The 72,089-nt window shown below is 38.6% G+C and overlaps 3 protein-coding genes across 3 annotated transcripts; 1 reads left to right on the top strand and 2 right to left on the bottom strand.

The window, feature by feature from the left end:
* Positions 1-2,659: 2,659 nt before the first annotated feature.
* LOC131914632 (olfactory receptor 7D4-like) lies at positions 2,660-3,625 on the top strand. The gene has a single exon (XM_059267235.1). It carries the CDS (start codon positions 2,660-2,662, stop codon positions 3,623-3,625), a length of 966 nt encoding a protein of 321 aa, XP_059123218.1.
* Positions 3,626-12,828: 9,203 nt separating this feature from the next.
* LOC131914746 (zinc finger protein 317-like) lies at positions 12,829-39,821 on the bottom strand. Its single transcript, XM_059267372.1, is given in 11 exon segments — positions 12,829-14,546; positions 14,548-15,825; positions 17,384-17,466; positions 18,719-18,814; positions 19,711-19,837; positions 20,331-20,470; positions 21,213-21,431; positions 25,505-25,565; positions 29,984-30,150; positions 37,751-37,831; positions 39,513-39,821. Coding segments are annotated over 7 exon segments (1,830 nt in total). The 5' UTR covers positions 21,244-21,431; positions 25,505-25,565; positions 29,984-30,150; positions 37,751-37,831; positions 39,513-39,821; the 3' UTR covers positions 12,829-14,471.
* Positions 39,822-61,289: 21,468 nt separating this feature from the next.
* Positions 61,290-62,228, bottom strand: LOC131914092 (olfactory receptor 7G2-like). Its single transcript, XM_059266686.1, has one exon. It carries the CDS (start codon positions 62,226-62,228, stop codon positions 61,290-61,292), a length of 939 nt encoding a protein of 312 aa, XP_059122669.1.
* Between the last annotated feature and the right edge of the window lie 9,861 nt (positions 62,229-72,089).

Genomic DNA, 72,089 nt, shown 5'->3' with positions numbered 1-72,089 from the left:
TAAAGTTCCATTATACAAATGTACCACATTTTTATTATCCTTCTATCAGCTGAGGAATGCTGAGGCTGTTTCTCTGTACTGGATAGTATGACTATGGCAGCAATGAGCACCGATGTACAAAGGTCTCTGTGGTAAAATATAGAGACATTTGGGTATATGTATGAGTAGTAGAGCAGAGCTATATTGTAGTTCTCTATTTAGTTATTTGAGAAACTTCTGAACTGGCTTCCATAGTGAATGCTTCAGATTACATCACCAGTGAATAAGGGTTTTGCTTTTCTCATATCCTTGTCAACATTTGTTTTCTTGATGATAGCCATTTTTACTGAGGAAGAGATAGAATCTCAAAAGTCTTAATTTGCATCTTGATAAAGCTGATACAGCATTTCTTTATCTTGAGCAGTTACTATTTCTGACATAGTTAATAATCTTATTGCTAAACTGGATCACATGGATCTTGACCAGAGCTACTGGAGGTAGGTCAAAGACTATATTTGTGTCACTCAAAGCTCTAGAAAGTCAGGAAGGACCTATGTATCTTCTTTTTGATACAGTGTCTATGCAGCTCAGGCTGGCCTTAAACTTCATATTTTCCCATCTTAGCTTCCCAAGTACTGCTCTACAAATGCGTGCCATGTGCAGTTTTCTCTTCCCTATCCATAGTCTTATTGTATGGTGTGGCATGCATTGGTAAGTCCACTAATTGTGAGTTAAGGAAAAGATAAGGAGGTGGAGCTGGAAATATACATATCACAAATATCTAAAGACTTTCTCAATCAAGACAAATTATCTTCATGGAGGTAGAAACTAAGACCATGCACTCTGCAAAAAGCATTTCAACTTAAAGAAATCTCTTATGTAACACATGGATAAAAATGAAGACATTTATACTGAAGCTAAGAAATTCCATTATGAGCCAGAAATTAGTATCTAAACACAAATTAAGGCCTTTAAAAGCAGTAAATTGAGATAAAGATAGTAAGCTTCCATTCCCTTTATGTTCAACTGACACATCTTAGTGATAAACGGTGCCTTTCTTTTTGGCTAAAAGGTTGCTCATGTTGGTTCTTCTATTTCTATAGTGGTAAGGATTGAACTCAAAGTCATACACATGCTGAGTACCCACTACCACTGACCTACATCTCCAGACTTACTAAAGGGTTTTGTGAATAAGGAATTGCCTATAGTCCCACTTGGAGTGTTTTTCTAAACTATCTTCCAGTGAACAAACATTTATAGAAAAAGGTTTTTTTTATAGTCATTCCCCTATATCTGCACACAACGAAATTTCTTTTGGATGATTCTAAATCTGTGGCTGTTAAATCCCTTCTATGAAGTGGTACAGCATTTGTGTAGAAGCTCCATATACTTCTGTATGTATTAAATAACTTTTAGGTAATATATTATATACTAATATAACATAAACACTATAGTAGTTTTATTGTGACTTTGAGAAACTGCAAGAAGAAACATATTTTAAATGAAGACATTATTCTTTTTTTTTTGTTTTTTTGGTTTTTCGAGACAGGGTTTCTCTGTGTAGCTTTGCGCCTTTCCTGGAACTCACTTGGTAGTCCAGGCTGGCCTCGAACTCACAGAGATCCGCCTGGCTCTGCCTCCCAAGTGCTGGGATTAAAGGCGTGCGCCACCACCGCCCGGCGAAGACATTATTCTAATATATTACTCTAACATATTTTATAAATTGCATATATACATATACATTATATATACACAATATATATTATATATACATACATATTTGGGGATTTTTTCTTTTTGTTGGAGATATAGTTTTGCTACATAGCCAAGGCTGCCTCAAATTTGCGACCCTTCTGCTTCATTCACCACAGTACTGCAATTAGGGAAATGTATTACCATGCCTGGCATGATTTGTTCTTCTTGTTTTAGTTTTTAGTTTTGTTTTATTTTGTGTCTCTCTTCAAATTGCTTAAGATCAAAATTAAAGCCATCTGCATGATAGGCAACTGAAACACTTTTGATATGTGGCCTATTAAATCCATAACGTGTAGGACTCATTGTCCAATACTGTCTGTGGTACAGGAAATGTGGAATGAAAATGAACTAGAAAAGACACAGTTGCTTCAATATAAGGAAATTGAAGAAGAATGTAAACACACATGGAAAATGTAAATGTATAATGGAGTTCTTGAATTGATCTTTGGGATTAAGAAATATTGTGATGGAGCTAGAAAGATGGAGAGGACTCACAATACTAAAGTAACAATAGTGGGATTTCCTACAAAATATTTTCAAACTATCCTTCTTTTGATCAAATAAAACAGGACAGTCTGGGGAAAGTATAAGGATAATAAAATATTGTCAAATTCTACATCCCATAACTGCCTATCTCAACATTTTCCTGGGATTTAAAGAGGCAATTACTACAAGGCAGAGGGGAGATGTCCAGAAAACGGGTTCCTTCCCAGAAACTTTGTAGAGGAAATCAATTGCTATCAGCCAGGAAAGGTGCAATGGACAAGGCACTGCAGGAAGTGGTGGTGGAAACAGCAGTCTTGGGCGGTAAAGCAAATAAAAACATTTGGGATAAAATACAATGCTTCATAAATGATTTTGAAATTCATGGTGTATTCTCATTGTAACTAGGCTTGCTTCTTTCCAGGCAAAGACTGTAAATTATATGGAGCCAGAGAACTTAACAGCCACTTCAAAATTCATTCTTTTGGGACTTTCAAAAGAAAATGATATCCAGCCACTTCTATTTTGGCTGTTCCTGTTCATTTACTTGGTCTGCATCATAGGGAATCTGCTTATTACCCTGGCTATTGGCTCTGACTCCCACCTCTGGACTCCAATGTATTTCTTCCTCTCTAACTTATCTTTCACAGACATTTGTTTCATCTCCACCACAGTTCCTAAGATGCTAGTGAACATCCAGGCACAGAATAAATCCATCACCTATGAAGGCTGCGTTACCCAGATGTATTTTTTCATGTTTTTTTCTGGACTGGATAGTTTGTTACTGACCGTAATGGCCTATGACCGGTTTGTGGCCATATGTCACCCCTTGCGCTACATGATTATCATGAACCCTTACCTTTGTGGTCTTCTACTGCTACTGTCTTGGCTAATCTGCCTGGCCTATTCATTGTTACAAACATTAATGTTTTTGAGGGTGTCTTTCTGCAAGAAAACAGAAATCCCCCACTATTTCTGTGAACTTGCTCAGATGCTCAAGCTTGCCTGCTCAGACACCCATGCCAATGACATCCTGCTGTACTGTGTAACTGGTTTGCTAGGTATTATTCCTCTGTCTGGGATTCTTTTCTCTTATTCTAAAATCATCAGCTCCATAGTGGGCATTTCATCTGCTAGAGGGAAGTATAAAGCCTTTTCTACTTGTGGGTCTCATCTTTCAGTGGTCTCATTGTTCTACGGTGCAGGCCTTGGTGTTTACCTCACTTCTCAAACATCCTATAACTCCAGAGAGGGTTCAGTCACCTCAGTGATGTATACTGTGGTTGCTCCCATGCTCAACCCCTTCATCTACAGCCTGAGGAATAGGGATCTGAAGCAGGTTCTTAGAAGACTGTTTCATAGCACAGGAGCTAGGTCTCAGTGTGATAATATAAAAATGGATACATGAATCTAGAGTTTTGATGATTAGTGTATTCCTGCACATGTTACATTTTCCTGTATTCTTAAGACACAGAAAAGAAATGCAACTCATGAAATACAAGACTAAAATTTAAAATATTCCAGGACCAAAGATAAACTTGAAACAAGAAATGTGAAACATAGGTAGCCAGTAACTATACCTCTTATGCAAACAATTTCAAGTATATATATTTATAAGTGTATAGGGGGTCAAGTAGAAAACACAGCAAGTAAAAAGAGAGATAAGACATATACCTACACATCATTGCTCAACTCCTCTAAGTCATTGTTGTTTCCAACACAATGCTTAATGGGCAATGTTTTTCTTTGGCCTCTGACTGGAAAATAATTATACTAAGAATCTCTGTTTCTCTGTCTCTCTCTGTCTCTGTCTCTGTCTCTCTCTCTTTCTCTCTCACACACACAAACGTTCACATATACTCAAATACACATATATGATATACATTATATATACAGATATATATCAGCATATTATAATTGATATGAAATTAAAGTACAGAGTGACTTCTAATCAGAAGGTGGAGGCAGAAAAATTAGGAATTCAAAGTCATCCTGAACTTCACAGTGGTAAATAAAACATAGAAAATAATTTGCTCAATATTGCTCTTGCCTAGACACACTTCTCAAAACTTCACATTTGGTTCCTTTTCAAAAACATGAAATAAAAGTTGAGTTGCACTTAAGAACTTACAACAGCTATTGTTATTTATATAAGACCAAGCCAGTCAAAATTCCAGCATGGATGGGGGAGGGACTTGTGAGGCCCCACTTCAAAGAGAAGCGCTATTGGCAGTTTATGGAAAGTGGTAGTGGGGGCAGTCAGTCTTCATTTTTCTTTGGTTGTTTCGGAATTGGTAAGTTGCACATGCCTAGATGGCCCCACACCCATGGGCATGTGTGAAGCACTAAGTGAAGACAAGTGGTTATAAAATGAAACAAAACCTGAATATGTGAGGAAAACACGTAGGGGAGGATTTGGTGATGGGAATAAGAGGAGTTGAGGGTGGTCTAATCAAGGTGTAACTTACAAATGTATCAAATTGTCAAATGAATAAAATATTTTAAAAAAGAAATTAAAAGTAGCTCCATACAAGGATTCTCCTATACCAAAGAGCTGATAGGACAAAGCATCTTTTATATATATCTTTAACTTCATAGGGAAATACTCTGGAACTTAGACCCTGTGGTAGTTTGAATGCAATTGGGTCCCATAAGCTCATAGGGAGTTATTAGGAGGTGTGGCTTTGTTGGGAGTAGGTGTGGTCTTGTTGGAGGAAGTGTGTCACTGTGGGGGTAGGCTTTAAGGGCTCATATGCTCAAGATACTGTCCAGTGTTACAGTCCACTTCCTGTTGCCTTTTGATCAAGATGTAGCCAACACAGCACCATGCTCCCTACCATGATGATAATGAACTGAACCTCTGAACTGTAAGCTGCCAACTCATTAAAATGTTTTCTTTTATAAGAGTTGCTGTGGTCATAGTGTTTCTTCACAAGAATAGAAACCCTAAGACACACCCCAAAGCTGAAACCTACCCTGAGTTGGCTTGAGGAATGCTGAACCACCCACTTGGTGAGAAGTGGGTATAGACTTGGTCAAATTCAAATGTTTTACTTGTAACTTTACCATTTATTAAAGAAATTCCTGTCTCTCAGCAATAATTATTGGATTGATTAAAGAATCAGTATTATGTGTCTAATACATAGATGCTTGGTAAATGGTAGGCATTTTTGTGAACACGGTGTTTATTTATCCTTCTATCTCATGTCAGTAAGAGGCAGGTCTAATGGCAGACCCTCTACTCCTGAAAGCTGTGCCCTGCTACGATACCCAAGAAGAACCTGAGAGTAAGACATAAACTGACCGGCTCTCAGGAAAACTTTTATTTAGTGCAATAAAATCTTACCTTTCATACATAGATCTCTTGGCATTGGTAACCTGGTCTGAAATTAGGGGTGGAGGTGGGAGCAAAATAATGTTTACTCTCATGAGCATGGATTGTTCACCTTGATTTTTACTTCCTGTTCTAGAAATTATTACTCTACTATACTGTTTATGAACTAGGACTCTATAGGTATTTGAGGTCAGATTACTTTTCCAACCTGTGGTGCAGCCTTCCCTGAGTATTCTATATTTAGCTATTTAACACAGTATATTTTTATGACAACAGGGGTTCTCCCATTAAGTCATGGCCATTCACCCAAAATGTCTCTAGAGCACCCTCAGAGCAAAATCCCCTTTGGTAAGAACTAGTGATCTATCAATCAGAAGTCAGAAAAAAGGACAAGTCGTAAAGGGATGTCTCAACAACAGAGACCTAAAACAGGGTGCTGTGGGATGTTCTGTATGGCAAATGTGTTGCTCTGATTGGTTAGTAAATAAAACACTGATTGGCCAGTAGTCAGGCAGGAGGAAGTATAGGTGGGACAAGGAGGAGAATAAAGCTGGGAAGTGGAAGGCTGAGTCAGAGACACTGCCAGCCACCACGATGACAAACAGCATGTGAAGATGCCGGTAAGCCACGAGCCATGTGGCAAGGTATAGATTTATAGAAATGGATTAATTTAAGCTGTAAGAACAGTTAGCAAGAAGCCTGCCACGGCCATACAGTTTGTAAGCAATATAAGTCTCTGTGTTTACTTGGTTGGGTGTGAGTGGCTGTGGGACTGGCAGGTGAGAGAGATTTGTCCTGACTGTGGGCCAGGCAGGAAAACTCTAGCTACAACAGGGTACACTAAGCTATTGGCCTCTAGTCAGGAATCCTTGCCTAGAGAAGGGCTGAGATTTAGAAGCAATGCCTAAGTGTTACAGAATTAATATGCCTTTCCAGAGAAAAATCACTCCAAGAATTTAAGAGATTAAGAAAGGAAGATTTCTTTAACAGTAGCATTTGACTGGTTCTGGCTAAAACATAAAAGGACCTATATGACAAGAACTTTAAGTCCCTGAAAAAAGAAATTGAAGAAGATGTCAGAAAATGGAAAGATCTCCCATGCTCATGGATAGGCAGGATTAACATAGTAAAAATGGCAATCTTACCAAAAGCAATCTACAGATTCAATGCAATCCCCATCAAAATACCAACACAATTCTTCACAGACCTGGAAAGAATAATACTCGACTTAAATCATCTTGCACTGCCCTCTTAAGCTGTCCCTTGCAGGCATGATCTCTGATTTGGGGATGACTGGAAATCAGACTTGTCTCCTCCTATTCTAATAATGGAGATCCACTGGAGGTCAATGCTAGTGAAAAAACATGACCTGAGACATTTTCTTAGCAATTCCAAACTTTTCCTACACTTTCTAAAAAGCCTGGTGAGTACAATACTTATCTTCTAGTCATATGAAGGCATCTTTTAGTTAAATTCTACTTTTTGTAACAGTATTTGCTAAGCAAGATTTTTTCCTTAATTGAATTTTTTTCATATAATATATTCAGATTACCATTTTGCCTCCCTCTAATTCTCCCAGTTCCTCCCCACCTTCCCTCCCACTTGAATACACCCACTTTCTGTCTCACATTAGAAAACAGGCTTCTAAGCAATGATGATATAATAATATAATATAATAATATAAAAATTGTGGAATAGGACAAAACAAATAGAAAGAAAAGAGTCCAAGCAAAAGGCACAAGAAACAGATACAGATTCAGAGATCCACTCGTTATACACTCAGGAATCCCATAAAAATACAAAACTGGAAGTCATATATATACCTGTAAAGTTAAGAGAGAGAGAGACAGAGAGAGAGAGACAGAGAGACAGAGAGAAAATACAATTAAAAAATAAGGAAGAAAAAAAAGCCCTGACAGGATATTGTGAGACAAAGAACTTCCAAATAGGTAGCTGTTTTCTCTTTCAAAAGTATGCACTCAGACAGTACTTGGGGCTTGTCAGTTTATTTTGCTCCAGAAGTAAAGATAAATCAATAAATCAAGAACATTTACTAAAGATCTTTTGTGATCTTTCAGGCATGAACTGGTTAATGTGAGGATCTCAGTGGCTTTACCAAGAATTTCATCTTATAAAAAAAAAAGGGGCCCTGGTCTCCTAGACAATTCTATCTACCTGCTTAGAATCATAAGCCAAGTTTCCTTCCACTGTAAACTGTTTCTTTCCCATTTCTAGGATGATCTATGTGGCAGTCTCCAAATTCTGGACTCTAATTAAGTGTTTGTGCAGATCTGTTCATCCTACCTGTGAGCTACACCAAGAGCATCATGTGAATCTACTGGGGGAAATTAAAAAGGATAGAAAAGAAAACTAGTATGCTGAAATTTGCCTTTGATTCCTCACAGAAAAGCATGGTTTGAGGTATTTCATAACAAAAGCCACAAAGAAGCATGATCTGCTTGTACTCAAGCAAATGATTCATTGGCTAGGGAACAATCGGGAGGGATAATAGGCAAATCACAAAACGTTTTTGAGACTACCCTGACGATAGTGATGGTTTTATGGGCACAGAGACCTTAAAACTTAATAAATTATACACTTTAAATATATGCAATTTCTTATATGCCAAAGACATCTCAGTAAAACTATTCACTCTCACTTGGATTTTCATAATGTAAACAAGATGGTTTGTGGTACACTGCACAAAGAAGAGCTACCACAGGGCTGGGGATAGAGTGCTTCCTTCATGCTTGAAACTGGGTTAGATCTCTAGCACTGCGTGATTGGGCATAGTGACACGGGCTGGTAAACCTAGCTCTTAGGAGACAGAAGCAGAAGGATCAGAAGTTCAAGAACATCCTCTCCTCCCCGGCTACAGTTTGATGCCAGCCAGGGTTACAAGAGATCTTGTTACAAGAAAAAAAAAATGCTCTGTATCCACACCTCTTCTAATAAACTGAGCAGGTTCCATCCTGGGGTCAGTCATGTGAGTGGAAGGCTCTAATGTGGTGTGAACAAACGGACAGAGCAGACTCTGAAGAGCAGTGTAGTACGTGATCTTCTGTAGCCCTCCACCAAAACACTAAACAACCCGAGGCTGCATTAGCACAGTGATACAGTATGCAAGCTGTCCACCTCCCTCCAGCTTTACTATAAAGTCCCTCACTCCCTACTTACTTCAATAATGTGATTTCTTTAAAGCCTTCCTGTATCTCTGCATTCAGGGTTGATATACTTACTCAATTCTATTACTGGTTGGTTTCCCCCACCAGTACTGGTGACTGAACCCAGGGCCTCATTCCCTCTAGGCAAGTGCTTTATTCATGTATTCACCAGCTGTTTCTCTTTACTTTTAATAAGCCTTCAACACACAATGTTTGCCTCACTTCTCCATGTGTCTGACAGCCCAAAGTTCAACATCCCCTCTTTGGGTATCCTTAACTTCCTATAGTTAACTACTTTATATCTTTGTTCCTAGCCTTTCACTCAGTTAAGGATAAGGCAATGCTTTATTGACCTTTCTTTCCCCAAAGCTAAGTGCCAAGAATTTAATTGATATTCAGTGTATGTTCATACTGAAGTCCCAAGAGAGAAAAAGTTCAACTTGATCAGAAGTTTGACTAATGTTACACAAGACAGATGGGTCATGCTGGAGAAGTCTCAGGAATAAAAAATACCATGACTAGATTAGCCTTCAATTAGAAGCTCCCCGCAGAGGGAACATGTAAGGTACTTTGTTTTGAGAACTGGCAGGGAAGGGCAATGAGATGCAAGAGCCCTGGGCCACTTAAGTGCCTATGAGAATTCATTAGCTCTGTCTGCCCTAGCTGATGTGAGGAAGGGAGGAATTGGGCACTAGGGAGAGGTAGCACTGTACTCCCAAGCCTCCTAATTAAACAAATGGCTTAGTTTTTCTCAAAGGTGAGAAAGTGTTTTCTTCCCTTAGGTCAAGCCTCTGGGTACATCTTTTTCCTCTAACATTAGGCAAGAACCTGTAAGTGACTGCTATTCTTTCACTAATGAGCTTAGGTAAACTTTTGACTGAGGCCCACTAAAAATCCAGCACTTTAATTCAGTGAGATACAACTGTCTACCCAGCTACATGTACCCAAGAACTGTGGTATTGTTGAGTGGAGAAGAGGGCATAACAGACTCCTAACAAAAGAGAAGACGCAGAGCAGCACACACTAGCTCAAATGCTCCATTAGCTGGAGATGTGAATAGCAACTGTGACCACTTGCTGCTCTCTTTCATTTCTAGCTAGTTGACTGTTCCTCCATTTCTCCCTCTGTAGGAGGTGAATGACTACCTTGCAGCGATCTGGGATAGAGACCAGATAACGCACAAAAAGAGCTCAAGTTTGCCATTTTTCCCCATGGGTCTAGTGAAGAAAAAAAAAAGATCATGTTAGTGGAGATGTTATAAAAGTCCAAAGTTAGAATTTGTCTATGAAAGTAATTTAAATATTTTAGATTTTCACTAACTGAATTCATTTCAAAATCGACCTTCATTCTGAAATCAAGACAGTTTGCAATGTGCAACTAAAAAGACCCCACATTGCTTAAAGTGAATGATTTTTTTGGGGAGGGAGGTCAGAAGGGGGCAAAAATTAGATCTGTGAGACCAAAGCAAACAGCAGTGAAAACACTTATCACTTGAGAGTACAGTACTTATCCAGTATGCCCACAGCCCTGGATTCCATCTCTAGCACTGGAAAAAGGTAAAGCAAGTACAGATCCAGGTGCTTTTAAAAACAGCAAGGAAAGTCAAGTTTTGACATCGTTATGCAACCCTTTTTTAATTCCTGCAACACTACAATAAAGCAAATGCAGTACTACAAAGACAATTGGAATTGCTGTCATATCGAAATAAATACTTATGCAATTATTCAGCAGGCATGAAAAACCCTCTTCCTACTTGCTTTATTCTAAAGGATTAGAAAGCTGAAGTGCAGTTATCTCCTAAGGATTTTTGTATAAGATTATTTCTTGAAAAGTCCAGGTAGCCAATAACTACTATCCATAGCAGAGATTTAACATACTAGACCTATCTATGTAAACCTTTACATTGCCTTTCCTCAGAGAACTTATCATTATATAGCTATATACATCAGCTTGTATTATGAATCCAAAAGCTTAGTGTAGACTCATATGTACATGACTTTCATATTACTGCCTAGGAAGGACCTGGGAATGCCTTGACCACCACAGTTATCTGTAGGAGATGGTTCCCCCAAACCCTGTAAATATAAGAATCTATGGATATTCATGTTTGCTATACAAAATGGGTCAGTATCTGTACAGAACAGATGTTACTCTTCCCATATATCTGTCACATGTAGTTAATGTATGTTGAGGAAAATTAGCTAGGTTCACATGATTATCATGTGAAAAGTAATTGTTCTCTCAGTGACATAAAATAAAGTGATACAGGCAAATACATTATTTGTTATAATATAGTCTCTGAGTAAAAAACAAACAAAATATTGATATCAAATTAAAAATGCTTAGGTTTTCTGCTATAAACACATATAAATACCAGGTGTAGTGGTGCACAGGTATAATTCCAGAACTGGATAAAAGCAGAGGATTTTTTCAGAGTCATCCTCAGCTACATACTGAAGTCTCAAGACTTCAAACACCTCCCCCATCCAAAAAAAAAAACATGGAAAACACAGCAGAAAAATGATTGGGAGTCTATAGTTCAATATATTCATATTCAGGCTCACAATACACACCTGACATTCCCCAAGGATTCCTATAAAGGAGAAAGGCAGTATACCATACAGATCCTTTCATATAGATTCCAAATCTCATACCATGTTAGGATAAATGTATAAAGAGTGCATCTCCTCTGTGTTAACTCTGGTGAAGAACAACATTGGCACCTACTATATGGTGTGGACAAGGGTGTGAAAACCAAGTGATAAGCCAAGGACCCTCAAAAAGGTACATGTGAATGAAGCACAAGGTAGACACTTGAGTGTTGATAGGACTCGCTGTCTAGTGCAATGACAGAGCACATGCACCAGGCTGCTGAGAAGGTACTATGAGTACCTCCAAACAACCAAACAATAGAAGAAAATCAACCAACAAACACACGACCAAATTCAAAGTCCAGTCCCTGTTCCTGTGATCATCTATCCTGAAAACATACTAAGTCTTGGGATGTGTTCAGATCACTGCTGCTGCTATTCCTTGTAGCAAGGTCAGAGTTAAGTAACAGATTTTACAGAACAGTGTGAACACTCCCATCACAGTGGGCATCTGGTGTCAGCACAGACCTACCTAGCTGCTGACGGGTATCTGGGTTTTTTTGAGACAGGGTTTCTTTTTTTTTTTTCTCCATTAAGAAATTTTCTACTCACTCTACATACCACCCACAGATCCTACCTCCTCCCTTCTCCCACCCCTCCCTCCCAAGCCACCCCACATCCCCCAAATCAAGGTCTCCCATGGGGAGTCAGCAGAGCCCAGCACACTGAGCCTAGGCAGGTCCAAGCCCCTTCCCACTGCACCAAGGCTGCGCAAGGCATCACACCACAGGCACCGGATTCCCAGAAGCCTGCCCATGCACCAGGGATGGATCCCGATTCCCCTGCTTGGGTGGCCCCCAAACAGTTTGAGCCCAACAACCGTCTTCCATATCCAGAGGGCCTAGTTCAGTCCCATGGGGGCTCCATGGCCACTAGTCTACAGTTCATGAGCTTCCACTAGTGTAGCTGGTCATTGGGTTTTTCTGTGTTGTTTTGGTGCCTGTCCTGGATCTCATTCTGCAGACCAGGCTGGCCTCAAACTCAACAGAGATCTGCCTGGCTCTGCCACCTGAGTGCTGGGATTAAAGGTGTGTGCCACCACCGCCCGGTTCTATTAAGTTTCTTAAATAGGGTTATCAGATGCCAGGTGGAGTAAGAAATAATGAGAGGTAGGGGAGTACTTGGATCAAACTAAATGTCTCAGTCCTAAGAAGTACTACCACAATTAATGTTTGACTGTATGATAGGTTTATGGGGATGCACTCTTGTAGTAACCTGAAGTACATCTATACACAGCTATCAATACCATAGCACATGAACAACTTGAAAAGTCACATGAATACTTGACTTAAAGTATTTAAAAATCTGTACCTAATAATTCCAAGAATACTCACTAAAACTTTACGTAAAAGTAGCAGTGATTAACTTTCCAGAGAAAGGGGTATGGTTCCTGGACAGCATCCAACAGGATAGGAAACTCACTTCCAACCAATAAAGCAAACAGAAACAAATAACCATCCCATTATAAACTTGTAATCAATTTTATTGTTTTCTCAGGTAATAGAAATTCTAGATGTAATACATTGAGCACCAATGTAAATTCTTTCACAAGTCACAGTATAGACTAGAATCACTGTGAGTTCTCTGGAGTGTCCTCTTTAGAATGGGTTTTCATCTTCAGGGTCACACAATGAATTAAAAAAATCAGACTTTTTTTTTCAAGAGCTTTTTCTCAGAAAGCCACACAAAGACCTCTGTTTATCAGTCAATGGCCAGGGTCATGGCATGTAGACAATACTAGTTACATGAAAAACTGCAAAAGATTTCTTAATGTAGCACCATTTGCTAATCATATAAAACCATAATTCTTCTGCTGTAGGAGTTTAAAATGCATACTGGGGAAGCAACTAGAGATCTCTGTTATTGTTTTGGGCAGAAAGCCATTAGCAACCAAAGGATCTACATTAGGAAGCTTCATGCTTTGACCACAACAAATCTGATACATACTAAAAATACTCACATTACCCAGTGCATAGCATCATACAATTCTAAATATGCCACTGGTTAGGTTAAGTTTCCCAAAGGGAAATTAAGATAGGAACAAAGCTATATACATATTGTTCATGATGGGGCTAAGAGTTATTCAGAGGACCATAACCTTAAAAATAAAAAGATCAAGAAAACTAAAGAGCTGGACTCTGTTGTCATATGAAAGACTTGTAAATACAACCCTACATTCATACACTGTGGCTAAAGCATTTTCACAGAGAGTTAGCATCAGTGTAAGTCCTCATACATTTCCAGAAAGAACTGGAAATTGCATTTTTTTTTCTTTTAAAAAGCTGTAAAAATTTTCTCCTAATGTGAGTGTTCATAGGGATCATAATAACCGAGGAATGAATAGTATTATTCTCAAACTCAGCACTATTACAGTAGTACACATAATTGTTTGACATGGGTGACTTCTGTATATTGTAGGCTATTTTGGTAGCATCTCTGATGTCATCTCTCTATATGCCTGTAGCACCTCCCTCCCCATTCTCAAAATCAAATCTTTCCTGACATCAACAAATGCCCTGAAGAGCAAAACTTCCCCAGGTTGAGAACCAATGCTGCCTGACCTGAAAAGATTTTCACGAACAGCATGTATGTCAGAATTTGAGTGCCACACAGCATTTCTGCCAGATGCTTTTTCTCTTTAAAAAGAACAAGCACCTTGGCTTATGAGCCAACAACAATAAACAGCTGGCCAGTTTGCTCACCTCTTTTTTATGGACTTTTCCATGTTTCTTACTTCTGTGATTTTTCTCTTTACTCTGATTTCTGCCCTGAGGAACAAATGTGAGGTAAGGAAAGCTTCCCCTAGTCACTGTATTGATAAAGAATCACTCTAGTGTGCCCGCAAACTGTTGCTGACTTTAACACCAAATGCCCAAGCTGAAGATTCTCTCCCTAAGTTCTTATGTGTTTGAGAGCATAAAGTATGCTGAAAGTTTCTTGATACTCAATACAAAATTTTTCCCATTCCCTGTTTTCTCTCTGAGACCCCAAGTGCTGAACACCAACTCAAGTCTTCTCAATCTTTACACAAACTGGATTTTTCCTAATTTCCATGTGCTCCCTTGTGTTCTGTATGTGGAGAGTTCATCAGGCATTTGTGACTTCTTAAACTTGCCAGGTTTCCTGTGTATCTGAGCACTCATTGAAGCCTTTTCCACATGGATGGGGCAAAGAGCTTCTCTCCCTGGTGGGTTTTCACATGACTCCTAAGTGATGAATGGTCGCTGAAGGCTTTTCCACAAACAAGGCATTCATAGGGCTTTTCTCCGGTATGGATTCTCCGGTGTACATTAAGGTTGGAACCTATGCTGAAGGCTTTTCCACAATGGTCACACTCATATGGCTTCTCACCTGTGTGGCTTCTCATGTGTGTCTTCAGGGTAGATTGGTTCCTGAAGGCTTTTCCACATTGCCGACAGTCCACACGCTTCTTGACAAGATGGATGCTCATGTGCCTCCTTTGGGACAGGTAATCACCAAAGACCTTCCCACAGGAAGTGCATTCATAGCGTCTCTCTTGAGTGTGTATCTTTTTGTGTGCAGTGAGGTTGGAACTTGCACTGAAGGCTTTCCCACAGTGATCACAGCCATAAGGTTTCTCCCCAGTATGAGAGTTCATATGTGTCTTCAGGACAGACTGGTTTCGGAAAGTTTTCCCACACTGGCGACACTCAACAGGTTTCTTTACAATATGAATCCTCATGTGTTTCCTCCTTGATAGGAGGTCACTGAAGGACTTCCCACATTCTTTGCACTCATATGTTTTCTCCACCATGTGGTTCTTCTTATGCAAATTGAAGTTCGACTTCCATCGGAAGGCTTTGCCACATTGTGTACACTCATAAGGCTTTTCCCCAGTATGGTTCCGGACATGCTCCTTCAGGTGGGAGGGGTGCTGGAAGGCTTTTCCACAGTCCTGACACTCATAGGGCCTCTCTCCAGTGTGTGTCCGCTTGTGGGCTATGAGGTGGCAGCTCCTGCCATAGGCTTTGCCACACTCATCACATTTGTAGGGTCTTTCACCGGTGTGAACTCGCATGTGAATCTTCAGAGCAGAGAGGGTCCGGAAGGCGTTACCACACTGACTACAGTCAAAGGGCTTCTCTCTCAGGTGAGTTCTTGCATGGCTCCTTAGAGCTGAGGGGTCATTGAAGGCTTTGCCACAGTTGCTGCACTCATAAGGCTTCTCCCCAGTGTGAATCCTACGATGCCTTGTAAGAGAGGCACCGGTAGTGAAGGCTTTCTGGCACTGGTGACATTCATGCATTTTTCTCCCATCATACAAGCTCATGTGCTGAGTCAGGTTAGTCCTGTTCTTGAAAGCAACTCCACAGCTGTGGCGGTGATAGGGCCTCTTGCTTGTGGACCTTCCTACTGGCTGAGTAAGGTGAGGGCTAATACTGAAGATTTCAAACAAATGGGTGAATTCAGAAGATTTCTCCAAAAGATGAGTTTTTTCCTGTTGGTTAAGAGATGAGAGTTGACTCTAGCATTTATAACAGCCCTTATTTCATTTAATGTTTTTTGTGCTGATGATTGAATCAAAGGCCTACCAGTAAATACATAGCATGGGCTTAAGCATTAGTCTACAGGCCTAGCCTCTTTAAATATTATCTCTAAATAAAGTAGCAACAATAGAAATATATTACTATGACTGTGTTGAATAGTTCTATGTCAACTTGACACAAGCTAACACCATCAGAGAGGAGAGAACATCAGTTAAGAAAATATTTCATTAATATGGGGCTATAGGCAAGCATGTAGTGCATTTCCTTAATTAGTGATCAATGGAGGAGAGCCCAGCCTGTATTGCACCCTGGGCTGGTGCAAGCCTTGGGGAGCAAGGCAGTAAGCAGCACTCCTCCATGGCTTCTGCTATCAGTTCCTGCCTCCAGGTTCCCTGTTTGAGTTCCTCTGTTGACTTCCTTCAGTGATGGACTGTGGATGTGAAAGTGTAACTCAAACAAACCCTTTCCTCTACAAACTGCTTTTGGTCATGGTGTTTGATCACAGCAATTGTACCCAAACAAAGAGAATGACCAAGATGTATTGTTCTTGTTTCATTTGAGCTTTATCAAAGATAAAAAGCAGCTTGAGGTGGGGGTGGCACTCACTCGTAATCTCAATTCAGCAGGCTAAAGCAAAAGAATTTCGAATACCAGGCTAGTCAAGATCTTGTCTTGTTAAAATAAATAAAAGCAGAAAACGTGGCTGCTGTGCCATTAGGCTCCATGTGTACTATACTATAATGCTTTTTTTTTTGTATGCAATCTTTGTTCACTGTTTAAAATAAAATTAAGCTTCATCACACATTATAGAAATATTTACTTATCTGAACTCTAAAAGAGAAAGTCTGGGGCTAGATTTGGGATCCTGCCTAAACTGACAATACAGTGAGTCTCATTTTAATATCAATGGGTTGAATATCAAGATTTCAGCAATCCCGCCGGGCCGTGGTGGCGCATGCCTTTAATCCCAGCACTCGGGAGGCAGAGCCAGGTGGATCTCTGTGAGTTCGAGGCCAGCCTGGTCTACAAAGTGAGTTCCAGGAAAGGCGCAAAACTACAGAGAAACCCTGTCTCGCAAAACCAAAAAAAAAAAAAAAAAAAGATTTCAGCAATCCCAGTCCTAAACCATTTAAAGACAAAAATAACTATATTAATACTGAACACATAATAATAAAGTTATTTACATGTTTTACATACCACAATGTATTGGGTATCATAGGCAATATAACAATAATGTAGAGCATATAGCAAGATATGTACAGGTTCTATGCAGTCAATGAAAAGTGACATTTTATACAAAGAAACTAAGCACTTTTAGAGCTTGGTATCCACAATGAGTTCACTGGAATCAGCTCACTGGAACTCAGGTACTAAGTTACAACTGTAACTTAGCACTATGGAACTCCCATTTCCTCTAGAGTAGGTCACTTGACTAGTTCTTGAGTAAGCTGACTAGTGGCTGCCTTGACTTCTCCAGAAAGACAAAAATATATCCTAGGAAAATCTTACCAATGTCACTCCATCAGATGTTTCTTCCCCAAAAATATCTTCCATAACTATGGACCATTTTATTTTAGCTGGAGTTCCCCAATCTGAAAGGCAAAAATTGGAAAATTTGACTCATTCAAAAAGAAAGTGAGATGATAATAATGAAAAGTAGACTTCTTTGTAAATTCTAATGATATACAAGGAAAGGTGAGGCAAAAGGGAAGAACATACAAATGAATAAAATGATATAAATGTCAAATTCAAAGAGACGAAGTCTACACATCAAAAGGTTTATGAAAGAACAGATAGATAATAAGACAAAGAACACTTCCTTACTTCCTAGTTATCAAATGTGCTTCCATATTAATGTTTTGAATGTATTTGTTCAAGGGTCCATGTGGTAAAGAGTTGGCCTTGGTATAGTGACACTGACATGTCAGAACCTTTAAATGGGTGGGGCCAATTGTGAGGTAATTAGGTCACTGATTACACTGTTCTTATATGGAATCAATGTTGGTCTTAGAAGGTTAATTACCTCCTGTAAGAGAAGGCTGTCTCATAAAGGCAGATATGATAACCCATGCATATGACTCCAACATTGAGGAGGGTTGGGCAAGAGAATCATGAGTTCAAGGCCAACTTGGGCTACAGTGAGACCCTATCTGGAAAAAAAAAAAAAGAAGAAACAAATAGTGGGCAGTTATATAACACCAGCACTGGTCTCTCTAGCTTTCTTGCTTCCTATTTCACAATGTGATATTAGTTTTGAATATGGTTATGCTACCATGCTGTCATGGATAATCTTATTATTAACTTGCCTAGATTTGGTCTGACCATGGAAACATACTCTGGGTGTGACTATGAGAGTGATTCTAAAACAATTTTAACTGAAGAGGGGGAAGATCCACCCTAAATGTTGTTTGTAGCATCCTACCAGACAGGTAGAGGTGGAGGCAAGGACAAAAAGGACAAAATGAGCTGAGTACAGCATTTGTCTCTCTCTCCTCTCTCTGTCTCTCTCTCTCTCTCCATTTCTGGGAGACAAATACTAATGATCAGTCACTTCACCTTCCTGTTGCCAGGTCATTCCTGCCATGATGGACTAAACCTTGAAACTGTGACCAAATAAACTCTTTCTCCCTTAAGTCACTTTGTGCCTGCTGTACAAATGCAGGCTGTCTGGTTATGTCATAGCTGGCACCAGGATAAGGGCACCATGTCCCTGAATTGATACAAATGTGAGCTAAATAATCCTCCAGGTTATTTTGTAACAGACACAGGAAAGCAACAATGTATTCCCTCCACTCCAATCCCTGAAAAGAGCTGACAGCAAAAATCACATCTGTGTTTACTCACCTGGAGAACTACCACATTGAATGTCCCTCTCCTCCATCCTTAGCTCTTCTTCTTGCTCCAGGTGTGAAATGAGGCTGGGTTTGCCAACCTGATACCCTACTCACAGAGAAAGATACATGTTGAAGGAGGACTTTGCAGAGGACAACCCTTCCATTAGACTGGGGTCAACAATTTGGTCTTCAGGGTTTTCTGAAGGTGGACAAGGCTGATTTAGGAGCAGCAAATGATCGTGTCACATTTCTAAGGAACACAGTAAAAATCTTCCAAAAAAAACAAATGCACACATACTCATACATTTTACCATCCAAAAAAGAATGTGGATTTTTTTTGTTTTAAGTGCTGGGAATGAAAACCAAGGCCTTACATTAATCTATAAAACCACTCTACCAGTGAGCTATACCTCAGACAAGAATAGAAACTTTTAAAAATAAATTTTTGTAATTTTAAATTTTGTTAATTTTAATAAATTAATTTTTCTGTGTGTGTACTTGCCCATATTCAGAGGCCACATGAGGTCATTGGGCATCCTGATCTATCACTCTACTTCACTCCCTAGAGAAAAGGTGTCTCACTGAACTTGAAACTAGGCTATTGTCCAATAATTTCCAGCAATTATCTTGTCTCCACCTTCTATATCTGTGGAATTTCCAGATGTTATCTGCAACGACATCCAGCTTTGTATGTACTGCTAAGAATTTGAACTCAGGTCGTAATACTATACAGTAAATCATCTTACTCACTGACCATTCTCCATCAAGAATGGGGACCTCTTTAGAAACTTATGGTAAAGCTCAGTCACATACTTGAAAACCTCCAAGCTCAATGTAATGAACAGGTTCTACTACCAGAGAACCTATGAGGGGGGTTCTTAGCTTGTTACAGTTCTGCTTGTTCTTAGCTTTGTTACAAACCCCATTTATGTCTTGGGTCAAAACAAGTACTAGATAAAACATCTTATCCCTAAACAGGTAAGGGAACCATGGTAGCCTTACCCACTGAAGTCAGGTTGCTATAATTCTCCAGCATTACATCTTTGTATAGTTTTCTCTGGGAAGAATCTAGCAGGGGCCACTCTTTCTCAGTAAAATCCACAGCAATATCTTGGAATGTCACAGAGTCCTGGAATACCATACACATTTGGGCTCAGTGAGAAACCAGCTCATAAGAAGACAACAGAGGCAGAACATGACCATGAGAGATCTGATGTGTGATTTTAAGATATGGTCTGCTGAAGGTTTCTGTATATGTGTTGGAAGAATATTCCCACAATGTCTCTTCCCTTTGAAGAGCTCTTAATCTGTCTTACAGCTACAAATACAACTCTGACAAGAAGAAAATTGCTTTCATCTTCTAGGGCAGCTGAGAGCTTGTAGCGTTACTAACTTTCTGACTTACAATTGATTCTGAGCACTCTGCAAACATAAGAAAACTACTTGTCACCCCCTCTAACTTCCCTAGTGGTGATTACAGCCACTTAACTTTCCCTGTTGTCCTGGTCCTTGACTAGGCATTCACTGGATGAGTATCTAAAAGAGTTCCAACATGGAATGGTGGTGGTGAGGGTATCCTAAAATGTACTTGTCCCACCCTTGGGACTTGAAATCTTATGTACCTGAGAAGAAACCCGAGTTGGTGTATCAGGCTTTGGAGCACAGCAAGCAAACAAACCCAAATTCTGCTGACAGGAATGGTATTTTGAAGGAAGAGGAAGTTCTGATTCCTGGCTACCAGGAGAACCCTGAGAGGACATAGCTAAGATAAGAAAATAAAATCCTTGAGGTTCATCTGTTCTCTCTGTAAGCATACTCAAAAAACTCACACACACACACACACACACACAAAACCCACCCCACCCCATACACCCCTCTGCTTATTCACAAACAAGGACAGAAAAGAGGATGTTGGTGATATACAACCATGAGCAGCAATGTATCCTGCACATGACTTGCTAGGCCCATGTATGACTTCAGGTATTTTTTTTTAAGTTTTGGCATCTTTGCATAAATATAATGACATGTCTTCAGGATGAGAGACTCATGTATAAACAAGATTCATTTATGCTTTACAGTTACACACATAGCTGAAGATCATTTTAGGTACTTTTCCAAAACAGCTATTTTGACTACAACCTGTCATTTGAGGTAAGATATAGAATTTTCCATAAGTGCCATTATAGCTATCCTCACAAAGTTTCAGAATTGGGATTTTCAGATTAGGGATGCTCAATCTCTGCACAGTCCCATTTTCTCAGTGAGGAACTGAAGTCCCAAGACATAAAGCCTTTACATCACCTTTACCTTCTTCACTACATATGTCAACCATACACATATTCTTCTTTGTCCCAAACCCACACATGCCCATAGTCAGTCATATGAACTACCATCGTTCAGTTCACCCATCTTGGCTCAACAGCTTGCATAGACACGTCTCCTCTATCTTAGGCATGGCCAGAGACATGTGCTCATTCACTGAGGGCAAGAACAAAAGAACTCACCAAACGTGGGAGACAGACCCAGGGTAGCCATCCTTTGGGGGCACAGGCAACCTTAGCTGAATGTAGGGGTACGTGACGAGGCACTGCTTTTCACAGCTGACAACTGGCACAAGGGCACTTCAAAGGCTGTCTCTCTTACTCAGTGAGGAGAACTCTGAGTTTTGTTTCTTGTCATTTCCTTTTGACCCATAAGCTGTCTGATAATGGGCCAACATCAACCTAAATAAAGAGAAACTCAAAGCATTTCTACTAACATCAGGAACAAGACAAGATTTTCCACTCTCTCCATACCTATTCAATACAGTACTTGAAGTCTTAGCTAGAACAATAAGACAACTGAAGGAGATTAAGGGAATACAAACAGTAAAAGGAGCTAAAGGATTTTTTAAACACAGATGATATGATTGTATATATATATATGTATATATATATATATGTATATATATATGACCCTAAAAATTCCACCAGGAAATTCCGACAGCTGATAAGCACTTTCAGTAAAATTGTAGGATACAAAATTACTACACAAAAATTAGTTGCCTACCTATGCACAAATACAAATGGACTGTGAAAAAAATCAGGGAAGTAATACCTTTAACAATAGCATATATATCCTATATATAATATACACGTATATATGTTGGATTATGAATATAAAATATCCTGAATAATAAAAGAATTGCTGGAGGTACAACCATCCTCAATTCTCAAACTGTACTACAGAACTATGGTAATAAAAACAGCATGGTTTGCCATAAAAAGATACACTGATAAATGGAATCATATTTAACACTCAGACAAGTCCACACACCAATGAACACATGATTTTTGATTTAAAAAAATTGAGATACACTTTGGGAAAAAAGATAGCATCTTCAATAAATGGTGCTGGTCAAACTAGATGGTTGCATGTAGAAGAATTCAAACAGAACCATATTTCCACCTGCACAAAACTTAACTCTAAATGGATCAAAGACCTCAACATAAGGCCAGATATACTGAATCTGATAGAAGAGAACATAGGGAATAGTTTTGAACTCACTGGCACAGGAGACTTTCGGAACAGAACAACAACAGCAGAAGCAATAAGAACAATTAATAAATGGAACCTCATGAAACTGAAAAGCTTATGTATGGCAAAGGATACCATCACTTGGAGAAAAGATTTTTACCAACTACACTTCTAACAGAGAGCTAATATCTAAAATATATAAAGAATTAAAAAAAAAACCCTGGACATCAAGAAAACAAAAAATGAGGTACCGATGTACACAGAGTATGTATTTTTAAAAGACGACACAGAAATGGCTGAGGAGCCCTTAAAGAATGTTCAACATTATTAATCATCAGGGAAATGCAAACCAATACAACTTTGAGATTTCATCATACACCAGTCAGAATGGCCAAGATCACTATAACAAATGACTGCTCATGCTGGTGAGGATGTGGAGTAAGGGGGACACTCATCCACTTTGCTGGTGGAAATGCAAGCTTATATAACTATAATGGAAATCAATATAGTTCCCCGGGAAGCTGGGAACTACCTTGAGATCCATTTATACCACTCTTGGGCATATACCCAAAGGATGCTTCATCCTATCATAGAGACATATGTTCAACCACTCAAAATAGCCAGAAATTGAAACAGCCTAGATGTCCCTCAATAGAAGAAGAGACAAAGAAAGCATGGTATAGTTACACTATGGAATACTACTCAGCTGTTAAAAAACTAATGCAATTTCCAAGTATATGGGTGGAGCTAGAACAAGTCATCCTGAGTAAAGTAACCTAGACCCAAAAAAGACAATTTTGGTATGTATTCACTTATATGTGGATATTAGCTGTTAAATCTTCAATAAGCAGGCAACAATCCACAATCCACATAAGCACAGACATTAGGTACTACAAGGGGAGGAATGGATCTCCCCAAGTAGAAAAAATAGAATAGATGGTCATGGAAGGATTGGGGGTAGGTCTAGAACAGGAGGATCAAATGGGGAGGGGGAGGGAAGAAGGGTGAAGGAAGAAATATGAGGGGGGACAGTCAGAACTAAGGGCCATTTGAAGGGTCATGTCATAACCCAATAAAGTAGAAGTTTTCTAAAATATATACATGTATGAAAGTGATCTAAAAGGGATCACCAAATAATGGGAGATAGAACCTCAACCTGACATCTCTCGTCACCGAGTCAAGCTTCTAGTTCTGGGAATGGGTTACATATAATTGAGTGTTTGGCTAAAGAGGCCCCATGGAAATGTCTAAGCAATCCTGGCTGTTTCCAAGGCGATTGATTGCTCTTTACAAACTGATGGTAAGGCTCTATTGCTGAGGACAACACCTAAGTAACTCATTAAACAGGGAGAAGTTGAGTGGGTGCCCAACTAGAGCCTTAACCCCTACTGACTAGTGTTCATGGTACTGAACATACTCTGTCCGCTACCAAACAAGACAGGTAAACACCAACTCAGCAACAAATCCTAATGGTGTCCCGTGTGCAAGCTGTGCTAGCACAATAGTGGCACAAAACTAGTGGGAGTAACCAACCAATAAATGACTGGAACTAAAACTCACTCCATGAGAGGAATATATCCCTGATGTTGCTCGAGTGGCCAAAAACCTGAAATTACACAGGCAGGGACATAGTGGAACAGCAAATACTATTCTTCTTCTGATGGAATGCAACAATAAAATGACTTCTAAGGACATTCTGTTATACTCATAGACCACTGTCTGCACAGTCATCATCAGAGAAGCTTCTTCCTCTTGTGGACAGGGACAAATACAAACACCCTCAATGAGCAGAAAGCAGGAGACTTTGGAACATTCAATCCTAAATGGGATACCTCCATCAAATCCCTCCCATCAGGATTGAGGGAATCCTGTGGAAGAGGAGGTGAAAAGACTGTACCAGCCAGAGGGGCTGGAAGACACCAATGCATGTAAGAACCCAGAGACTGTGGTAGCATTCATAGGGCCTATATGGGTCTGGGCTTGATGGGGTCTCAGCACTGAGAGGGAAAGTGGACACAAGTTCCATCCGTAACCCAGAAGCTATCTCTAATTGGCAACTGCTTGCATAAGAAATATTAGTTTTCTCCAATGGAGTCTCACTGGAGAAACAAATCACTCTTTTTTTTTTTTTTTTTCTGGAGCTGAGGACCAAACCCAGGACCCTTGCGCTCTACCACTGAGCTAAATCCCCAACCCGAAACAAATCACTCTTAAGGGTAGGCCTCAGGGCCAGCAGTAGATAACCAACAGAAAATGGAACAAAAGAGGTGGGGGAAAGAAATAATAAATATGATTTAAAAAAAACTGCAAAAAATTCATAACAATGTTAAACATAGGGAAACTTAGAAGACTCAAAATAATGGTCTTTAACAACATGAAAAATGACTAAAGTATACCCAGAAAAGTCAAAGGAACAGAAGAGAGCTAGAAAGAAATTTGACATGTTTGACATGTATAGACAAATAATCTTTCTTTCTTTCTTTTCTTTTTTCTTTCTCTCTCTCTCTCTCTCTCTCTCTCTCTCTCTCTCTCTCTCTCTCTCCCTCCCTCCCTCCCTTCCTTCTTTCCTTCCTTTATTCCTTTTGCTTTTCCAAGATAAGGTTTTGTTTGTGTAACAGTCCTGGCTGTCCTGGAACTCACTCTGTAGCCCAGGCTGTCTCAAACTCACAGAGATCTGCCTGCCTCTGCCTCCCAAGTGCTAGGATTAAAGACATGTGTCACTACTCCCAGCAACAAACAATTTTTCAATAAGAGCACAAAGCAATTCAATACCAAAGGACCTTTATGATCACTGTTTAGAAGATTTATTCATTTCATTATTTGAAAAAGTAAGGTGACCTTTATTTTCATTACAGACACAAAAATGGTTCAGAGTTAAAAAACAAAAAACCTTTTTAGTGATTAATTATCCACCAACTATATAACACCAAGAATACAGTCAGAAAGATTATCTTCCAATAAAGATTATCTTCAACAGCTTGAAGGTTTTAGGTAACTGCATGTGTAGTCCCAGATACTAAGGAGGTGGAGGCAGGAGGAGAGAGAGAAAGCAAGTAAGATGGGGAAGGAGAGACAGAGGAAGGGAAAGGATAGAGGAAAACAGAGGAAGAAGAAAACAATTTAAAGGAGTATGCAACAGGTGTGAATAAGGAAAGGTGTGAAATATTAACCAGTCTTCAAAGGAATGAAGTTCTGATACATGCTCCGACACATGGAAGTAGGCAATTGTGCTAAAAGACATTAGCAAGGCAAAGAAGGGTAGATGTGTGATTTCACTTACATGAGGTTCATGGAGTCAGATTCACTCATGAAGGGAAAAAGCAGAGTGTTTTTGCCAGAGGCTGTGGAGAAAGCAAGAGGGGAATTACTGTTTACAGGATTCCCAGTTTCAGTTTCAAATGATAGAAAAGTTCAAAAGTTACATTGGGGAATGTAGTCCCTTGTGAATGTATGGACCACCACTGAACTGAACAATAAGGGCTAAGTTTTGTTTTATTTCATCTCAAAAAAAAAAAAAAACCAAAAAAAACCCCACCTGATTGATTTCTATGTGTATGAGTGTTTTCCCTGCATGTATGTATGTGTCATGTGTTCCTGGTGCCTGTAAAGATAAAAACAAAACAAAACAAAAAACCAGTGTCATATCCCCTGGAACTGGAGGAATGGTTCTGAGTTGTCACAGGGTGTTGGGAACCAAACAAAAGTCCTCTGTAATACCAAGTGCTCTTACCTGCTTAGCTAGACCTCCTATCACTTATTTTATCTCAATACTTAAATTGACTTAAAGACAAAAATCACATGATCATCTCAGTAGATAGAGAACAAGCATTTGGAAAAAATCCTCCATTATAAAAGTCCCAGAGAATTTAGTCCCAGAGAATTACCTCCCACAATAAAAACTACTTATGAGAAACCAATGCCCAACATCATCCCAAGTGCAGCAAAGCTTGAGGCAATTCTACTGAAGCCAGGAACCAGACAGGGATATCCACTGTTTCCACCCCTTTTCAAGATATGCTCAAAAGTACCTGAGGAATAGGCAAGAAAAAGAAATTAAAGGGACACAAATAGTGAAGGAAGAAGTCACACTATCCCTATTTTCGGATGATATGATACTACAGATTAGAGATCCCCAAAATTCTACCAGAAAATTTCTAGAAAAAAAACAAAACAAAACGAATTCAGCAATATAGTAGGATATAGAATTGAGCTGAACACATTAATATCTTTCTATACACCATCAACAAACATACGGAGAAGGAGGTCATGGACACACTCCCATTCATGAGAGCCTCAAAGAAAATGAAGTATCTAGGAATAAACCTAAACTTTAAACCTCTGAAGAAAGAGATAAAGACACTAGAAAATGGATTAGTTAGTTGAGTTAACATTATGAAACTGACCATTATATCTAAAGCTATTTACAGAGTCAATACAATCCCAACCAAAAGCCTTCCACTATTCTTCAAAGAAATAAAAATATTATATAATTCATATGGAACCACAAAAGGATAGCCAAAACAAAATGACTAAAAGGAACAAATGTTGGAAAGATTGCAATTCCAAATCTTACATATTAGAGAGCCATAGTAATGGCACCAAAACTGATGTGTAAACCAATGGAACACTACCAAAGACACAAACATGAGCACACATGACTTCAGCCACTCAATAGTTGACAAGTAGTCCAAAAGCATATGCTGAAGAAAGCTTCTTCAGAAACTTGTGCTGTGAATATGGATGTCCACATGCAAATGCCTCTCACCTTGCACAAAAATTAACTCCAAATGGACTGAAGGCCTAGGTGTGAAATATGAAACTCTTAAACTGCTAGACGCAAACACAGGCAGTACCCCATAGGATAGGTGTAGAAAAGGACTTTCTGAATAGGATTCAATTTGCCTAAGAATTAAGGCCAACAATTGACAAGTGAGACCTTATGAAACCAAAAATCTTCTGCACAGCTAAAGAGATAATCAATCAGGTGAAGAGAAAGCCCACAGAATGAGAGAATATTTGCCAGCTACAAATCTGACAGAGGATTAATATCCAGAATATACAAAGAACTCAAAAAATCAAAAACAAAAAGATTCATTTGAAAAGTGGGAACCACATAAAGTTCTCATCAGAAGAAAAGACAATAGCTAAGAAATATCTCAAAAACTGCTCACTGTCCCTAGTGATTAGAGACGGAAATGAAAATCAAATAAGCTTTGAGATTTCATCTCACCACAGTCAGAATGGCAACTGACAACAAATGTTGGAGTGTGAGGAAAAAAGGATCATCATCCACTGATGGTGGGATTGCAAACTGGTGCAGTCACTACAGAAATTAATGAGAAGTCTCAAAAAGCTAAAAATATATTCTTCATACGATCAGCCTTTGCACTCCTTGGCATATGCCTAAATGACTTGACATCCAACTCCACAGCTATTTGTCAGCCATGTTCGATGTTGCTTTATTCACAATTGCTTGGAAATGGAAACAACCTAGATGTCCTACAACTGATGAATGTATAATTGGTACATATCTACTGTAGAATTCTATTTAGCAAAGAAAAATGAAATCATGAACATTGCAAGTAAATGGATGGAACTTGAAAATATTATACCGAATTAAGGAAACCCAGACCCAGAAAGACAAACAGCATGTTCTCTCTCATTGGACATTCCTAACTCAAAATCTTCAAATGTGAGTATATACCCTACAGTAACTATAGGAACCTGGAAAGCAAAACCAGGCTACTGCCAAGAAAGGGATTTGGGGAGCAATAGGGAGGTGAACAGCAGTGTAAAAATGACCTAATCATGGAAATAGCAAAGGGAGGGCTCTTTAGGGAGGGAAAGGAAGTAAATACAGAAGAGGTAGGCAGGGGGCAGAGGGGAATAGCAGAATACAAGTGATCTGATAGGTAGAATGAGAAAAGGGGGAATTTTAAGAAGCAGGGAGGGAGCACGGTAAAATAACAATAATGATGTCTAAAAAAGCCACAAAAAATCATACTATTAACTGTTTTCCTTAAAAAACGATAGTCCACATAATCTGTGTATAAATATACACAGATATTTTTAGTGAACTTTTCTCATCTGGTCTGTGTGTGCTCCCTCCAAGAGCAAAAACCACCTAACTATTGTTAGGTCACAAAACAGCACCCCCCAATGGCAGTGCTAATGACAATGATTCAATTCCAACCTGAGCTGATTCTGCCAGGAAACCTTAAAGGCTGGCTGAGTGCTCCTGACTACAACTCTCAGTACCACCACTGTCTGACAGATTCCCCAGGCTACCCACCTGGCTGTCCTACCTTTCAAGGTCCCCCTCATCTACCCTTATAAAACCTAACAAGCTTTTGCAGCTGGGTGCTGTCCTCCATTGTCTGAGGCAGTCCAGCAAGTTTTGTTTTTTAATAAACAGTCTCATGCTGCACCATTTACACTAACCAAAACCCAATACCAGACAAGGGGAACCCTCTTTTTGGTGACCACGGCTGTCCATGAGACTCCCCAAATATACAGAGTACTGCTATTGCCCTTAGTTGCCCTGCAAAGGGGCAAGGTAGGAGCTCATTGCTGAAGGTACCAAGCACTTGAGACACAGGGTCCAGAGGGCTCTGAGCTAGAACTGACCTGAATGCCTTCCTAAGGAGAGCTTTCATTGTACAGGATTATGGTGTGGTAAGCTTCCTCCTTTACTGTAGGAGAGAAGCAACCTACAGTTTCACTCAGATATGACGCATGATCCACAAGACCAGCATGGTATGATAACCCTAAAGGGGCAGTAGTTGCACACATACCTTGGCAGTAACCAATAGCTTTCTAAATGAATTTAAGACTTGCTCCAATAAATGGAAACCATGGCTAGTACTGGAAACCTAACTAACTTCTCAGTGTTAGTCACTGATGGATCTTGGAGGAGAACCTATAACCTACACTTCACTAAAAAAGCAAAATCTCTAACTATATTTTAAACATTTATTCTTATACCTACAGATAAGTGTAGTCCTCATCTGTCATCAAGAAAACTTCTCTTTGCAACAGAGACTACTACAGAAAACTACAACTAATAAAAATGAGTTGTAGAGTCCAGACTCAAAAGACTCCTGCACCTAAGGCTCAGAGATCATTTAGGAAAGTTGGGCAGAAAAACTATAATAGCCAGAAGGTCAGGGAGCTTCTTAGGAGATTTGTGTTTCCTATTGGTGCCCCCAACCCCATAAAGTCTCACAATTATGACTGCTCAAATGTGAGCTGAACAAGAATGGCACCAATGCACCACCAGAGTGGATGGGGAAAAGTCCATAAAGCCTCAACTCTACAAACTACAGGCAACCGAGGAAAGCTGGGAACAGGAGGGGTGGCCCTCCCCAGGGAAGAGCAAACCAGCTGGTTGTCCAGTGCCAGATGGTCAGCCTTGAAACTATATATACCAGTAACATTATATGGACTGAGCATACATACATGCATGCAATAATAATTAATGAAAAAATAGGCCATGATTTGAAGTAGAGTGGGGAGGGATGTATAGAAAAGTTTAGAAGGAGAAATGAAAAAGACTGTTTCTATATGCTGGTAACTTTGTAAGATTTGCATGGTTGAAAAGCCAAGGAGAAACCAGGCAGCAAGTCCTTGGAAAAATACAGCACAGTACCTCAGGATACAGACCAAAGGACGAGAATTCTGTGAGGATGCTCCTGACCACCAGTCTTCCTAGGACTACAACATCCCATTTGCTACCAGAACCTACTGTGGGCCTCATCACCTGTGGCCTTTGTGGAGGATCTTCCGGTATTTCAACTGGTTCCCTGGCACAGAAACCCTCCATGGCCAACTGCACAACTGCTTCTTTTTCTTTTCCTAGGAACTCCTGTTTCCAGCAGCCACAGGCAACTTTGCAGAATGCTGGTCTCAACGGGATCCCAATCTTGTCTGAAAGACAACAGAACAGCACAGATCCATAACTATGACTCAAACTTCCCTTCTCAGCCTAACACAATGAGAATAAAATATGAAAATAAAAAAAATTATATAAATTTCTGTGATAGTTTGAATGTAATTGGTCCCCATAATCTAATAGGGAGTGAGTGGCACTATTTGAAGGTGTGGCTTTGTTGGAGGGGATATGGCCTTGTTGGAGGAAATGTGCCACTGTGGGGTCAGGCTTTGAGGTTTCCTATACTCAGGATACTGCCCAGTCTGTGAGTCAACTTCCTGTTGCCTGCAAGATGTAAGAATCTCAGCTATTTCTCCAGCACCACATCTGCCTGCATGCCACCATGCTCCCTGCCATGATGATAATGGACTGAACCTCTGAAACTGTAAGTGAGCCACCCCAATTAAATGTTTTCCTTATAAGAATTGCCATGGTCACGGTGTCTCTTCATAGCAATGAAAACCCTAAGACAAATACATTATACATATTTTGTACACAAAATATACATTCATGTATATTTTATTGAAAATGGAATTTAGAATCAACTAAAGTATTTGTAAAGTAAAACATCCTTGATGGTTCTCAGTTTTAATAATATTTAATTAATTCTTTGAGAATTTCATAGTGATCATACTCCCCACACTACCCCACAGCTCCTTCTCCCTACCCACCTCTAATTCATGTCATAATTTTTATAAAGAATACACTATATTGAAGCAAATATCCTCATCTCAGGCTCTTCGTCTTCCTTGGTGATGCTAAGTGTCTTGGAGCTGCTGCCTGACAGAGATCACAGTGCTTGGACAACTTGGACTGACCCTTCACTGCCCTCGGTGGAATTTGCTGCACAACTCTCGCCTATGTCTTTGTCATGTTTAATGTTTGAATTCCTTGCTGTTAAGGGCCCCTCACCGAAGGCTAGAACTGGGACAATGTAAAAATTCTTATAAAAGCTGATGTTGAGTAACACTTATGTGCTGTGGAATGTCATTCTGTATGCTGTGAATGTGTGTTGCTCTGATTGGTTGATAAACAAAATGCTGATTGGCCAGTAGCCAGGCAGGAAGTATAGGTGGGATAAGCAGACAAGGAGAATTCTGGGAAGAGGAAGGCTAAGTCAAGAGTCGCCAGCTAGACACAAGAAGCAAGATGACAAGGCAGAACTGAGAAAAGGTACCAAGCCCCATGGCTAAACATAGATAAGAATTATGGGTTAATTTAAGTGTAAGAGCTAGTCAGTAATAAGGCTGGGCTAATGGCCAAGCAGTTATAATTAATATAAGCCTCTGTGTGTTTACTTGGGGGATGCGAGTGGGAGAGATCTGTCCCAACCGCTGGCTGGCCAGGACACAGGAAAACTTCCAGCTACACTTATGGTGATTCCCTGGGAAAATTAGCTATGAAAAAAAAAATGAGTGTTCTATAGAACGTATTACTTAAGTGGTATTAATAAGCATGAGACATAGGATCTGGAACAAATTATTTAAGAAGAAAAAGTTAGGGAAATTTTAGAAGTTGACAAACTATAACTGAATTATTAGAATCTCATGCTTTGCCTCAGAACTGTCTTCTCCAACCATTCCTAAGCCTTAGGAGCAGGGGTTTACATGTTACTCTACTAAAAGCTCTGTGTTCTATGTTTAAATATTTAGAATGTTTCTAATTTTTTCACAAATGGAAAAACTACACCTACAATAAATCTGTGAAGCTAAAATTGTATACCTCTTTCCCCCTTAGAATGAATATCTAGATGACAAAATGCTTGAGCAGTATTTATGAACATGCTTAAGCCTTTTGTTATGTGTTGGAAAATTATCTTCTGAAATGGTTTCATTTGCAGCCCCTTTAGCTGTGTACATATTACTTACACATGAGGGAAAACACCTGACTTGCCAAGCTGATGAATAAGTTTTGGAATCATTAAAACTGGGCAAGAGATACAAAGTAATAGCTAAAAACAGAACAGAATTTTATAGCTAGCCTGTTAACATGAAAATAAGAAGGAAGGGTATCACTGGATGATGTAATTTAATGATGGAGAGCTTGCCTGGCATAGGTAAAGGCTCTGGGTTTAATATTCAGCACTGCAAAAAGAAATGTCTGGGGAGATGGCACAATAATAAAGTGCTTGCCATGCACGCCTAAGAACGTGATTTCAGATCCTACCACCAACAGAAAAAGCTGGCCATGGCAGTGCAAGTCCATGATCATATCACTGGAAACAAGGAGACAGTATCATGGGAGGCTTACTGGCCAGCCAGTCTAGCCAAAACAGCAAGCTTTGGGCTCAATGACAGACTCTGTCTCAACACAGAAAAATAAGGCGGAGATTGATAAAGGCAACAACATCAACATCAACCTCTTGCCTACACATATATGAGTGAGTATATCCATACACAGACATGTGCATATATTGACATAGACACAGGTGAAACAAGAAAGAAAGAGAGACAGAGAAAGGAAAGAGGGACCAAGGTATTTAAATTATGTAGCCAATCTTGTCCCTTCTCTTTCTTTCCTACCTTTTCTATCCAAATAGTCAAATCCTGTCATTTCACACACAAAATATATGCAAAGTTCTGGCTATTCCTCAGCATCTACACTATAACTGCTCTGCTAATTCTAAATCAGCCTGACTGGTCCCTAACTGGTCTCCTAAATCCTGTTGCTGTCATCAACATTGTAAAATATAGGTAACATCACATCTTTGCTGAAAACCTTCTGATGGTGTTTCATTTTCCTCAGAACAAGGTTTCATACCCCTGCCAACCCACCGTGACTATCTTCCCAGTCACTTACTTATGCTACTCAGCTCACACTGACTTCTTCACAGAGCCTCATACCCCGAGACATGCACATCCTTTAGGACCCCGGCAATTGCTATCTCTTCCTTCCAATCTTCTTCCCTACACTGTGTCTGGTTGGCTCTTCTCTTCAGTTTTTTTTTTTTAATTAAACTTTAAGGCTTTTGAAACAGCCCTTTCTATCTACTCCATTTACTATGCAGACCCTTGTCTTTTTTCATATACATTTATTTTCCCCCAAAATACATATGTCTCCTTAATACACTTTACTAAGTTATAACAGGCTATATTTTACTACAAATAGATAAATCTGGACACGAATAATCAATAATATAGAATTTAGAGCTAGTAATACAGTTTAATGACAGAATGTTTACCTAGCAAGCATGAAGCTTTGGGTTTGAACCCAGAATAAAGAAACCCACAAAAATTTGAGCACAATAAAGAAAGGTAAGGAGGGATGGAGGGATGAAGGGAAGGATAAAACAAGGTCTTGTAAATCTTGCTGTGATCATCCCCAGAGAAATGAAGATATTCTAAAGGGTCCCTGATACTCTCCCTTTTATTATTGGACTACGGAGACAATTCAATCCATAAAACAAACTTTGCCCAGGAATCTCATACTGGGAAAAGGAATAGACTGAAGCCTAGTGCCGTTCAGAAAGGGAACTAGTCTTCAATAAAGAGGCTTCTGATGGGGCTAGAGAGATGACTCAGAGGTTAAGAGCACTGGCCGCTTGTCCACAGGACGTAGGTTCAATTCCCAGGACTCATATGGCAGCTCAAGACTGTAACTCCAGTTCCAGGGCTTCCAAAAAGACACACATAGGCAAAATATCAATGCACATAAAATAGAAATAAATTTTACAAATACACACACACAGAGACACACAGACACACACACATATATAAAATGAGGTTTCTGACAATTTATCAGATCACCTTGAAGGAAACACCATACATTCATTGGAACTGTTAATTATGCGTACTTTGCCCAGTCTGCTTAAGCTGAAACCTCATGTCAGCACCAGTAGATGGACTTCTGGAGTCAATGCAACATTTTCTTTTTCCACTGTGGACTCAGTGAATGAATATCCCCTTCCTTCTTTTTACTAGTATCTTTTCAAATGTCTTACTGAGAATGTTGACCAAGCCTAGTCTGCTAAAACTGGTAGGATCCAGGCTCTGACACTAACTCCAGCAATACTGCAAGTTCAAGCTGCCACAGTAGTGAATACTCTGAGTTGCCCAGGAATATCTTTTAGTTTCTGAATCAATAAAGCCTCTCACCATTTTGAGCTGTACAGGCAGAAGTTAGCACTGGGGGAACTGTTCGTTCTTTCTTCTAGGCTTTTGCCTACAAATGCTTACAAAAGACTGATCAGAGTTAAGCTATTGCTCCTGCTATCTCCAAAGATCCACAGAAAATGGCCAGGAGGCATTGCTTCCTACAATGGCTGGTTTAAAATGTCATCTTTCCACAACTAATAATCACCTGGGAGAGAGCCTCAAGTGAAGAATTCTCTGGACCAGGCTGGCCTGTGCTCATGCAGGAGGGAAACTAGCTTGACTATTAGTTGACACAGCCCACTATGGCAGCACTATTTCACGGGCTGTAAGGGTCTAAGAAGCTAGCTGAGTACTAGGAATCAGGTAGGCAGGCAGCATGGTTACATTCATTTTGTTCTGCCCTTGGCTGTGGATAGAATATGGCCAACTGCCTTGCACCGCTACCTCTGCAACTTCCCTGCAAAGACTGACTTGGAAGTGTAAACCAAATAAAGTCTTTCCTCCTATGCTGTTTTTTGTTAGAGTACTTGTCACAGCAAGAGAAACAAAAGTAGGATGCCATGCTTCTAACATACTACACAGTTTGCTTGGTTAGTTCTTTCTCTATATTTCCAAACAGGCAATACGCTCCAAGTTAAGTTTTTACTTCTCTTCCTTGTTCACTGTCCTGGAGCTGGAGTGAAAACTCCTAACATAAAAGTAAAGAGTCAATAAAAAATGGGTAGAAATTGATCCTCATTTACTTGTATAACAAGATAGCTTCTATGAGGCAAGTGGCTTGCAAGGATTACAAAAAACAAAACAAAACAAAAACAAAAACAAACAACAACAAAAAAGGTATATAAAGAATCTGAAGGATTGGGAATAGTTTTAAAGGTCCTGTGATATGAACAGTAACCATGGTGCTAAGGCAGACTTACAGTTTAGCATAGCACCTTGAGCCTCATCTACTTCATGGAGCAAATTGGCCAGGTGCCTCAAACTGAGACAATGCCCCAACATCCAAGCTAGACCTGTCGAATACGTCCAATGTTCTACAGTAATGCAAACTCAAGAGGCCAACAGAGAGACTATTGGTGCAGAATGAAGGTCACAAACAAGAGATCTCGAATACAGTTGCAGCAGAAGATAGGCTGGGTGAAGGGCATATCTAGAAATAGGTACAGTGACTATTAACCCAGAAGTTTTCTGCAAGATACAAAGAACAAGACAGTGGTAATCAGAATGACAGCATCATGGATGAAGTGGGACGCAGAGTTTTCAGAGACACCAAATTTTAGATTCTATGGTACCTGCTTTTGTAACACAGTGAATATTATCTCCCTGGTTATTGTTTATTCAATTCTACTATTCAGATACATTTTTCTCTTCACTATGAACTAGGAGAAAATGGGGCTAACTAGGAGTGGGTGCCACTATCCTAGCTGGAAGGCACAGGATAAGCAAGACATTACATTGAACTATTTTGGTTCCTCTCACTATAGTACTTAACCCAAACAAATACTTTAAGTACCAGGTATTGGCCGCGAGGAAGGACTTCACCCGGTACTTAGCAGAACCTTACTCTTGTCCATGCCTCCCTTCTCACAATGACAGCAGCTATACCTCATTTGACAAATTTATGATCCAAAATTGATTTTGGGATTCCAAACTGTACATTATAAATTCCTTTTTTGGTGGCTGCAATTCTTCCAATGTTCAATTTTATTTCCATATACGACTTTATAAAACAGTGTCAGGGCATTCGTATTTAATTGCAACTATTACATACAGAACAGCACTTTTACTGAGGTTTGCCCTTGTTGGGCCTATTTCAATCAATGCTATCTATGCATGCAAACATACACAAAGCAATGAAGAACACCACATGTTCTTGTTTCTTCAGTTCCACTAATACTCAAATTCATTTTCTCTCCATTATGACCTAGACTAGGAAAAAAACAATACAAGTTGTATTCTCAATAAATCAATAATATATCAGTATATCCACTGTGATCTAGACCATGTCCCAGAGGCTAAAAGGGAAGAGTGTTGGCAGATGTTCTTTCTTACCCACCAGTTCCCAAATAACCAACACAGAGACTTAATATTAATTACAAATGCTAGGCCAATAGCTCAGACTTATTACTAACCAGCTCTTACATTTTAAGTTAACCTATATTCCTTATTTACGTTCTTGCCACATGGAGGTACTTTTATTAGTACAGCACATTCATCTGCTCCCTCTGTGTCTGGTTGGTAACTCTAGACTCCACCCTTCTTTATCCCAGCATCCTTAGTTTGGTTGTCCTGCCTATACTTCCTGCCTGGCTACTGGCCAATCATTTTTTTTATTAACAATGAGAACAACATATTTTCAGTGTACAGGATTATTCCACAGCATTTCTCCCTTTTTGTCTAATTAAAATGGAAAGTTTTAATCTAAACATAGTAAAACCATATATAACAAAATATTATTAAGTGAGAATTAGTTATAATATCCACTCCATTTGTATATGGCAAAATTAGAGAAAATACTCTATTATCTATCTTATCTTGGTGAGTTTACAGTTTTACATTTAATTTACCTAACTAGTGAAAACTATAACAATACAGTCTTCAACTCCATCAAAGGCACCAGAAGGATATAATATTACCTAACGGCAGAGACGTCTGGCTGCCTAGACAGTCACCCTATGTTTCCTCTGTAATGTTGGGGCATCCATCCTTGGCTTACAGGCCTAGAATATCTGACAGAGACTTTTCTGAAAAGCAGGGAATTTTCAAGGACTGTCTTACCTTGTCTTGGCAACGTTTGGCAGTCACTTTTTATTTGCGTCCTGTTGGTCTAGTGTTGACAATATATTGTCAGCAATAGTTTTTTGCACAAATAGTGTGAGATATGTTTCCAACAAAATGTCGAGAAATGAAATTCAAAAGAAACTGCTACATTAATCCATATATCAAAGGATTCATAATATATGATAATCATATACCAAGCATGGTGATGGATATCTTTAATTGCAGCATGGGGGAGGGAAAGACAGGTGGATATCTTTGAGTTTGAGGCCAACCTGATCTATACAGCGTTCTAGGTCTTCCAGGGTTGCATAATAAGACGTTGTCTAAAAACAACAAAAAATGTATGAAACACAAAACTCCAAAACAGTATTTCCACTTTGGAAGATGTCACAGTAATCTAGCCTAAGTCAGGAAAAGAAATAGTGTTACAAAAATTATATGAAGAAAGTAATGAAGAAGCCAGAGCAGGTCTGTAATCTCAGCAACTGAGAGGTGGAAGTAGAAGGATCAGAAGAGTTCAAAGTTATCCTCAGCTATCTGAGAAGTTCAGGGCCAGCTTGGGCTTCAAAGACTCTATCCCTGCCACACAAAATTAGATAAAAAGCCAGAAAACTATGAAACAGAAATTACGTTTAATAAATTGGATTGTCTAAGTCAAAAAAGTTCTAATGTTTTTGTTTAAAATAAAATAAATAAGTATCTAAACAGGAGTGGTACACACCTGTATAATCCCAGCATAGAGGGAAGTTGAAACATGAAGATTATAAGTTTGAGAAGCCAGTCTGGACTACATTGTGGGAGCCTGTTTAAATTAAAAAAAAAAGATTAATTAAAAATATTAGGAATATGTAGAACACAATAAAATATAAGTGACTGTGAACAAACTTTGATTACATAACTTAAACATTATGTGGAAATAAAAACTTCCTAAAGAAATTATTGTAACAAAATAGAAAACATGGATGCAACATAGCTTCCAGAAACTCAAGTACAGCTTTAAATAAAGTTTTCCCGAGCTGGGTGTGATGGCAAAACCCCTTATAGAACTCAGGCCTCTGAGGCAGGAAGATTGGGAGGCTACAAAAGAAGATTGTACCTTTAAGACAAAAAAGTGCGTGTAAGTCCAGCCAAACCAGAACATAGCAAGTGTGTATAATTCAAAGGAAGCATACATATTTACTTAATGTATTCAGGAGACAAAACTACCTATAAATAACATCCAAAATATTATGCTAAATTAGTAGAAATTTTTTATCAAGAATGTTGACCTCAAATTCAGTGAGTACAATTTGAAGAAAATGTAATTGGACACCAGAGTCAAAGTTCTTAGTTATAAATAGTAACAGATTAACTATAAAACTCAATGGCATAAAAATGCCAATATTCTAAAGACTTATAAACAGATTCAACAAACTTTGGAAATAGAAATCCCATGTCTGGATTTTATAATTGAAAATATAAGGTATGACATTGCTGATAAATGATACTACCTCTTGAATACAAGATACTTAGAAATCTCTAAATCACAAGAATGACATACTTGTATCATTACAAACAACACGATTTTATGAAAATACATAATAGTGCAATATGTATTTGGGGAACAGTAAAATCCATAGTTAATTATAGGAGAGAGAGAAATATGCACTATAAGAAGAGCATACAAGCTCTTAAGGTTTAATGATTTCTGTCATAGTCTAGCTTGTAAATTTGCTTAATGGTTACCTTTTTTAATTTTTCATAATATAAAAATAACCATTTTATTTCAATTTAAGTGTACAATTCACTGGCACCTAGTACTTCCATCATTGTGTAACCATTATCACTGATCTCTATAATCATGCTAATTATTTACAGATACTATTGTCATCTGCTGGACTGCAAACAAAAATTTGGCCTTTGCAGAGAATATACCTGTTGCTGTATTTTCAATTATAATTTTGAGTATGAAAGTTATGACCTTTTTTGCATGTCTATTGTAAAAGGATAAAGGACAGAGATAACGAGAAAAATTCAAGACAAAACATTAGCGAATACAGTAGTAAATGAACTAACTTTCGAGTTAAATTGGCAGTATGTAAAACTAACTGACAACTATTTTTACAAGTGATTTATTTGCATGAGGACTGTCAGCTAACAAACGCATAAAGTAACTGAAGATTTAACTTAAAATATAAAAGGTATTATGCAAGTTTAACAGTAACAAAAACAGTGTGCTCATATCAACGACGGTTTTAGAAAGAAAACCCACGCTAAGAACAGTTCCTGTCATCCGGTCACCCATGAACACCCTGCTGTACGAATTTTAAAACCAGGTCGGCAGAACCTCTCTTTGTCACCTATGAAGTGTTCTAACCCCACTTCTCCTTGGTCGCCAGCTATGGGGACCGAAAGGCGCGCCTCCTGCGGTTTCTGGTGTCCTCATCCCTGACAACTACTGCCCTCTGCTTCCTAAAGGGTTAAGGGATGAAACCCCTGCTTACCGGACTGAGGGTGGAATCCAGGAAGCGGAAGTCTCCGCAGCTAAGACCGAAGGACTATAAGTTCATGTAAAAGGTCCCCAACGCTTGGGCGAACAAAAGGGTCGGGACAGACATAGGGGAGAAACCCCTAAACATTGTTTCACACGTGTGTCTTACTGCAATCGCTTTCTTAAGCTAATGGCTTCAATTTCACTTCCGTCTCAGAAATCTCGCGGAACTTCATTGGCCATTTATAACGGGGAGCATTCACGGTGTGCATTTTGGGAAATGAACTTTGACAGCTTTGATAAACCCTGTAGTCTTGAGGAACTGAGAAATCTGGCGGAAACCAATCAACGGCTTCTAAAAAGAATTACAATCGAAATGGTTTATGGGAAATGTAGTTCTTAAGTTTGACAGCCGTGAAAAGGACGCTTAAGTCTAGGGTGTATATCAGGCATATTTTCCCAAGTTCTAATTGCCCCACAGCATCATGTGCGCCTGTACTCAGCTTGTTCTTCTTTCTGCAATCATCAACCTGTTAGCAGTGACTCTTTCCACTTTAAATATTCTATACACAATCACTAAGTTCAAATTTTCACTCAAAACCCGTACCTCTACTCCCCAAAGCTAGATTACTTTAGTTAGAAGATACTTTATAAACATGTTAAAATATTGAAAATAGATGCCCAACATAAAATAATAGCAACTCTATCCACTTGTCTATTTCAAAATCAGTGTCAACACAAAATAGTTCTTGCCTCAGATAAATTTGTTCTGAATCAAATACCAGTGACCATGACCTAGAAACACCGACTGAGGATATCACAAAAGACATGTTTCACCACAGAACTGCACACATGAGATTTCATGAGTTGCAGAATGAAGAAAGTGGAACATCAAGAAGTTGCTGGTTGGGGGTGCATAGATTAATATCTGCAGAAAAGTGGAGAAAACTGCTATACATCTGGGCTGCTATCTGATAGCATTCTTAGTTTTTTGGATTGGTTGAAAATATTCATCCAATAATAATACACACTGAAGAATTTTATGAAAGGTTGTTCAACCAAACACAGGGGTGGGCAATGAAACAAAATGAGAATATTGAAAGTTGCCCAAAGCATTTTAGTTTTTAATCAATATTCTAACTCCACATAAATTATGAAACTCTTATGACCCTAGTATCTTTTCATTTTCAACATATCCTCCTGGCATGGGCCATGACACCCAGCTGAAAATCATGAAGTCATTCAAGTTTGAAAAATCTGCAAAGTAGGTATACATTTGAATTATTTCTCTCTTTTTGTCAGTAGGGAACCTTCATTTATGACAGTCAGCATTTTTTCATAATTTTACCTGTCTACTTGCATTCAATAATACACAAAACATCACTCATTTTACCTTGAATATGTATATTGACCATTAGCATCTAAGACACCGGAAGCTGAAAGTGTCACCAGGTAGCATCTGAAGCCTGCAGTAGTTATTTCCTGGCCCTTGCTAGAACCCTGTCACTGTTTGAATGTGAAATGACAGCCATAAGCTCACATGGTTGAACAATACAGGAAGGTTGTGTAATCTTTGGAAAGTGGAACTTTGATAGTCACTGGAGTGGGTGGAGCTTGAGGTTTGATAGTCTAATTCCAATTCTGTTTGTTCTCTGGCTTTTTTTTTTTTTTCAAAAACAGGTTTCTCTGTGTAGCCCTGGCTGTGCTGGAATTTGCTCTGTAGATCATGCTAGCGTTGAACTCACAGAGATCCACCTGCCTAGGCCTTCCAAGTGCTGGGATTGAAGGTCTGCATCACCATCTCCCAGATGTTCACTACTTCTTTAGTGCAGATGCAAATTAGATCACCCTGCTGCCGGGATTTCCCAACCAATATACTGTATCCTCTCAAATTGTAAGCCAAATAACTCTTCAACTCTAAGTTACTTCTTGTTTCTTATGTTTTTACAACAAGGAAAGTTACTAATAGAGCTGTGTAAAAATGACCAGCCTATCAAAAGAAAACTAAAGATTCAGTGCAATTATTATCAAAATTCGGACACAATTCTTCACAAAACTTAAAAGGACAATTTTCAGATTCACATGAAAACAAAAAGTCCAGTATAGCTAAAACAACCCTGAGCAATGAAAGAATTTCTGGTAGTATCATGCTCACTGGCCTCAAATTGTTCTATTGAGCTATATTAACACAAACAGCATGAAACTGGCACAAAAATAGAGACACTGGTGAATGAAATACATTTGAAGATGCTACATAAGTCCACATGATTATGGACAACTGATTTTTTTTTTTTACAACGCAGATAAAAACACATATTGGAAAAAAAGACAGCACCTTAAACAAATGGTTCTGTTCAAACTGGATGGCTGCATATGGAAGAATCCAAATTTATTCACACTTATAACTCTGCATGAAATTCAACTCCAAATGGAAAAAAGACCTCAACATAAGGCCAGATATACCAAATCTGATAGGAGAGAATGTGGAGAATATTCTTGAATTCACTGTAACTGGAAAAACTTTCTGAGCAGAACAGCAATAGCATAAGCAATAAGAACAATTAATAAATGGACCTCATGAAACTGAAATGCTTGTGTATGGCAAAGGAACCATCATTTGGACATTTGGAGAAAGTAGAAGGCTACTGAGTGGAAATTTTTTTTTAACCAACTAAAAATCCGATAGAGAGCTAATAAATAAAATATATAAATACTTAAAAAAAATCTGTACATCAAGAAAACAACCTATATACCTAATTAAAAGTAGGATTGTCTTAGTTAGGGTTTCTATTTCTGTGAAGAGACACCATGACCATGGGAACTCTTATAAAGGAAAACTTTTAATTGAGGTGGCTCACTTATAGTTCAGAGGCTTGGCCCATTATCATCATGGTGGGACATGGTGGTGTATGCCGGAGACATGGTGCTGGAGAAGTAGCTGTGAGTCCTACATCTTGGAGGCAACAGGCAATAGTCTGTCTCACTGGGAGTAGCTTGAGCATAGGAGACCTCAAAGTCCACTCTAACAATAACATGCTTCCTCCAACAAGGCTGCACCTACTCCAAAAAAGCCACACCTCCTAATAGTGCCACTCCCTTTAAGCGCATTTTCTTTCAAACCATCACAGGGGTATAGATCTAAACAGAATTTAGAACAGAGGTAAAAACAAATGCCTGAGTGTTGGGCCCTGACCCCCATTCCTTGAGTAGCTGTTACCTTGCTTGCTGACCTTGATCAGATGTCCTCCCTATGCTAATTCCCTGCTGGTTTCCTTGTTCCTGAACAGCTTACCTGAGGTTCCTTGTTTGTGTATCCTACATATTTGGTGTAAACAGCTAGGATGCAAGTATGTAAACATCTGTAGTGAACTTCTGCCCTCCGGGGTTCTCCCACTGTGCTGTAAGCCTGTATTTAAGACCTCTTCCCTCCTTCAATAAATGGCATTCGGCATTCTACTGAGACGAATGACCTGCTGTCTTGTCTCTGTTTTTAATCCTCAGCCCCTCACTCGGACATGGTGAACGAACGAGTGGTAATGTGGGCGCTACACCTGAGAAAAACTTAAACAAATGTTCAGCATCCTTAGTCATTAAAGAAATGCAAACCAAACTACTTTGAGATTTCATTTTACACCTTTCAGAATGTCTCAAAACAAATGACAGCTCATGGTGGATAGAACATTCTTCTATTGCAGGTGGGAGTACAAACTTGTACAGCCTCTACGGAAATTAGCATACCAGTTCCTCAGGAAGATGGGAATTATCTATCTCAAGACTTAGCTATACCATTCTTGGGCATACACCTGAAAGACACTCATCCTACTACAGAGATAATTGCTCAAACATGTTCATTGCTGCTGTATTAATAATATCCAGAAACTGGAAACAGTCTAGATATTCCCCAACAGAACAATAGACAAAGGAAATGTGGCACATTTACACTATGGAATATTACTCAGCTGTTAAAAATATGAAATTTGCAGGTAAATGGATGGAACTGGAACAAATTTTCCTGACTGAGGTAACCCAGAACCAAAGAGACAAATATAATACATATTCAATTATGTGGATGTTAGAATACATTCATACAACCAAAGAGATTCGATATAGAGTATGATGTAGTGGGATGGATATCTCGTAAGGAGAAATACAATATAATGTTATAAATAGACATGGAAAGGAGATTCAATCTGGGGAAGGGTGAGTTTGGAAAAACAGAGAGGAACAGCTAAAACTAAGGACCATTAGTGGGTTCATAAGGAACTGTAACACAGTAGAGTCTTCCTAAAACATATACATATATGAAGGCAATGTAAATGAAATAGCCAAATATTGGAGGAGACAAGCCCCAATTTATAACCCGGAAGCTATCTCTTATTGATAATGATTTACAAATGAAATCTTAGCTTTCTCTGTTATGCCTAGATTGGGACCCCAAAGATAACCACCACAGACCTTAGGTTCAGAATGCAATAGCATGGTTTATTTCTGTTTGTTTACAAGCCGTGGGCAGGGAAGCTCGATCCAAAGCACTCACTCGTAGTCGTGAGGCCAGGAGGAACTTGCTTTTTCTTTGTGTGGCTAGCTTTTTAAAGGCAAAATCCACAAGTCCTTCAGGGGGGTTGGGGGAGTTTTGCACGGGTGCAACTCGGATTGGTTTATTTTAATCTCTGTTCTCTTTTAATTGGGTGAGGGTATGTAACCTTTGAATTTACTGGTTGGTGGTTACAATTTATTACTTTGGGGCAGTCCAGCACAAGTCCCAGGCTTTGTCCTTGAGCCACCATGGGGGCTGGCTGGCCAAGCACGTACTGCACATAACTCTAAGTTGGTGAGGGGCCCCAGACAGTAAACATCTGGCTGAACTTTGAGCAGTCAGAGTACGTGCAGAAAGGGAGCTACTGCAAGGACTGTCTTTTGTTCATGGCCCTCCCAGAAACTGCTGGATAGTTGTATCTGTTGTGAAAGCCTAAGAGCAATACATTTCAGTATCACTGGGGACATTTAGTTTGCAACAGGTTCTCTAAATACCATTACACTCAATGTCCCCGGGTCTTTAAACAAATAATTAATGCCAGGGACAGAGTATGGAAAGAAGAAAATTGACACTGAAATAAGATTAAGAGGAAAACATGGGTTTTGGGGCTCACTCTAGCTAAATTAGAGACAATTTGAGTTTTGAAATAAATGTCACAACAATGGATTATATCTGTTAAATAAAATAGTACTATGTTCAAATTGATATAAACATATTTTAAATAAACAAAAGAAAAAAAATAAGTGGGAAAAAAAAAAAAGTCTCAGGAAACTGAAATTGAGGCCTGATCTCTGAGAGAAGACTGAGCAGCCAGTTATGGCATCTGCTTGGTCCTTTCATTCTCCAAGTGATTTTCACCAGAGAGACAAACCACTCTAAAGGGCAGGCCCCAAGTCTGTCAGTAGATGTGCAACACTAAACAAACTCTGTAGTATTTTTGGAGGTTCTTTGTCTCATAATGCCTTTTCAGGAGAGTTTTTTAATCTTATAATTCTTTTGTTTATATGTTATGTTTTCTGGTTCTGTATTTTTTTGGGTTTCTATGTGAGCAAACATGTTTGTTTCTATGTCTATGTGTGTTTCTTTTGCTTTTCCTTGGACTTTTTTCCTTCTGATGGCTGTTTTTTCCTATTCTAGTTTATTTGTTTTGTTTTATCTTATTTTATTGGTATTGTTTAGAAGCCTGTTTGTTTTCTAACAAAATAACAAAAGGGTAGGATTTTGGATGGGAGAGGAGGCACGGAGGATCTGGGAGGAGCTGGAGAGAGAAAATCAGAATATATTTCATGAAAAAAAAAGAAAAATATAGTATCACTTTAAAAATCTCATAGTTCTTAAAATTCCAGCACCTAAAAATTCAATGTCTTTTAATATCCAAAGGGCCTATTCGAGTCCCATGGGGGCTCTGCAGCTATTGGTCCACAGTTCACGGTTTCCACTAGTGTAGCTGGTCGTCTCTGTACATTTTCCCATCATGATCTCGATGTCCCTTGCTTAGTGTATCCCTGCTCTCTCTCATTGATTGAACTCCTGGAGCTCAGCCTGGTGCCCGGCCATGGATCTCTGAATCTGCTTCCATCAGTAATTGGATGAAGGCTCTATGATGACAGTTAGGGTATTCACTAATCTGGTTACTGGAGTAGACCAGGTCAGGAACCCTCTCAACTATTGCTAGTAGTCTAAGGTGGGATCATCCTTCATCCCCCACCAGACCCTGTAACCCACAAGCCCCACCTCCCCAAACCCCTCCCTAAGAAGAAATCTTAATGTTGTTTTGATTTGTATCCCCCTAAATGCTAGTGTCAATGAACATTTTTTGAGAATATTTTTTAAGCCATTTTTCTTCTTTTCAGAACTCACTATTCGAGTACTAGGCCCATTTTTTTTGGAATAGGCCATTTGTTTTTACCAATTCTGTTTTTTAAATTCTTTATATATTCCAGATATGAATACTCTGTTAGATGGCAGAAAAGAGTTTTCCCTATTCTAGGGGCTTTTTCTTCACCCTGATGACTGTTCCTTTATCTGTGCAGAATTTTTTTAGTTTTATGGAGTCCCACTTCTCAACTGTCAGACTTCATCCTTGCACAAATGAAATCCTAGTCAAAAAGACGTTTCCTGCCGGGTGGTGGTGGCACACGCCTTTAGTCCCAGCACTCGGGAGGCAGAGCCAGGCGGATCTCTGTGAGTTCAAGGCCAGCCTGGGATACCAAGTGAGTTCCAGGAGAGGCGCAAAGCTACACAGAGAAACCTTGTCTCGAAAAACAAAACAAACAAACAAACAAAAAAAAAGACGTTTCCTATGCCTATATCATGTAGTGCCTTGCCTTTGTTTTCTTCTAGCATTTTTCATATTTCAGGTTTTGAATTTAGTTTTGTGGTTCAGTTGGAGTCAGTTTTTGTGAAATCTGATAGACACAGGTCTAATTTCATTCTTCTCCGTGTGGACATTTGCTTTACCCTTCACTATCTGTTAAAAAGGAACTCTTTTCTCCAGGTTATGTTTTTGACGTATTTGTCAAAAATTAAGTGGATGAATTTAGTATAGTGTTTTTTTTCAATTTTTATGGAGAATGAGATGAGGATTTTGATCTGATCATCATTGCATTGAATCTATACACAGCTTTTGGTAAAATGGTCATTTTTGCAAAGTTAATTCTGCCAATCTATGAATATGAAGTATCTTCCCATTTTCTTACGCTTTTCTCTATGTCTTCCTTCAGATATTTAAAGTTTTTGTTGTAGAAGTTCTTTACTTCCTTGGTTAGGTTTATTCCTAGATATTTTATTTTCTTTGAGGGTATTATGAATACATGTGTCTACAATCATATTCTCTGTGTGTTTATTGGTTGTCTAAGATAAGTTATTGATTTGTGCATGTTGATTCTGTATCCTGCCATGTTGCCAAATTTCTTTATCATTGTTAGAAGTTTTCAGGTAGAATTCTTGGAGTAGCTGGTGGATAATACCATATCATCTGCCATTAAAGATATTTTGAAGTCTTTTTTTCCCATTTTTATCACTTCAGTTTACTTCTTTATGTCTCTGCTTCAGCTAGTACTTTGAGCACATTATAGAAAAGGAGTGAGGATAGTGGACATCACCATGCCACTGCTGATCTCAGTAGGATTGCTGCAAGCTTTTCTCTATTTATGACACTGTTGTATTGGGTTTCTCATAAACAGCTCTTATTTATTATGTTTAGGTATGTTCTTTCTAGTCCTACATTCTCTAGGACTTTTATCATGGAGGAATGTCAGAATTTGTGTAATGATCATGTGATTTTGGTCCTCAAGTCCGTTTATGTGGTTTATTATATATTTTTACTTTAATTGATTCTTTGTGGATTTCACATCATGCATCTCACTTATCTCCCTGTCCCCTTGCATCCACCCTCTGCTCTTGCAACCCTCCCAAAACAAAAGAAGATTTAGAAGAAAAATGAAAATCCAAACCAACCAACCAACCAAAAACAAAACAAACAAACAAACAAAAACCACAAAAGGAAAAGACTCTTTGTGGAAGCTGTAGTGTGGCCTGACGAGTCACATGGTTTACCCTTTAGTCGATATATCTTTACTCATAAGTGTACACTGCTATGAGTCATTGGTCTGGTTTGAGGCCTCTGGCTTCTGCTATGCTATTGATAATGCGATCTCACTGGGACTCCTTGGTGGATACCCTGTTGTCCTGTGTTGTAGAGATCCTACAATTTTGAATCTGAAGGTTTGTCCCCTTCCATGTTCCAGCAGTTCACGAGGTGGATGTTGAGGTGGGCTAACTCATAGCCCCAGTTGATAGCTGGGTTGGTCAGCCTGCCAGCTTTACTTCATGATCATTTCCTGGGTGAGCTCTCCAGCACTGCCTCGGCTAACTCACGCAATGCAGCCTGCAGGAAGAAGCCAGGACAGTTCTCCTGCTCTCAGGCCTTTGGGTCTGGCTCACCCGCAGCCACACAGTCAGGACCAGCTCTACTATTTTGCCCAGGCAACCTGTAAGGCCCTCTTTTCCGGTTGTGTAGGGGGCATAACAGGGTTGGGGGGGGGCTGGATCAGCTCTCCTGGTCTTATACTCTTAGGGCTTACTCACCTGCACCCCCGCCAACAGGGTCGGCTCTGGTGTGCTCCCCAGAGATGTGCAGGGCTTGCTCTCCCAAATGTTGCAGCCACTGAAGGGAACTGTCAGCTCTCCCACTCTCAGGACTTCAGGGCCAGCTCTCCCACCCATCAGAGGCGATGAGGGGTGTGTGTGTGTGTGTGTGTGTGTGTGTGTGTGTGTGTGTGTGTGTTGGGGGGGGAGTATTCCCTCTTCACCCACTACACCGTATGGTAGAGGAGAGGTGGGGCCAAATCTCCCATGCATGTTATCTGGGCCAGATCACCTATGCCACTCCAGCTTAACCCCCATTAATAGGGGTAAGCCCTGCTGTGCTACCAAGGTGAGGTGCAGGTTCTGCTCTCCCAAGTACTGTGGCTGATGAGGGGCAGGATCAGCTCTCCCACTCGTGTGACCCTGGGACCATGTTTTCTCACCTGCAGTAGGTGGCAAGGGATGAGAGGTGAGGGTGGTATCCACTTCCTCGCTCTTGCCACAGCATGACAGACAGTGGGGCTAGCTCTCCCACTCTCATACCTTCAGGGATCGTTTACCGGTGCTCCTGCCAAAGGGGACAGCTCTACTGTGATGCTCAGGCAAGGTACAAGACCAGTTCTCCATAGTGCCACAGTCAGTGATGGGTGGGGCCAACTCTGTTCATCCTTAGCCTCTCTGTCTTCAGTGGTAACAAGAGCCGTGGACATCAACACAGACCATGGCTATCACAAAGCCATGGACCCAGACATGGGCCTTGGTGGCAGCCCAGGTCTGGACAATGCCATGGCTCTGGTAGCAGCACATTTCACCCAGGTCTGTATGGGTTCAGCAGCGGCACAGCCTTTGGACACCAACAAGGCTACAGGTGGTCGCTCAGATCCTGGCTATCTCTATAGCTTTTGGTGGCAACACTGGCCACAGATATCAACATAGACTCAGGCTGTGGTAGGACCATGGATCCAGACATGGTCCTTGGTAGCAGCCCAGGCCCAGGCCCACGTATCACTGTGGCCTTAATTGGCATCACAGATCACCCAGATAGGCATGGCCTTAGTGGCAGTCAGTGTGGCGTCTTAATGACAACATGTCCCCAGGTGGCAACCCAAACCCTAGGCATCTGCTCCACCTTTAATGGTGACAGGAGTCACAGATATCAACACAGACTCTGTCTGCGGTAGAGCAATGGAACCAGACATGGACCATGGCTGCAGTTTGGATCCAGACTATTCTATGGTCCTGGGTGGCAGTACAGGTCATCCAGTATCGTATGGCCCCAGGAGCAGCCTGACTATCAAATATTGACATGGCCTCAGGTGTTGGCCCATACTACAGGCCTCTGCATGGTCCTTAGTGGCAAAAAAGAGCCACAGACATCACCATAGGCCTGCTCAGCTGTGTCAATGCCTCAGACCATGACTTGGTCCTTGGCAACAGCCCAGACCCAGACACCACCTTGGACTCGGATAACAAGCAGGAGTTCACATCAGCCTGTTCCTCTCACCACCCTTGCTTCTTTAGATTTGCTTTTCTCCTCAACCCATGAACCATTTTGCACTTTTCTCTCTCCCATTTCCCAACTGCACTCACTCGCCATAATGGTTCCCAGTGGGCTTGTGGTTGTAACCTACCTGGCCAAGCCAAAGACATGTCATAGACCTGTTGCCATTCTCCTTTCACGTGTACTCAGGCTACAAACGTATTATATTATATTTCTACACATTACTTACGTAAGTTGAATCATTCTTATATTTCAGGAATAAACAAACTTGGTCATGTTGGGTCATATTTTTTTTAGATGTCTTTTTTTAAAATTTCTTTTAATTTACATACCAACTACTGTTCCCCCTCCCTTCACTTCTCACATCCTCCCTTTACCTCCCTCATCCCCCCGCCCCCCCAATTCACTCCTCATAGTGGGTAAGGCCTCTCTTGGGTAGTCAACACAGGCTGGCATACCAAGCTGGGGCAGGACTAAGCCCCTTGCCCCTGCATCAAGGTTGAGTAAGGCATTCCACCATAGGAAATGGGTTCTAAAAAATCAGTTCATGTACCCGGGATATGTCCTGGTCCCATTGCCAGGGGCACCACAAACAGATCAAGCCACTCAACTGTCACTCACATTCAGACAGCCTAGTTCGGTCCCATGTAGGCTCCCCAGCTGTCAGTCCAGAGTCTGTGAGCCCCACCCCCTCACCAACTATACAAGAGATGGATCTGTTTTTATATATGTCTTTATTCTGTTCACAAGTATTTTACTGAATATTTTTTAGTCTTACATTTATCAGTGATATTGGGCTGTAGTTTTCTATTTTTGATGTGTCTTTAGCTGGTTTTGGCACTAGAGTGACTCTGGTTTTGTTGAAGGAGTTTGGGAATATTCCTCTGTTTCTGTTTTCAAGAACAGTTGAAGAAGGATTGGCTATAAATCTTTGATAACCTGGATGGATTCTGCTGTGAATTCATCTAGCCCTGAACTTTTTAAGTTTTAGCTGGACATCTTTTAATTACTATTTCAATATCCTCATTGGTTGTGCATCTGTTTAGATTGAGAACTTCTTGGTAAGCTGGTAGTCTGGCTGAATTCAGAAGTCATTGGTTTCTCTGTTTTCTATCTTACTAGGGTACAGGTTTTATAGTATTCTCTTATAATATTTTGAAATTCTTTAGTATCTATTGTCATGTTCCCCTGATCATTTTGAATTCTGTTATGTAGCAGGAATCTTAAAATTTCTTATTAATAAAATCAAACCCGGGGCCAGTTATTGGGGTGAAATGCTGGATGGTCAGAGAGACAGAAGAAGCCACAGCTAACCTCACCTGGCCAACTTCTCAGCTGGTCTTGTTTCCTCAGACTGGAAGCCTCTGTGTCCTCATATCTGAATGGCTCTCAGCTGAACTGTGCTGCGAGAAGCCTGAAAGCTTAACCAGCCAAATGCTTCTAGTTTCTGGTCCTCAAGCCTTATGTACCTTTCTGCTTTCTACCACCACTCCCTGGGATTAAAGGCTCGCTTTCTGGGATTAAAGGCGTGTGTCACCATGCCTGGCTGTTTCCAGTGTGGCCTTGAACTCACAGAGATCCAGAGGGATTTCTACCTCTGGAGTGCTAGGATTAAAGGTGTGAGTGCCACCATTTTCTAGCCTTTGTATCTAGTGGCTGTTCTGTCTCTGACCCCAGATAAGTTTATTAGGGTGCACAATATTTTGGGGAACACAATACCACCACACTGTTAATTTGGGCACGCTCTTTCTTTTGGTTAATTGGCCCAGGGTCTTCTTTTCTTGTTTATCTTCTCAAATATGTAGCTGTTAGATTTGTCAGCTTTTGTTCTTTTAGTTTTAATTTCATTGATTTCTACTCTGATTTTTATTACTTTTTTTGTTGACTGGATTTGTATTTGATTTGTTCTTGTTTTTCTAACTTTTTTAGTTGCTTCACTTATTTGTTTACGTTTTGAGTATTTTTGTTAGATTAAAATTACATTTATTATTTAATTATTGTGGGCATGTGATGCTGCAATGTGAATGTCAGAAGACAATTTGCAGTAATTGGTTCCATCCTTCCAACATATGGGTTCTGGGGATTAACTCATATCTCCAGGCTTGGTTGAAAGTCCCTTTACCCACTGAGCCATCTCACAAGCCTCAAATCAGATTTCTTCTGTTTGTTTTAAACCAAAAAATGTCTGCCCTAGAAATTGATGGTTTCTTACTGTTGTGAGTGGTGAGTGATTACACCAGAATGTAGATTGTAATAGATGGTACACTGTAGAGTAGAAGTCTTGGAGTCTGTGCTTTTCTTATATCTATCGCTGGTCAAGACAGAGCTCCTGTCATTTCTGCATCCAACCCTCTCTACATCAGCTGTGATCCTAACACTGATGTGTTTACTGATGTTCTCACACTACCTACCATCTTATACTATTTCTTAAAAACATGAACCAAATTGCCTGTTTTAATAAATATCTAAGTTGATTCATCCAATGATGTTATGTTTTGATTTCCTTAGTGCTATCTGTGGTATCCACATTGTGGTAATTGATTTTTAATTTTCTTTGCTGTGTAGTGTCACTACAAGAATACACTGCACTTTACCTATTGTAGTGTTATGGGGAATTGGGGTAATTCCTATTCTGAAGCTATAAGACTATTCTTTTACATTTCTTGTTGATTTTGAATATATGTATGTGTTTCTACTGGGAAAGTACCTGTGAGTGAATTTCTGTACCATGGGTAATGCATATGTTTGATTTTAGCAGACATTGCAAAAATAGTTTTTCAAAGTGCTTCTATCAGCCTATATTTCTGTAAGCGCTGTCTGAGAACAGTGGTTGGTCTATATCCTTGTCATTATTTACTATTTTTAATTAGTATTATTATTGTAAGGGATAATAACAAAACAAAGTAAACTGAAATAGGATAAAACAAAAGCTAACACATCAGAATAGGACAATAAAAATGTAGGAGGAAAAAAGAGCCCAAGAAAAGGCACATAAAGCAGGTATAGATGCAGAGATCCACTCATTCGCACACTCAGGAATCCCATAAAAATACAAAGCCAGAAGTCATAATATGTATGCAAAGGACATGTAGGGTAAAAAAGAGAAAAAAAAACATGTGAACAGATGGTACTTTCCCTTCCACCAGTTCCCAAATCAGGGGCTTATATTAATTATTAATATTTAGCTGATGGCTTAGGGTTATAACTAGCTAGCTCATACATTTAAATTAATCCATAATTCTTATCTATACTTTGCCATGTGGTTCATGGCTTGCTACCTCATTTTCTACATGTCTTCCTTCCTCAGTGGCTGGCTGGTATCTGCCCCAACTCTGCACTTCTTCATGTCCTTCCTCAGTTTGATTGTACCACCTAACCTTATCTTGTCTCACTATTGGCCAAAACTGCTTTATTATCAACCAATGAGAACAACACATTCACAGCATACATAAGGACACCCCACAGCAAATATATACAAATAAAGTAAAATAAAAAAATAAGATTTAAAAGAAAATCTGACATGATATTATGAGACAAGGAACCTTTAAAGATATCATTAAATTCATTTTCTCTTGGCTATCTACTGTTGGGCTTGGGGCCTACCCTTAAGAATAGTTTGTTTCTTCTGTGAAACTCCTTGGAGGAAACTTAATTTGCATTTGCATGTGGCTATCAATTGGAAATGCCTCTGGGTTAGGGATGGGAGCATATGTCCACTTCTTCTTTCAGCTCTAGGAGCCTAGCAGGTAAAGAAACATGTATGCCCTGTGTGTGGTGCCTCAGTCTCTGTGAGTTAATACTGCATCGATCCTGCTAATTTAGAGATTTGTTTTGTTTCCTAAGATATAGCCTGTTTTAGAAAAGTTTTCATGTGTTGGTAGGTATAATGAATATTCTTTGGTATTTGAATGTTATATTCTCTAGATATCTGTTAAGTCCATTTGATATATGGTGCTTATTATTTCTGATGTCTCACTATTTATTCCAGATGACATGTCTATTAGAGTAAAGGGGTTTTGAAATCACCTACTATTAATTGATTGATATTAATCTGTCTTAAATCCAGCAGTTCATTTTAATAAAATTGGTTGCTTTAGAGTTTGGTGCATATATGTTTAGGACAGTAATATTTTCTAGGTTAATTATTTTCTTGATTAGGATGAGATGTCTCTATCTCTTCTGATTAATTTTCTTTTGAAGTCTACTTTACCATATTACTAGGGTAGTAATCCCTGCTTGATCCTGGTCCCATTTAATGGGAATATTTTCTTAACCTTTATACTCTAAGGTGGCACCTATCTTTAAAATAAAGATGTATTTCTTGTAGACCATAGATAGATGGATGTTATTTCTTCATCTATTCCATAAGCCTGTATCTGTTGATTGGAGAATTTAGTTCCTTAATATTTAAAGTTATTATTGAATGTATGTGTTAACTGTGGTCATTATGTTGTTCATTTTCCATGTTGTGGTCTATATTCTCAGTGATACTATTTTTTTTAGTATATTGTAATGTTCTGTTTAATTTTTGTACTTAGTCTTCTTGTTTCATTTTATTTTCAACACATTGTGGCCACAGTTTCTCATTCAGCCATTTCACCCAGGCCACCCTCCACCTTTACTCTCCCCCAGATCCACTCCTTCTCCCTTTCCTTCAGAAAAAGGGCCTCCCAGGAATATCAACCAAATATGGCATAACAAGTTACAAAAAGACTGGGCACGAACTCTCATATCAAGGCTGGGTGAGGCAACCCAGTAGGAGGAAAAGCATCCTAAGTGCAGGTGAAAGAATCAGAGATATCCTCCCCACTTCTGCTGTTAAGAGTTAGGAGTCCTACCAAAACAACAAGTTAACAACTATAACATATATACAGAGGACTAGTGCAGACCCATGTAAGCTCAGTGTTTTTTACTTCAGTCTCTGTGAGCCCCCATGAGCCCTACTTAGTTGATGTCTGTGGGCCGTGTTTTCCTCGATCCCTCTAGTTCCTACACTTCTTCCTCCCTCTTTTCTGTGGGATTCCCCAAACAATAAAGAGGAGGGACCAGATGGAAATCTCCAATTTGGGCTATATGCCTAATGTTTGGCTGTGAGTTTCTACATCTGCTCCCAACAATTGCTAGTGGAAGCCTCTCTGATGACAACTGGACTAGGTACCAACCTATGAGTATAGCAAAATATCATTGAGAATGATTTCATTGATTTTTTTCTATTATATGCCTCTGGGCTATTCAGCCTCTGGATCTGGGTCATCCAGGCAGTGTCAGGCATGGACTCCCTTTCATGGCATGGGCCTCACATTAGACCAGCCTCCCACAGGCTCTGAGCCACCATCACCCCAGCACATCTTGCAGGCAAGACAGGTTGTAGCTTGACAGTTTTGTAGCTGGGCTCATGTCCCAGTCCCACCACTGGAAGCTTTGCCTGGTTACAGAGGATGTCTGGTTCAGGCTTCAAATCCTACATTACTAGGAGTTCTCACTGCGTTCACCCTTATAGAATCCTAGAAGTCTCTAAAAATCATCCTGAGTCAGGTAACAAAAAAGACAAACATGGTATGTACTCATTTATAATTTGATATTAGCTGTTAAGTAAATGATAATCATGCTACTACAATCCACAGACACAGAAAGGCTAAGTAACAAGGCAGGCTTTAAGGGGGACACATGGATCTCCTTGGGAAGGGAAAATAGAATAGATTTTTGAGAGTGGACTGGCTATGGGTGGGAATGGAAACAGGAGGGGTCAGGTGGGTGGGGGGAGGAATGGAGGGAGAGAGTATGGAGAGAGACAACTTGAATTAGAGGGCATTTGGGGGATGAAACATATTGCAGTAGATCATTCCTATTTTTTTTCCAAGACAAGTATTCTCTGTGTAACAGCTCTGGCTGTCCTGGAACTTGAGTTGTAGACCAGGCTGGTCTCAAACTCACAGAGATCCTCTTGCCTCTGCCTCTTGAGTGCTGAGATCAAAGACATGCACCACTACTGCTTGGCAAACTTTTTTCTTTGATAATTATGTTTTTTTTTATTTCTTTCCACAGACCCTCTACTGCTATCATTCCTCTTTTCAGTTTGAAATTTTGCTTTCTGCATTTTTTTATGTCTGATTTGCTGGATATAATTTGTTTTGGCATACTCATTCATGTTCTTGGCCTTTCAGAGTCTTACTTTTTATTTGAAATTGTTTTATTTTTTATATTTGTTCTATATTTATGTACTTTAAATATTATAAATATATAATATACTTTAAGTAGTATAAGTATATATTATTTGTATACTTTAAATATTATAAACATATTTGTATAATTGAAAATTATATTTGTAAGATATTAAACATATATTGTATTTAATAAAATATTTTATATTTTATGTATGTTATTTTATTCTTTGAAATTTTAATGCATACATACAATGCATTGATCTTACCTATGCCCCTACTCCCTCTTTCCAGTTCTCTCCAACACATTTTCCTCCCAATTTCATATTCTCTCTTTCATGCATGAGTGTGTTTTATTGAAAAAATGTCCTCCTCCCCCAATCCTCCCAAGTCCTCTCCACCTCCCCCACTCACTGAACTCCAAACCCTTTCTTCTATCTCTCTTAAAAAAAAAACCAGGCAAACAAACAAAACAAAATTAGAATTTAAAAATAAAATATATAAGAAATACACCCTCCTCTCCTAGAGATCCTCACAAACACACAAAAAACAATAAAACCATAAAATTTGAAACCGTAATATGTAAGCAAAAGACCAGTAAGCCAAAGACTGCCCAAACAATGCAACAAAAGACAAAATGTCTATAAAATACCATTGAGTTCATTTTGTGTTGAACATATATTGCTGGGCATGTAGCCTACTATTAAGTGTGATTGATATACTCAGTGAGACTCTATTGCAGAAAATTAATTTTTTCTTTGCAAGCAGATGTCAATTGGAGATAGCTTCTTGGTTAGGGTTAAAAGTTCATTTTAGTCTGTTTATGACGTTGGAAGTTTTTCTTTCCCCTTCAATTATTGTAGATAGTTTTACAGTGTATATTAGTCTAGGCTGGCCATCACAGTCTTTTATGACATTGAATGTTTTAATCTAGACTCTTCCAGCTTTCAAAAGTACTGATGAGAAATCAGCTCTTATTTGATGGATTTTCCTTTATCAGTGACTTGCATTTTTTTTTTTTGGTGTGTATGTGTTTTGCTTTGTTTTCTAAATCAGCTTTCAATACTATTTCTTGGTTATATATATTTCATATTTTAACTATGATATGCGGTGGCAGTTTTCTTTTCCAGTCTTTTCCTGTATACTTTTTACTTTTTTATATATTTCATGCTTATTTTGTTCAAGGCTATTCCCAGTTTTCGCTTCTATCAGGTTCAGTGTATCTGGTTTCATATTGAGGTCTTTGATCCACTTGGACTTCAGTTTTGTACAGGGTGATAGGTATGGATCTATTTGCATTCTTCTACATGCCAACATCCAGTTAGACCATTTGTAGAAGATGTTTTATTATTTCCATTGTGTCTTTCTAGTTTCTTTATCAAAAATCAGTTGTCCATACATGTGTGGATTTATGTCTAGGTATTTAGTTTGATTTCATTGATCAGCATGTCTGCTCTTATGCCAATACCATGTGGCTTTTATTACTATAGTTCTGTAGTGCAGTATGAAATCAGAGATGGAGATATCTCCAGAAGTTATTTTTTTTTTTTTTAGCTATGCTGGGTTAAGCTGTTTTTTCATATGAAATTGCGTATTGTGCCTTCAAGGTCTGTGAAAAATTGTGCTGGAATTTTGATGGATATTGTGTTGAATCTGTAGATTGCTTTTGGTAGGATAGTCATTTTTACCATGTTGAGCCTACCAAAACATGAACATGGGAGATATTGCCATCTTCTGATAGCTTCAATTTCTTTCTTCAAAGACTTGAACTTTTTATCATACAAGTCTTTTACTTGCTTGGTTAGAATTACCCAAGATAATTTATATTATTTGAGGCTATTGTAAAGGTTGTTGTTTCTCTGATTTCTTTCTCAGTCCATTTGTCATTGTACATAGTAGGGATAATGATTTTTCTGAGTTAATTTTGTATCCATCTACTTTACTGAAAGCGTTCATCAGTAATAGGATTTTCCTGGTAGAATTTAAAGGTTCACTTATGTATATTATCATATGCAAATAATGATATTTTGACTTCTTCCTTTCTAATTTAGATCCCCCCATCTCCTTCAATTGTCTTATTCCTCTAGCTAAGATGTATAATACTTTATTGAATAGTTTTCGAGAGAGTGGACAACATTGTCTTGCTCCTGATTTTAGTGAAATTTCTTTGGGTTTCTCTCCATTTAAAGGGTAGCACAAAATTTCAAGAGTTTTTAAATAAAGAACCAGTGACAATGTTCCTCAAATTACTCTACAAAAGAAACTCAGGGGCCAGTTCCTAATTCTTTTTAAGAAATCACCATTATCCTGATATCAAGACCACCCTACAAAAATTATAGGCAAATATTCCTTCTGAACATAGATTAAAAAGTTCTCAATACAATGCTTGCAAACAAAACTCAAGAACACATTGAAAAGATTATCCACCATGATTAAGTTGCCTTCACCCCAGCAATGCAGGAATGTTTCAATCTAGGCAAATCAATAAACATATAAATATAACCATATAAATAGACTGAAATATGAACCCTCCATCATTTTTTTATTAGATACAAGCCATCTCTTGAGAAAAATACAACATCATTTGATGATAAAAGTCCTGGAGAGTCTAGGGCTGAAACAGCTATAACTCAACGTAATAAAGGGAAATTACAATAAGCACACAGACAACATTAAGATAAACAGAGAGAAACCTAAAACATTTTCACTAAAATCAGGAACAAAACAAGGATTTTCACCCTCCCAGTACCTACTCAATATTATATTGGAAGTTTTAATTAGAACACTGAGAAATGTGAAAGAGATCAAGGGGATACAAACAAGAAAAGGAAGAAGCCAAATATATTCACTTGTAGGTGATATGATTTTATATACAAAGACTCCACCAAGCAACATCTCTAGCTGACAAACACGGTCAACAAAAAGGCAGGATAAAAATTTAAGACACAAAAATCAGTAGCTTTCTTAGATACAAGTGGTAAACAGACTAAGAAAGAAATGAGGGAACCAGCAACTTTCACAAAAGTCCCATATAATATCTTGGGATAACTCTAACATAGCAAAGGAAAGGTTTTCACAATAAAATGTTGAGATATTGAAGAAAGAAGACAAAGAAACCACCAGAAGGGGAAGATCTCATGAACATGTATTGTAAAATTAATATTGTGAAATCACCATCCTACCAAAATCAATTTAAAGAATAAATGGAAGCCATATCAAACTTCAAAAAGAATTCTTTACACAAATTGAAATAAATTCAATTTTATATGGAAACATACACAAAAAACCCCAGAATAGTTAAAACAATCCTGAATAATAAAAGAATTGCTGGAGGTATCAGTATCTACAATTTTAAGTTGTTTTACAGAGCTATGGTAACAAAACATGGTATTGGCACAAAACCAGATATACTAATTAATGAAATAAAATTTAACACCCAGATGTAATTCTACACATCTATAAATGCTTGATTTTTGATGAAGCAGTAAAATATACATACTTGAGAAAAATAGCATCTTCAACAATGTTGTTCAAACTAGATTACTGCATGTGATCTAGAAAATAGATTCATATTTATTACTCTGTATAAAACTCAACTGCAAATGGATCATGGTCCTCAACCTGATCATATACAATGAATCTGGTGGAAGAGAAAGTGGAGTATAGTCTTAACCTCATAGGCACAGGGAGGGGCTTCCTGAACAGGATGTTGGTAGAAAGGACACAAAGGGTAACAAGTACTTAATGTTAAATTCATGAGTCTAAAAAACTTTCTATACAGCAAATCACAGCATAATTTATATAAAGTAGTGTCCTACCAATTGAGAAAAGATCTTTACCATTTATACATCTCATAAAGGGCTATTATCTAGAATATATAAAGAAATAAACTGATTACCAAGAAAAGAAGTAACCCAATTAAAATTTGGGTTGAGAACTAAGCAGAGTTCTTAAAAGATGAATAATAGATGACTGAAATATACAAAAAAGATATTCAACATTCTTAGCCACTTGGGGTATGCAAGTTTAAACTACTTTGACATTTTACTTTCCCCAGTCAGAATGGCCAAATCAATAAAATATGCTGGAGAGATGCAGGAAAATAGGAACACAAATTTGTTGCTAGTGGGAGTGCAAACTGATGCAGTCTCTATGGAAGTCAGAGTAGAGTTTCCTCGAGAAGCTAGGAATTGTTCTACTCAAGATCAAGCTATACCACTGTTGGGCGTATACCCAAAGGTCTCTAAATGCTAATACAGAGATGCTTGCTTATCTTGTTCATTGCTAGTCTAGTCACAATAAGGAGGGATTTGAAACAGCCCAAATGCCCAACAACTGGTGAACAGATAATGAAAACATGATACATATATATAATAGGATATCATCCATGTGTTAAGAAAAATGAAATTGTGAAAATGATGGGTAAATGGATGGAGCTACAAAAAAATTGTCCTGAGTAAGGCAACCCACCAAAACAATCTTGCCACAATTTTTCTTTATGTGGATGTTAGCTTTTAAATTTTGATTAGGTATACTACAATCAGAATAACCACAAAAGTTAGATACCTAATAAGGTGATGGCAGTGGGGAGGGGCAAAAGAGGATCTTTTAAGAAGAAAAACAGAATACAGTATTATGGGAATATAAAAGGAAACTAGAATAAGATTATGGTGGTTTGATCTTTGCCAATTACATATCCAATAGAGATTTAGTATCTAAAACATATATATATAATTACAAAAAACTGGACATCAAAAAAAGAACTAACCCATTAAAAATGGAGTGCAGGACTAAGTAGAGAATTTTTAAAAGATGAAACACAAATAGCTAAGAAAATTTAAAAATATTCCACATCCTTAGTCACCATGAAAATGAAAATCAGGACTACTTTGAGTCATAATGGCCAAGATAAACATTTTAAATAATTTTATTATATATTTGTATTTACTTTTGTGTACATATATGAATGCACATATGTATGTATTTGGCACATACACAATCATAATGTGCATGTGGATCTTAGAGAGAATCTTGCAGGATTCAGTCTTTTATTTCCACCATGTGGGTTCCGGGTATTGAAACGAGGTCCTAGGCTTGGAGGAAAGTGTTTTTGCACTGAACTATCTACTGGTCCAGATGCTGTTCTATATGTGTGAGGAAACTGTTTTGAAAACAATTTACACATTACTATTTCTAAATCTTTACGTTTTCTGAGAATATTCAAGAATAAAATGGGCTAATTTGGAGATTTTTTTTCTTTGCCTCATGCTCTTCAAAACCTGAAGAACGAAAATGTTCTTAAAGAAGTAAAACCTTGTTTTAAGTTTCACAGATACTGACACACAGAGAATCCAGGATTGAGGGCAAATTAAAACAAATATGCTCAATTTGTTGAAGCATGATTTTAAAAAGTATAGTAACAGAAGTCTCAGATATTGTACTTTACTAGAAACTAGTCATTTTGACTAAATCTAGGCATGCAAACTCTAAACAAAGGACACATTATTCAAGTGACCTGATTCTGCTTAAAAGATTTCTTACGGCAACTTTCATGTCCTTGTTCCTTAAACTGTAGATAAAAGGGTTCATCATTTGAGGAAGTACAGAGTACATCACTGAAGCCACTGCAGATTTTCTTGGTGAGGCACTCATTGCAGAGCTGATATATACCATAGAACCAGCCCCATAAAATAAGGAAACCACTGACAAGTGTGTCCCACAGGTAGAAAAGGCTTTGTACTTTCCCTCCAGTGATGCTATTCTCAAGACTGTAGACACAATGTGATAATAAGAATAAATGATTCCACAAAGAGGAACACCACCAAATACACAAGTTGCAACAAAGAGCACAATGTTATCAATAAGGGTATCAGAACAGGAGAGCTTGATGACCTGATCAAGTTCACAGAAGAAGTGGGGGATTTCCAGATCTGTGCAGAAGGAAAGCCGCTGCACCATCAGAGTGTGCATGAGGGAATCCATAATACTAATGAACAGAGAGATCAGTGAGAGCAGAACACATAACCTCGGATTCATAATGATAGTATACCTCAAGGGGTGACAAATAGCTACGTAGCGGTCATAGGCCATCACTGTAAGAAGGAAATTTTCAAAGTATGCAAAAACCAGTGCAAAGAAGAGCTGTGTGAGGCAGGCTGCGTAGGTGATGCTCTGATCATTTGCTTGGATGTCCACCAGCATCTTGATGACTGTGGCTGTGCTGAAACTGATGTCATTAAAGGACAAGTTGGAGAGGAAGAAGTACATGGGGGTGTGGAGGTGGGACTCAAAGCTTATACCCAGAATTATGAGCAGGTTTCCCAGGATGGTGACCAAGTAGATGAACAAGAAGAGGCTGAAGATGAGAGACTGAAATTCTGGGTCATCTGTAAATCCCAGAAGAAGGAATTGTAACACAAATGTTATGTTTTGGGGCTCCATGTGGCCCGTCAATCTTTGAGAAAAAGTGGGACAAAATTAAAATCTAATTAATTAATTCTAAATAAGAAATACCAGCATCACAGTACACCAGGGTAAAAATAAAGTGTCAATTGCTGTTATTTTACTGAATGTCAGTTGTGTTAATGAGAATGAATAATCAAAATTTTAACAGATGTCATAATAGTATTCCATATTTCTTCTTTTGTTAATAAAATTTGTTCTTTAACAATTTTATTCATCTATATGATGCATTGTGATTGCTCTCACCCACTGTATCTCCTTCCCTCCCATCCTGTCACTCACCCACCTGCTTCCCTCTCTGCCTCTGTTCCATGTTCATGTCTTTATCTGTTGTTTTGTGACCCACTGAATTTAACCAGGGCCATCTGTGTGATCATTGTTTGTAACTCCGTAGGAGCTCAGTGTGTTCACCAGGTGGGATACAGAGGAAAGTGGGTCTTGGCTATAAAATTCCAATGTCCACTCCATTGACTCACTTCCTTCACCACCTAATGGTTTTACAATATTCCTAAACACTGCCACCAGCTAGAAAGCAAATTTTTAAACCCCTGAGCCTATGGAAAGCATTTCATGTGCATGGTATGACACATTTGTTAAAAGCAGAGGAAAGCTTCAGGTGTCAGGTTTTGGTTCTAATTCCTTGAGATAAAGTCTCTTTGCTGTTTTTATGATGCAGCACAGCAGGATTTCTGGACCAGGACTTTATGGGTGCATTTATTGTATCTGCCTCCAATCTCCCAATATCTGTACTAGGATTATACATGCTTGCACTACCTTTTAAAGCTTTTATGGTGGTTTTGAGAGGTAATAGATATTTAGCAGAATGACAGAAAGCTGAATATTTGTCACACTGAAAATGACAATGTATCAAAAAATGACAGGGTCCTCAAAAGACACCTGCCTCTCTATGTCTTTCATGTACAATTTACTCACTGATAAGACAGATCTGTTATAAAAAAAAAACTTGACCAAATGTCAAATCATTAAATACAGCACTATGCATTACTTGGATGGCTTCATGAAGAATGATTTTCAGCATCCCACAAATTGTGAAAGAAAATAGTGCTCACCCTTGCTCATACATTTCAGAATGGGGAGCTCCTGGAAGAAAGGACAATCTCTAGAAGAAGATGAGACTATTCTTTCCTGACTTTTCAGTGCTTTTAAGAGAAGATTTCACTAACTGACACCTATAGTCTCCAGATCCCTGACAGTTTAATATCCAAAGCTTCTCATTAGACAGTAAATGTTAATTTCACTAAGATCCCAAGAGTATAGGTCCTTAAAGACCAACTATAAAGATGGGAGAAATTCAGAGTGCCTGGTGTCCTGACCCATGAGGTCATATTTGCCTTATTTGCCTTTCACTATATTTTCTGATCACTTCCATTTCATAGACCTCACAAACTTAACAAACTGAAATTTTAGTAAAATCAAACATCCCATCATACCCATATCAATATATTTAGTTGGGAGACCTATTTGAATATATATTTTAATGTGTTGTTTCTTTTCCCTCAGACTGCAGATCAGACTTTGATCAGTCTGTATGTTACTTGAATGTAAGTTTTCAGGACGGACCATGTAGTATTTGATAACCAATCTGCGTGCTGTTCCCTGGGGAAGACTGTTTCTCCTGCTCACAGCATTCTTTGAGTTGCCTATAGATTTTTGTCTAGGGTAGAGGCTGTGCATTTTTTTGAGAGAGCTAGGGGATACATAGAGGAATAAGAGGAGATAAAGAGAAGGGGGAGGAATTATACAATTATATTATAATCTCAAAAACATACAAAAGTGCTCCCCTTTGGAGGAACCACAGAATGCATTGTTGCAGTGTTTCTGGTTTGGTTGGTAAATGAAACGTCAACACTGGATGACCTTGTAGGAGGGATTTGGAACTAAGACATTGATGGACAAGAGAATGCATCTTAGCCTGACTGCTCAGTTATGCTTATTTATTAGCTTATACTTAGACTTAAACCTCATTTTAGGACCCAGAAGAGGACTTTAGGGGTGACCGGGTCTCATTATCACTCTTCCCATTGTGGAGCTATTGAATAAATACTCTTTTTCTGCTTTTTATTATTAACTTGTCTCCTCTCCTTTAATTGGATTATAATGGACATTTGGCAGAACTTGTCTTATTGGCACACAGGTTGTTCCCCCAAATCTGGTAACATAAATTAAATCAACTAGGAAACAGAGTGTCTATTACAGACATGGAGCCTTCTACTCACCCATAGTTAGAGGATGGTTATGTGGAAAACACCTGTGCTCGTATATGCCAAATAACCAGACAATTACATTCATACTCAGTTGGCTTTTCTGACCTGGCAATACCTCTAAAACTTTGCATGTCAATTCTGAAAACCTTATATTACTAAATTCTTACTTTTTTCTGGAGATTGGTGTGTTTCATGTACACCCTCGTCCTGCTGGTGGTCAAGGCAGGAGGTGTTGGATGTGTTCATTTTCATTTAACTTAAGTTTCTGATCAGTTTTATAGCCAAGACGTTAAAATATATATGTGAAAGCATATCCATGCTAAATCAAGATATAGCACAAGAGAAGAAAGTGACATACAAAAGATTGTCTTTATAAATATTGAAAATTTCCCATGGATGCTAGCTGGGGATTATTGATACTAGGTTCTGTGCTTCTAGCCCAGACAACAAAACCAATACAACAGATAGTTTAAGCATGTTAAAGGAAGATTTTCATTATCTAGGTCATGTAGATTGTTGTGATGATTAATATACTAGACTTTTATCTGGTAATTGAGGCCACATTGTCTCAATGAGTTTCCATATCATTCTAATTCAAAGTACACATTGCTGTGGCCTTTGTTATTGTTCTAATATTCAATATTCTACTCTATTTAGGAGTAAATTATGATACACTATTCCATTAGAGGTTCTAGAAACAAGACAAAGGAGAGGGGTTGAAAGCAACAGATAGAAGAAGAGGTGAAGGGTGGGATGAAGCCTCTAAATCAAAGGTTCTCAACCTGTGGGTTGCAAACCCTTGGTTGGTTGGACAACCCTTTCACCGAGTTTGCATTTTAAAATTTTGCATGTTAGATATTTACAGTATTATTCATAACAGTAGCAAAATTACTGTTATGAAGTAGCAATGAAAATAATTTTATGGTTGGGGGTCACCACAGCATGAGGAACTGTATTAAAAGTCACAGAATTAGACTCCATCTTACAGCACGCTGTCCCTTAGGTGTGCTCTATGCCAGCCTATATGAAAAGAGTTCATCCTTCTCATGACTACAGGGTTTCCCAAGAGCAACGAAACCCCTGATTAAGATCACAGCCAATGCACACAAAACCATACAAGTTCTCTCTGGTTAAACTTTATAACTATCTTAAGATGCTGGAGCCTACAGTGGCATCTAGGTTTGCAACAATGCTGCCTAGAGCCATGCAAATTAGAAACTTGATGAATGGGGCTGTTGAATTTTGGTCCTATAAGTAACTATAATAAAATAACACATATTTTGTAAAGCTGTACTTGCTGAAATATTGGCTTGCTGTATTTTTGACTATATAGTCTATTTAGTGTGGATAGATATTACTTTTATGTCCCCTTAGAAAAATCATGCAATACCATCTAACTGACCTGTGCATATTATTAAACACTATTAGACATACACATGGTATTATACTTAATAAATTAATGTAAATGACATTTGACATTAAATTATATATTTGTATGTTTTAAAATTCATTTAATCTCAAGCCTCTAGCTCAGGCTCTGTTTCTGTAAACTGAGAAGAAAAAATTTATCTACATTTCTAAAACAACTTGTCAAATATCAGGGACCAGAAAACAAAACTCAAGTAAGGTAACAAAGCCAAGATGAAAATAAATAACATTTTGTTTTGTCTGCTCATTTAGAAGGAAATGTTTGAGGATGTGGATTGAAGAAGAGCCAGACATTCTGATACAGAAGTAATTATTTGCTTTGACTAACTCTACAAATCAAAGTACAAAGTACAATGACAGGCCATTGAAGAGAAACTTCTTAGGAGTTTTCTCAAGGCATCATGTCCTCAAACAATAAATAAATAGATTCATCATTTGAGGGGCAATAGTGCATATCAGTGAAGTCACTGTAGTCCTTCTTGCTGAAACACTAAGTGCAGAGCTAATGTAAACACCTAATGCTGTCTCATTGAATAGAAACAAAACTGAAAAATGAGACTCACAAGTGGAAAAGACTGAATCCCTGCCTCTAACTGAAGGTATTCTTATAACTGAAGATAAATTTCAAATAAGAGAAAATGATTTGAACAAAACCAAATGTAATGTTGCAATGTATATTTAAGAACATTGATGAGAGTATCAGAACAGGTAAGTTTGATGAGATGAGCAAGTTCATAGCACAGGAGGTTTTCCAGATCTGTACAGGACAACTTCAACAACATCAGATCCAAATCAAGCTATAGACTATTTTCAAGATGTCTTCATTAGGGTTTCTACTGCTGTTATGAAACACCATGACAAAATTGCCTTACACTACCACATTGTAGTTTATCATTGAAGGAAGTCAGGACAGAATTTTTTCATTTTAATTTATTAATTTATTTACATTCTTACCACAGTTTCTCCTCCATTCTTTCATTCCCTTCCCCCATTTTCCCTCAGACACCCACCCACCCCAATCCATGCCTCCTCTGTTTCTGTTTAAAAGGGGGCAAGTCTCCCATGGTTATCAACAAACCATGCCATATCAAGTTGCCGTAGGACTAAGCTCCTCCCCTTGTATTAAAGCAACCCAGTATGAGGAATAGATTCCAAAAATCCGGCCAAAACATAAGGGACAGCACCTGAACCTACTGATAGGAGTTCCAAAGGTAGACCAAGCTACACAACTGTCACCCATATGTAGAGGACATAGGCTTGTCCCGTGCAGGATCCCTGGTTGTCAGTTCAGTCTCTGTGAGCTCCTATGAGACCACGTTAGCTGTTTCTATGGATTCCCTTGTGATGTCATTGACCCTCCCCTGGCTCATACAATCCTTCCTCCCTCTCTTCAGCAGGATTCCCCAAGGTCCGCCCAATGCTTGGCTGTGGGTCTTTGTACCTGTTTCTATCAGTTACAGGATAAAGGCTCTCTGACGACAATTATGGTAGTCACCAATCTGTAGGTATAACAGACTATCATTAGGCATCAATACATTGAATTTTTTTTTCCCAATCGCATTTGATTCTATCCTAGGTCTCTGGACATCTAGACTTTTGGTCCTCCAGGCAGTGTCAGAGGTGGGCTCACTCTCCTCAGCAGCCCTTCCACAGTCAAGAAAGGAGTCTTGGTCCTCCTCCTAGAGAAGACCTGTGCTGACTTTTAACCAATAACCCAATATGTCTCTACTGGAAAAGATAGGTATGAGGCTTTTTTTTTTTTTTTTGAGAAAACTTGTTGGGCAGGTAGAGAGTAGGAGAGGATCTGAACAAACTTGGGTGAGGGGGGAAATATGATCTAAATATATTCAAATTTTAAAATTGCCTTAAAGAAAAAGAAAGGGAATTTCTTGGAGTTTCCGTATCTAGATTATGAGTTAAATGTCTTTTATCTTGAAACTGACTGGGTTACCTTAAGTCCATCCATTTATGTTTTGAAAGTGTTGTTAAGAATGATTATATATTTAACTTATTAATAGATTAGTTCATATAAATTTTATGTTTCCTTGACAAAAAAAATATTGGCTTTAGTGACTCTTTACTATAATTACCAAATGATTTTTTAGCACATAAATACTTTCCTGATTGTGAGCTTAACATTTCAATTGCGAGCTAAGCCATCTTTTTTCTCTGGCTTTTGTTTTTTGTTTGTGTGTTTGTTTTGTCTTGTTCTGGCTTGTTTTTATTTTTTATTATTTTTATATGGCTGAAGATAGAGATAAAGAAAGAGGATGGATTTGGGTGGGTGGAAAAGTGGGGAGGATTTGGGAGGAATTGGGAGAGGGGAAACTTTGATCAGAATATATTGTATAAAAAGACATTCTATCTTAAGTAACAAAATACTATCTCACAGCAAAAATAAATAGAAATAATGTTACAATTGAAAAAATGTTTTTCTGATATTTGCAATTATCAAACAAAAGATAAATTTTTTTCATTATACTTTTCTCCATTTCCCCAACATATTGCTTCACTCTTGATAACTAATAATGCCATGTTTGAGAGTTAATGATGATGGAAGAAAATTAAACAGGAATTATTTGGGTTTCATGAATCAAGCACTATCCAAGATTCTTTTGATCTAATAATTTTCACTAAGTTTTATGTACCATCAGTTTTTCATGGCATTTAATTGTAGTTATATGTATAAAATTGTAAAAATATTAAAGATACAGCATTATAGTTAAGTATTTATGAATTTAGTGACATCATTATTAAATCCAGTAATTAACATATCCTTCATGTTCCCTATTATACAAATTAGATATCCATTTATTTCAGATTGGTGATATATAGTCCTTCATAAAGAATTGTTAGAGAGAAGATTACAATCAGACTATGTTCTGGAAAACAGAATATTGTGTTGCCTCCACCTGTTATCTTAGAAGACTATGTATTAACTAAGAGACCATGAGAAATGTGAATTGCTAACTTTTTGATTTTGATCTTCATAGGTAAAGATGAGTCATTATAATCAATTATAATAGACAACTTGACATCTGCTCCCTTCAGCGCCAAGCTCTGTTTATTTCATATCCTAGAACCAGCCTCACCTTCCTAAGTGTTCATTCTTGCAAAGTGTGATATAGTCCATCTTTACTTTGTCAAGTATTTTTTCCCACATATAAAAGAAGCCATAGTTTTGAAACCAGTGTTAGAGAAGGCATTGTTCATGATTTTATTCTCACTTTTTTGTTTTATAAGGTATAGATAATTTATAATTGATAAAGCATGTCTTATAGTTTGATTTTTAACCCGCAGTTCATTTGACAGTATGTGAATCACAGGTGATAGTCAACAAAAAACTGCATATTTTCTCAGATCTTATGTATATCATCACAGCTTCTATCTATTCATGGTTGCAACTGTGACCACCTATACAAACCTTCACTAAAACTAACCAAAGATAAACACATAAGTGTTGGAGAGAAGGCTCAGTGGGTTAACGATGCTTGCCAACAAGCCTGACAAACTGTTTGATCCCTAGGTCCCACAGGGAGGAGAGAGGGAACCAACTCCAGCAAGTTGTCTTCAGAAATATAGCATGTGTAAACAATGAACTTTAACTTTTGTATTTGTAAATTAAAATATGTTGACATCTTTTCTTCCCAATTTTGTGAGAAACTGCCATACTGATTTCCATAGTGGCTACACAACTTTGCACTCTGACCAGCAGTGGAGAACTGTTCTTCTTGCTCTAAATCATTGCCAGCATGAGCTGTCACTTTTTATTGATCTTAGCATTATAGTCGTAAAATTGAATCTTAAGATAGTTGTGATTTTCATTTCCCTGCTGGCTAATAATGGTGAACATTTTAGTGTTTGTCAACAATTTGTCTTTTCTTTATTGAGAATTCTCTTGCGGATCTGTACCTCATTTTTAATTGTTTCCTATTTTAATTGTATATTTGTTTTTTTAATTATTTAGTTTCTTAAATATATTTTTGATATTAGAACTATATTGGATATGGAGTTGTTGAAATTCTTTTCCCATTCTGTAGGCAGCATCTTTGTCAGAATGACTGTGTTTCAGTTATGCAGCAAAAAGATTACCAAAATCTGTGTCTTTTTTATTGGGGAATCAAGGCCATTGATACTGAGAGATATCAATGAACAGTAATTGTTAATCCCTGCTATTTTCTTGTTATTGTTGTTGTTGGTGATGGTGACATTTGTGTGTGTGTGTGTGTGTGTGTGTGTTTCCCTTCTTTGGATTTTGCTGTTGTGACATTACCTATTGCATGTGTTTACATGGGGGTATTTAATGTCCTTGGGTTGGAGTTTTCCTTCTAGTACTTTCTGTAGGGCTGGATTTGTGGGGAGATATTGTTTAGATTCCTTTCTCTCTCTCTCTCTCTCTCTCTCTCTCTCTCTCTCTCTCTCTCTCTCTCTCTCTCTCACACACACACACACACACACACGCACACGCACACGCACACGCACATGCACATGCACACGCACACAAACACACACAGAAACATCTACAGTAGTAAGTTTTCATATGGCCTTTATCTCTCCTTTACCCTTTGTTTTAATCCCCCCTCCATTATTTACTTTTCCCTTTATCTCTGTATACTACTGTATTCTATTTCTATTTCCCAAAAAGAATGCCTCCTCCTTCTTTGTCTCTTAGTAGTCATGTAACATCTGTAGTTACTTGAATTGAAACATATATATTGAAAACAGAAAATCTGACATATAACATATAAGAGTGAACATATAGTATTTGTCATTTTGAGTCTGAGTTATTTCATTCAAGATCACTTTTTCTAGCTTTACCCTGAAAATTTCATAAGTTCATTTTTCTTAATAGCTGACTAACACACCATCGTATAAAAGTACCCATATAGGCCATATAGGAACCTCAAACAACTGAGCCTATTGTCAAGCCTATTGATTGCTCTCTACAAACAAAAAGGCTTTATTGTTAATGATAACACCTACACGATTGATCTGGACCTGATCGATTCCCAGTGTTGAGAGTAGAAGTGGACAGAAGAACACATTCCTAGGTTGCAATTGATAACAACCTACAAGTAGAAAAATTAATTTTCTCCAATGGAGTCTCACTGCATATACAAACTACACTTGGCCAGGCCTCATGATTAACAGTAGAAGGCCAACACAATATGGACTCAGTGATATTTTTAGGTTATTATTATTTATTATCATCATTATTTTGTCTTTAATGCCTTGAGGCTTTGGGCATTTTTTCTTTTCTTTCCTTTTTTTATTACCCTACAGGTCTTTTGTGTATGTATTATGACTCGGATTTTGTGTTGTTATGATATTTCTTTGTGTGCCAATGTGTGTATCTATGTTTCTTGTGCTTTTCCTTTGGCATTTTGTTTTTCTGTTCATTCGTTTCATCCTATTTGAATGCATTTATTTACTTATTTATTTAGGATGTCCTCGTTCTCTAGCTCTTAAAAACTTTTTAAAATTTATTTATGATTTTTAAAAAATTCATTTTACATAGCAACCACAGATCATCCTCTCACCCCTCCCCCTGTTCCACCCCACAAGCCTTCCTCTGTGGCCTACCCCCATCCCCTTTTCCAAAAGGGTAAGGCCTCCCATGGGGAGTCAGTAAAGCCTGGTACCTTCAGTTGTGGCGGGACCAAGCCTGTCCCTGCTGCATCAAGGCTGAGCAAGGCATCCCAACATAGGGAATAGGCTTCAGAAAGCCAGCTCATGCACCAGGGATAGATCCTGATCCCACTGCCAGGGGCTCCTCAAAAAGACCAAGCTACACAACTGTCTCCTGTATGCAGAGGGCCTAGTTTGGTGCCATGCAGGTTCCACAGCTGTCAATCTAAAGATCGTGAGTTCCCATGAGTTTGGTTCAGTTGTCTCTGTAGATTTTCCCACTATGATCTTGACCCCCCCCCCCCTTTCACATAATCCATCTTCCCTCTCTTTGACTGAGCTCCTGGAGCTCAACCTGGTGCTTGGCTATGGATCTCTTCATCTGCTTCCATCAGTTACTGAATGAAGGCTCTATGATGACAGGGTATTCACCAATCTGATTACTGGGGCAGGCCAGTTCAGGCACCCTTTCCACTATTGCTGGTGGTCTAATCTGGGGTTGTCTTTGTGGAGTCCTGGGCATTTCCCTAGCAACAGGTTTCTCTCTAACCCCATAATA

Source organism: Peromyscus eremicus, chromosome 7, assembly GCF_949786415.1.
Source record: "Peromyscus eremicus chromosome 7, PerEre_H2_v1, whole genome shotgun sequence".
Taxonomy (NCBI): Eukaryota; Metazoa; Chordata; class Mammalia; order Rodentia; family Cricetidae; genus Peromyscus; species Peromyscus eremicus.
This window is presented reverse-complemented; position numbering and strand designations above follow the sequence as displayed.

Bases quoted from the DNA above. Each gene is read 5' to 3' on its own strand.
- LOC131914632 (XM_059267235.1), top strand. From the start codon at position 2,660: ATGGAGCCAGAGAACTTAACAGCCACTTCAAAATTCATTCTTTTGGGA.
- LOC131914092 (XM_059266686.1), bottom strand. From the start codon at position 62,228: ATGGAGCCCCAAAACATAACATTTGTGTTACAATTCCTTCTTCTGGGA.